This window comes from Phascolarctos cinereus, unplaced genomic scaffold (assembly GCF_003287225.1).
Source record: "Phascolarctos cinereus isolate Bilbo 61053 unplaced genomic scaffold, phaCin_HiC Scaffold_8;HRSCAF=390, whole genome shotgun sequence".
NCBI lineage: Eukaryota > Metazoa > Chordata > Mammalia > Diprotodontia > Phascolarctidae > Phascolarctos > Phascolarctos cinereus.
In genome coordinates, this window is record NW_027556291.1 from 74,432,369 (window position 1) to 74,493,188 (window position 60,820).

Sequence of the window (60,820 nt, forward strand, 5' to 3'; positions counted from 1 at the left end):
CCAGGTCAATGACCCCAACTGGCTTGAGCCACTTCCATCCTTATCCTAAACTTGCATTTTTCTTGAAACTACAAGCTTACTTCTTATTGGCTAAGCCAACCTGCAGTGCAACTGTTTCTTTCTACTTTGAAAGAACTTGGTTATTCCATACTCCCAGCACTATCCTATCTCTGTGGAAACCTATCCCTTGCCTGACTCTCATAGTTAGAATATAGCACTATTCTATCTTTGTGGAAACTTAACCCTTACCTGACTCTCACACTGAGTAAATGAGAATCCTTGAAAAGAAAATAGGGGTATGATTTTTCAAATCTGCTTCATCTAAGGATATATTTATGTATGTTAATTTAGAGATTTATGGACTGTCACATTCACTATCTATGTGAGATTCCAGAATGTAATTGAATGGGATGTCCCAGTGAAGACTTCTCAGTGTAATTAAGGTAATGAGTTCAGAAGGTAGTGTGAGAAATGAACTCTCAGAAGTGAAGGCTCCTCAAAGGGTCAAATAATTCTTGATTACTACTTTCAAAATCCTCCCCCACTCAGACCCTGTTTTTAAGCACTTAACAGAAAGAATAAGCCCTGCCCCACCCCCAACCTGAGCCCTTTGTCCTTGGCTTTGAATTTTCGGCCTGGAATGTAAGCCTCACCTCCCAGTTTAGAGGATAGGAAGAAACTTTGGAGCTTAGAATGTAAGCCCACCCCCAGTTAAGGGGGTAAGGGATAATGGTGGGTGGAAACTTGTTTACGTGGTGGGTGGAGGCTTGTTTGTGTGGTGGGCGGAGATTTGCTTTCATAAGGCGGCCCCTGTTACTCAGTCTCTCTGTCTGTCTGTCTGTCTGTCTCCTTTTCCTCTCTCTCTCTCTCTCTCTCTCTCTCTCTCTCTCTCTCTCTCTCTCTCTCTCTCTCTCTCTCTCTCTCTCTCTCTCTCTCTCTCTCCCTCCCTCTCCCTCTCCACGTGTATCGAAGGAGCAGACAGCCATCTGGCGAGATTGTAATAAAGGTAACCTTTGCTTTCCACCTTGAGAAGTCTCTGAGTTTAATTTGGGTTGGGGTCGCTGTCCCACACACTTGTCATCTAGGATATGTGATCCTTGAGAGCTAAACTCACCTGATGCTCTGATTATTGGAACTCGCTATTCAAGACTTTATGGAACTGCCATTTACTATTGTTGTCATGAAGCCAGTAGTAGAATGGCACATGCTGCAGTCTGAGAACTGATAAAGGTGGATGTCTGCCTGGGAAGAATTTTGAGGACAAACTTGGACACAACTTAGGTATCTTCCTGACTCTATTTCCCAATTGTGCTATTTCCTTTCTGAAAAGGAAGATTCCCCACCTGATTAATTCCGAGCCCTGCTTTTAACATCAAGTGACTACGTGATTGGCTGTCAGATATGACTCATGCCTGGAATCAAACAGAGCTAAGGAAGTTCTTTCCTTCAGATATGATATATAACATTGTCCCTCTTTTTCTTTTATAGCAAATTTCTATAATCAAAGAAGTTCTGTAAGTACAATACTAAATCTATTAAATACTAGATGGATACTAGAACATCTCTGAGTTACTGTAATAGGATGTAAGTATGAATAGCCTACAGTTTTAACTTACATTCATGGCCAAATAATAATAATAATAATATAGGGATAATGTTCTCCTAAGGAGGAAATGATTAGACAAAATAGTAAGACAAAGATATAATGTGATAGATATCTAATTAAAAAGGATAACAATTTTGAGAAAAGCAACAGGATTAGACTGATTCCTCTAAGAATTATATACAGATATACATGATTGGCTTCCAAAATTTATCTATCATGGGAATTCAAGTTTTAAGCATGTTTTGGTAATAAGATCTCAAATTTGGATTTTTACACAAAAATTGTATAGAATAGTGGTAAAGTAAGTGAAATCATTTCTTCTTTATTAAAATATCTGTCTGATAATTTTATTTTATTTATTTGGGTTTTTAGGCGATTGGGGTTAAGTGACTTGCCCAGGGTCACACAGCTAGTAAGTGTCAAGTGTTTGGTCTGAGGCTGGATTTGAACTCAGGTCCTCCTGACTTCAGGGCTGGTGCTTTATCCACTGCGCCACCTAGCTGCCCCGTCTGATAATTTTAAAAGGCAGAAGAGCTCATTTTATGGTTGGACCCTCACATTTTAAAAGATTCTTATACCAGGTATAGGATGTAGGTAAGAACAGAAGCAGCAGATGATATGTAAACTGAAGTTTCAAAGATGGAGAACCAAATTTTAGTGATTGTACTAGTTTATAATAAGTGAGAATTATCTGGGAACTTCTAGATCTGAACCAGAGAAGCAGAACTCCCTTTTAGAACTGTCCTATGAATAAAATTGTCCAAGAAAGGATATCTAGAGACTAGATGATTACATGAGATATCTGGAATTCAAAAGATGCTATTTAAATAGACATTGGCAATAGGTTACTGGGATACAAGGAACTTAATGTTAGTTAACATTGGTAATAATTATTGCATTGATTTGTATGGTCCATGTTTAAGTTTCTTGCTTATCTTGGTGACATGTAAATCTCTCTTCTCAAAAGTAGTCTATTGTGAACCCTCTAAGTAGTTTAATCTGTACCTGACTTAATGTAGTTGTGTAATTTTGTGAATTATGAGAAAAACTTTGTTGTATTGTTTGAACCTAGCCCTGTGTGGCTGGGAAACTGAACCATCTCTATGTGCCTTCAACTAAGGACCTATATTATGCTGTTTTCTCTCAGTAATCAACTCATATGTCTTCTAAGAGCCCCTATCAGGTCTATCTGACTACTCCCATAGCTGCCAACTTCTGGATGTGGACTCCGGGATCATTTGAAGACACACACCCACTCCAAGTGGACATCTCTTCTCACCCCCTGAGGAAGAGGAAGGTTGGTGTCTTTGGCCTACCTTTGACCAAAAGGAGGAAATGATCATCATTTAAGAATATTTGAGCCCCAGTAAGGGTCAAAGCCTGAATTAATCAACAAGAAGCTCTGAGTGAACTCAAAATGCCCGTTCCTGTGTCAGCAACTACAGGACTAGATGAAGCTGACCAGTGTGCTTCTGTTTATGACCACTAGGGTGCCTTAACCCAGACACTACCTTGAATAATGGGACTTTTCTTATCTTGGTATTTTATGGACATATACTATGCTATGTCATGTTAATGGTAAAAGAAACACAGATATCCTGGATCTATAATTTCAATTGACACTTTGACATTCCCCTATCTTATTGTATGTACAACCTATTCAATTAAGAAAATTCCTTTCTTATGCTATGGTTAAACGTATATGGAGATCATAAATCTGAGTAACACAGGCATCCTGAGACAGAGTTTAAATGTCCTCCTAAAATTGCTTGATTCAGTCAAAGTTAAAACTTTCACTCTATGTACATGTCATTAACTTAAGAGAATAGACAATATGAATTTACTTATCACCTAGCTTGTTGCCTCTTTAACCAACTTTCAGGTTGACAGGTAATATTCTGGGGGCAGACAACTTCTAATTACATAAAGTTGGATTTAAACACTATGATAATTTTTCTGAACAATATAATAAATAATTTCCCCCACACTTTCATGGACAGTGGTGTGTTTGGTCATTCCCCAATCAATGGGCATCCACTTGGTTTCCAGTACTTTGCTGCCACAAAAAGTGCTGTTTTCAATATGTTGGTGGATATGCAGCCTTTCTTTTTGTCAATGACATTCCTGGGGTATGTACCTTTCAGGGAATCTGGGTAAAAGGAGATGGATGAGTTAGTCATTTTATTTGCGAATAATAGGCACTTAACATATGTCTGTTGACTGATTGGTTGATTGATTGTTTCACTCTAGGTCCTGGCCAGGGTTTGTTCTCCATTAGGGTCAAGGTTCATCTTGGGACCAGGGTTAGATTTTAGTTTGTGGCCACAGGTTTGGGCCTCACTTTTGGGCTGGGGTTAGGGTGTAGCTGTTGCTGAGGTTAGCTATATTCAGGTCTCAGTCCATGGCTAAGGTTGAGGTTCTGAGTGTGGCCAGGATTAGGTCTCAGGCTGAGGCTAGGCTTAGGTTTTAAATTGTAGGCAGGGTTAGGGCTCACTCTGAACCTGATTCAGGTCTCAGTCAAAGGCTGGGGTTAGAGTTCTGAGTGTGGGTCTGTGTTCAGGCCCAAATATAAGGTTTTATTTATTCAGGTCTCATTTTGGGGCCAGGTTTATGGCTCCATCTAGAACAGGGATGAGAATTCACTCTGGTGCCTGGATCTGGACTCAGTCTGAGGTTCAAGTTTGGTTGTAGTTAGGCTTCACTTTGGACCCTCAATCATATCTCCATCAGACCTTGGGTCAGAGTGAGGTTTCAGGCTGCAGCTCAGATTAGGCTTAAGTTCAGGACCAGGTTTGGGCCTCAGTCAGAGCTCCAGGATCAGGGTTCATATTCAGGCAAGAGTCACTGCTAAGTCTGGGCCTCAGGTTCAGACTCAGACTGAAGCTAGTGTTGCCTTTAGTTTTTGCTCAGGTTAAAAGTCAATGTGGAGGTGTTAGAGCTCTCACTTTAGAGCCCAATTTAGAAGAAAATTAGGGCCTCGGTTCAGGGCTTAGTCTGGAGCCAGAGTTGGGACTCTGGTGCTTGCATTAAGGCTCAGTCTTGGTCCAGCTTTGTGATTCTGTCTGGCGTGAGAAAGGAAGGGGTCCCAGTGAAATCTGTATACTGTATGGTTTGAAAATTTACATATATGCTGAAGAGTTCAGTGTAGGACCTGGTCAGGACTCTACAGGATATGTGTGTGTTTCAAACTTCAGAATCCTTAGATTTCATTGGCACAGCTTCCTTTCCCACAGTGGGGATGTTCAAGGAAGAGTTCTTTGTGTGTCACTACTTGTTTCAATGTTCCTGGCCTTGCAAACCTTTGTTTCCTTTCTGTAGATAGCTGTATCAAGTACCATTCTAGAACACTTAGGTATCATCTTCAAGGACCAAGTGTGTTTCCCGTGGCACAGGGAGACAGAAGCCTGTGTCAGGGGACATGGTGTCTACAGATATATTCTGCCAAGTTTGAGTCATTTTCCTGGGCCTAGTTTCTTTTTAACCTGGGTTAAAATTTGGTTCATGAATTGTGGATTCCTGCAGTATATATTTATACTGGATCTGATAAGGTATAAAATAGGTCTCTTTCTAACCAGATGGCCTGCCCCTTTTGAGGGAAAGAAATAATGAAGTTTTCTATAATCTTTTTTAGCCATTCCCCAATAGGAAGATAGCTTCTTAGTTTCCAACTTTTGGCTTCTGCAAAAAGAGTTGTTGTAAATATTTTTGTACATATAAGTGCTTTTTATCTTCCTTTGATCTCCTTGTGATATAGGCTTAGCAGTGGTATCCATGGGTCAAAAGGGTATGCACAATTCAGGAACTTTGGGGACATAGTTCCAATTTGATTTTTAGAATGGCTGGTCTGGGTTATACACTGGGTCCAACAGTGCACTAGTGTGCCTATTTTCAGACAGCCCCTCCAACAACTGTCATTTTCCTTTTCTATCATTTTTCCAATCTCATGAGTAAGAGAAGGAACCTCAGAGTTGCTTTAATTTGCATATCCCTACTTAATAGTATTTTGGAGAATTTTTATATGGTTGCTTTCTTTGAAAACTGCCTGTGCATATCCTTTCCTTTACATATTTTGGATATTAGACCTTTATCGGAGAAATTTATGGCAAAGATTTTTCCCAGTTGCCCATTTCCCATCTAATTTTAACTGCATTAGATTTGTTTGTGTGAAAACTTTTAAGTGTTATATAATTAAAATTGTTTTATTTTGCGTGATCTTCTCTATCACTGGATTAGTCATGAACGCTTCCCTTCTCCAGAGACGTGAAAGGTAATTTCTTCCTTGTTCCTCTAATTTGTTTGTGATGTGATCTTTTATATCTAGATCAGGTATCCATTTGGAGCTTTCCCAGATCTATTTATATGGCCCTAACCTCTCTTCTGACCTCCATTCTCACTTCACTAAGTGCCTATCATATATCTTGAACTGTATGTCCCATGGGCATCTCAAACTCAGCAATCTCCAAAATAAAATTCATCTTTCTCCTCAAATACTCTACTGTTGAAGGCATCATCATCCTCCCAGTCACTCTGAGTTACCACCTAGATGTCATCCATCTTTATTCTTTCAATCAATTAATTAATCAACCAGCATTTATTAAGCACCTATTATATGCCAGGCACTGTGCTGAGCCCTGGAGAGACAAAGAAAGGCAAAGAGTAGTTCCTGCTCTCAAGGAGCTCACAGTCTAATAGACTCTTACCCCACATAATCTATTGTCAAATCTTGTAGTTTCTAATGTCACAACATCTCTCATATAAGTCTCTCCCCACTCCAGTCCATGATTCACCCAGCTGCCAAAGTGATCTTCCTAAATCGAAAGTCTGACCATGTCACTCTCTACTCAATAAATTCCAGTGGATCCTCATTACTTCCAGGAACAAATGTGATTGTGAATTCTCTGGACCCTAGGGCCTGACAGCAAGATATGTTACATTTCACCCCTCCCCTAGAGTTCTTCTTTCTTTCTTAATTTCTTTCTCTCTCTCTCTCTTCCTTCCTTCCTTCTTTCCTTCCTTCCTACTTTCTTTCTTTCTTTGATTTGGCTAATGCAGAAGTTTGTTTTACATGATTATACACATTTGTAATGGTCTTTCTTTTTCTTGCCTTTTCATCTGTACAGACTCCAATGCATTTTTTCTACTGTAAACTTTCATTTGTGAAAAATTCATCGACTTTAAGATATATATCTTTCTTTCTTGTATGCCTTTCCAAGGGGCAACAGAACAATAATTCCTCATGTATGCTTCCTTCATAAACATATCTTACCTAACACAACAACTGTGCCGTGTTAGAAATATCAGTTGTATCATCTAACTGAATTGCAAACTTTGGGCCGCCCTTAAGCCTGGAAATAAGCTGCTGGAATTGGTCGTTACTAATTTCAGAAATTCTTTTGGAAACAGTATCATTCGATAAAGGAATTTTATGAATTTTATCCTCATACTTTTTCCCATGAACTACTTTTGGCATTTTAAATAGTAGCATATCATGTAAGGCTTTTTAGTTTTTGCAATTAAATAAGAAGTTTGATAAGATGCAAGTAAATACTTTTTGTTGACAGTAACACATTTCTCAAAACATTGTTTTTCTTTATTTGAAGATTTTAGGTCATTCAAAATATTCCTTTGTTTTACTGCAGTGCATTGCATGCTTGATATTAAGATTTTTTTTTAGTTTGGCTGGTTTCATGCTCTCTACAGCCAAAACTTCATTACAAATTAAGCAAAGAGGTTTTTTCACACCATCATCATTACTAGAAGTAAATCCATATTGTAAAAATGATTCAACATATTTTCTTTTTCTTGTCAATTTAGGTGTGCTACAACCTGGCAGTGAAGACTCTGCCACATTGTCATCAATATTTTACCTCTTTTGTCTAAATGTAGCCACTTATCCATAACTGAAAAATATTTTTTTCCTAAAATATAAATAAATATTGCTAATAATTTCTCAAATAAATACTAGCTTTAGTTTATGAAATTACATTTGTTTGTATTTAATCTTTTTATTTTGTTATTATTTTTTTTTAGGCAATCGGGGTTAAGTGACTCACCCAGGTTACACCCAGGCAGGATTTGAACTCAGGTCCTCCTGACTTCAGGGCCAGTGCTGTATCCACTGCGCCACCTAGCTGCCCCGTTCTTAATTTTTAAAAAATGATGTTCACACATATACATGCAGCAGTGATGGTGGAGAAATATTATTAAAGGGCTTTTGTCTTTACTTGCTGAAATTAAACACTTATGTTTCTGTAAAAGAAGGAGATAACAGCAATTTTAAAAATCAAACATTCTTACATAATATAATCTAATGATATACTAATTTGATATACACACTGAGAAATGACAGTAGGAAAATATTAAAAGTCTTTATTTTCCGTAATTAAACTACTGTGTTTCTGTAAAAGCAGAAAACTTTGTATGTATAGTAAAAACACTACAATTCATGACATGCAATAGTCTCAAATCTGAGCTGAGGTGTTTCTGGCAGTATTCGTTAGTGTTGTGTGGCACGATGGCATGCACAGTGCAAAGTGCATATGTGTGTTCAGGACCAAGGCCGCAGTGAAGTTGGGTAATGCAACATGGGCAAGCACTGCCAGAAACACCTCAGATTCATTACTCGTTTGATTTTGAACTAATTTTTGGTCATTGTGTGTTCAGAAACCTTTTGCTGTTGCCAAATTTTTTGCAACAGCCACATTCTGTTACACAGCCCCACAGGGGGTTGTGACCCACAGTTTAAGAAGTGCTGATCTATCCTGCAAATCTGACCTTAACCATACAGGACAAAAGATGGACATTCAATAATAAAGAAAAGTTTTGAAATATAGCAAGAAAACCACAAGTAAAGAGATTATTTGCCTCTCAAACACCTCAAACAACAGAAATACAATAGGAGTGAATAAATGCAGATAGCAATATTAGCAGAGGGACAGCAGAGAGATCAGTGACTTCCTTCTAAATGTATGCAAGAAGACAGGAGTGAAAGTGGAAATCTGATGGAGGTGACAGTGAAGAGGCAGACAGCTTACAGGTGCTTCTCTTGTGGAATACATTACAACATGAGAGAATACATGAAAGGGGAAAAGGGAACAGAGGGATAGAGTAGAGTAAGTAATGCACTGGGGTCAAATCAAAGGCTAGAAATGAAGGGAAAGGGAACTCTGGTCTCAGAAAGAGAAGAGCCTCCAGGCAAGTGGTTGAGGAGGAAGGCAGAAAATAGAAGAAGAAAGGAAGGAAGCCTTATTTTGGAAGTGGAGAGGGTTCTGCTGATGAATGTTTCTGTGGGCGACTAGAGATGGTTGGTGAAGGGAGATGAGGACCTCATGGTAGATGAGGCCTGGTTTGAAAAGTCTACTTGTTCTACATTGGGAGGGGGATGAGGGAGTTGGAACCCCTAGGGGCAAATGCCATCTGGAGGTGCAGGAGAGCATGAACCTATGGAAGAGATTGTTAGACAAATATAGAAAAAAAGGTCAGCAAGAGAGGATATAGATCAGTGATGGGGGAGGGGCCTTACCATGGGTCAGTATCATCTGTAACTTCTGCAATAATTGGTATTGTTCTGAGAGTGAGGCATAAGGGAAAAGGGGAACCAATGGGGTAACCCTATAAAACAGTGGAAGAAAGTGCCTAGAGGGGAGATACCAGAATGGATACCTTGGAAGCTTTGATTGCATGAAGAATCCAGAGAAAATGAAGAGACGAGATAATTATAGAAATCATGAATCAGACAATGAGGGCCTAGAATAAGCAGAAAGAGGTGAATAATCAGGAGAGAGAAGTACTTTTTGGAAAGGGTGTGCAAAAATTAAAAAAAAAAACAAATGAACTAATTGAAGAGGAGGTGAGAAGGCATACTCCACTTGACTAAGAGGAAAAAAGATGGGGGAGAGAATTATTTAACCAGAAAAAATAAGGTGAGAAAAAGGAACTAATAAACAAAACTCTAAAGGGATAAAAATTATATGATAAAAAAATTGAGGAGAAACAGATCATATACTCCTTACAACTATGGGTAAGAGATGTATTCTTTTTTTATTTTTTAATTTTTTTTTCCATATGCTTTTGAGTTGAAAATTTTTGTCCCCCTTCCTCCCCACCACCCTCCCCAAGACAGCACACAATCTGACATAGGCTTTACATTTATATACCCATTAAACATATTTTCACATTAGTGAAGTTGTAAGTAAAAATTAAAACCAATAGGAGGAACCATCAGAAAGATGAAACAAAACTCAACAGAAGGTAAAAATGAGTGATAGTGATTCGACTTCCATAGTTCTTTCTGTGGATGTGGACAGCATTTTCCATCCCGAGGCCTCTGGAGATGTCTTAGATCCTCGTAATGCTGAGAAGGGTTCAGTTTAACAATCTTAGTCATTGCATAACGTGGCTGCTATTGTGTACAAAGTCCTCTTGGTTCTGCTCACTTCACTCAGCATCAGACCATATAAGTCTTTCCAGGTTTTTCTGAAGTCTGCCTGTTAATCATTTCTTATAGCACAATAGTATTCCATTACATTCATATACCACAACTTGCTCAGCCATTCCCCAATTGATGGGCATCCTCTCAATTTCCAATTCTTTGCCACCACAAAAAGAACTGCTATGAATATTTTCGTACATGTGGGCCCTTTTCCCATTTGTTTGATCTAAGAGATGTATTCTTAACCAAACAAAAGATAGAGGCAATTACAAAAGATAAAACAGATAATTTTTATTACTTGAAACTGAAAAGTTTCTGTAAGACAATATTAATACATCTAGGATAAGAAGGGAAGTGATTGAATGGGGAAAAAATCTTTGTATCAAATTTCTTTGATAAGAGCTTGGTATCCAAGATATATAAACAATGAATATATATATACACACATACGTATATGTACATATATCTGAGTGTGTGTGCATGTATTATACACATACATATATATAACTAATAGCCACTCACCAATAGGTAGTCAAAAGATATGAATAGTTCTCAAAAGAACTGCAAAGTATTCAAAATTACATGAAAAATTTATCCAAATCACTAATAATAAAAGAAATGCAAATCAAAACAACTCTGAGGTTTCATCTTATACCCTACAAATTGGCAAAAATGACAAAAAGTGGTAGCAGTCAATGTTGGAGAGGTTGTGAGAAGATAGGCACACATTGTTGGTGGAGCTGTGAAGTGGTACAACCATTATGGAAAGCAATTTGAAATTATGCAAATAAAGTGACTAAAATGTCCATACGCTTTCAACTAGAGACTTTATTACTAGTCTTATGCTCCAAGGAAGCCATAGATAAGAAAATGTCCTTCATACATTATAAAATATAGTAGCACTTTTTGTTGTAGCTAAGAATTGGAAACAAAGTAGATGCCCATAGATTGGCAATGGCTAAACAAATTGTGATATATGAATGTAATGGAATATTACTGCACTTATAAGAAATGATGTGTGTGATGAATACAGAGAAGCATGAAAAGATCCACATGAACTGATGCAGAGGGAAGTCAGCAGAGCCACGAAAACAATATACACAGTGTCTACAACAACGTAAATGGAAAGAACAATGACAAACCTAAAGGATCAAAAGTGAATGTAGCAAATTATAAAGATCAAGTGGGACTCAAATTAAAAGATATGAGAGGACTCAGTGAAACCACCTCCTTGGTCCACAGGTATTACATATTGCATGTTTTCAATCTTTTCAATTTCAATTTCACATTTTCAATTGTAGTGACTTTTTTTCCTTTTCTAAAAAAATACTATTTGTCATATGGGATGGCTCTTGGATAGGGGGAGGGATACATAGGATAAATATGATTACGTAAGAAATAGAAATCACCAAAAATATTTATTTTTTTAAAAAATGAATAAAACACAGGAACAAGGACATTACACGGCCAAGCATAAAATTGTAAACAAAGTACCTTACTCTGGCTCCAACAAATCAAAATACTATATCAGAGGTGCCAAATGTGCACATGAGAACCAGATTAAAATGTAATTGGGAAATATTTGACAAAATAAATAAAAATACAACAGAATTAGGAAGGATGCAGTAAAATGGGGGAAAAATCTTTGCAGCAATTTTTTTGATAAAGGTCTTATTCCAAGAGATTTATACAAAGATATAAGAACAAAAGTCATTCTCAAATAGTTAATAGTTACAATTATTCCTCTCTCTTTTTTTTTAAAGTTTCACGCAATTGGGGTGAAGTGACTTGCCCAAGGTCACACAGCTAGTAAGTGTCTGAGTCTGGATTTGAATTTAGGAAGATGAGTCTTTCTGACTCCAGGCCCTGAATTCTATGCACTGCAGTGCCACCTAGCTGCCCTACTTATACCTTACTACCCCCATGTACTCTGTGATTTAGCAACAATAGCCTGCTTGCTGTTCCTCTCACAAGAGCTCCACCTCTGGATTCCCATGGCCGTATTGCTCTCCCTCTTCATCTCTGCCTACCAGTTTCTTTGGCTTTCTTCAAGTGTTAGCTAAAATCCCACTTTCTGTAAGAAGCCTTTTCCAATCCCCCTCAATCTTAGGGTCTTCCCTTGTTTGTCCATAGTTTGTTTACATGTTGTCTTCACCATTAGACTGGGAGCTCCTCAACAACGGGGACTGTTTTTGCCTTTCTTTGTATGTCTAGTGCTTAGCACAGTGCCTGGCACATAATGGTGCTTAATAAATATTTGTTGACTTGACTTTAATGACTAAATTGACTTAAATGGTCAAAAGCTTTGACTTTTTGTTTTAGAGTTGTGAATCTAATTCCAACATGTCTTTGGTTTCTGATAAAGACATTGCCATCAGTTGACCTGAGGGCACTGAGGGCTGTGAAAAGATGAGATGTCCTCTGTAGGTACCTCTGAAGTTCATGAAGTCCTCTCTGGCAAAGGGGGTGAACACTGAGGCTGATGTCTGGTGTTCTGCTCTTCTTCTCCAATTGATTCCTTCTCAGGGGTTTATCTTGAATTCCCTCTCCCTTCTGCTTGTTCAAAACTCTTGGGTTAAGAACTAATTTCTAGGTTTATACAAGTTCCACAGGGTGTTCTTAAGTTCTTTAGCCTTCTAACATGTTGCCATTGACCCACTCACAACTCCTCTTTGAAATTGGACATCCACATAGTTGGGAATCCATCTACTTACATTGTGAGGTGGCTTCAGACCCATTGACATAGCTGCATTCTCAAGAGCAGTTGGTTACTTAAGCTTGTGTTCTCAGGCTGCACAAAGAGAGGTAGAGTTTCTAGGAATAGGGAAGTGATGGTGCCACTGGCCATGGCTCTCCTTGGGATACAATTGGGAACCTCATCAGGACATTAGTTATGGATCCAGAGAAAATGATGAAGACTCCTGAGCCCTTAAGGGCCTGGAAGAGACAATAAAGAAACAATTCAGGAAGCAGACTGGCTCATTTGTCCTTGTAGCTAGAACATTATTTGATGTCCAGGTTGGAGAGGCCAGAATAGCAAAGGCGTTGCTGGGGAAAACTTTCAACATGAGGGCCATGCTTGATCCAATTGACAAGTGACCAGGAAGCCAGTGGGTATAGCTAACACCTTGAATGACAGAGTCCAGACACAGAAATGCCTCAACAAGGCAGAACAGTGGCAAAGGAAACAAAATTAAATGAAGATCAATGTAAGGGCATATGCTTAGGTACAAAAAAATGAACTCTATACTACTCTGAGATACCTCTGGCTGACTTTTCCACCATGCCCCATTGTTCATTATTGGGAAAACCTCATCATCCTACAAGATCCTATCAGCCTTGGGGTTCTACCTCATCAGCACCCTCTGTCCCTCTGATTGGAAGGTGGGGCCATGGACTCCCAATCTCCATTTAGGCAGGGAGCCCAAGTCAGAACATCTCTTCATTTCTTTCCTGGAAGCACTACTCTGGGGACTTGTCTGACTTTTCCATCATGCCCCTGTGTCAGGTGCCTTACCCCTCTCCTCTCCCTGCTTTCCAGCTTTTTGTGTGTTGTATTTTCCCATTAGATTATAAGCTCCTTGAGGACAGGGACTATCTTTCTTTTATCACATTTGTATCCCAAGTGCTTAGCACAGTATCTGGCATGTAATAGGAACTTAATAAACATTTGTTGACTACTGACAACTATTCTTGTGAAAACTATCTCTCATTAAATTGGCAAAAATTAAAAAAGAAAAAGAAAAAAATTTTTTTAAAGAAATAGGCAATGTTTAAAAGGTTGTGAGAAGACAGGCATAAGGTACAATGTTGGTAGAGATATGAATTGTTACAAACATTCTGGAAGGCAGTTTGGAATTTTGTGAAAAAAATTATCCCTCTCCTGGGCCTGTACTGAAGGGAGGTAAATGACATAAATAAAGCCCCCACATATACCAAACATTTATAACAGAATGTTTTGTGGTACTAAAGAAGTGAAAACTAACTGGGACCTATTAATTAGGGAATGGTTAGATAAATTCCAATAATGGGATCTTATTGTGCTATAAGAAATGACAACTATGAGAAATTTGGAGATACACGGCAGTGTTCTGGGAAGATGGCAGAGTAGGTCAGAAAATTCCAAGCTCTCTGGATTTTCCCCACAAACGAGATAAAACAGCACCTCAGGGCAAACATAGAGCTGTAAAAATAAATAAGAGTAGGGACAGAACAGTGGTCCTCCTGGGACAATCTGAGAAGATCTGAAGAAAAATACCAGGACAAGGTTTGGTCATTGTGAAGAATAAACACCTCCAGGCTATGTCCCCTTAAACAACATGCAAGCCCTGGGGTTAGCTAGGTTGGGAGGGTGCCTCGGTCCCAGCCACAGGAACTTTTACCCCATGACAGTGAGGAGAATTGGGCTTCTGAGCCAGGGAAGACTGACAAGGAACTTGAGACCCAGCTGTGCTGTGGAGATGTGGCTGGGGAGGGGGTGAAGGAACCAGTACATACTGGGTGAGGGAAGAAACAGCAAGGTGAAGATGCAGCTGGCTGGACACTTACAGGAGGCTGGAAGCATTGGCTTTGGTTCCAGGCCAGAGGGGAGAATCGAAGGCAGATCTGAGGCCAGAGGCACCATTCCCCCATACCCCAGGTCTAGAGGTGATTACAAAAACTAAGCTGCTACAAAAATAAATAAATAAATAAAAATGAACAAGCAAGGGAGAAAGAATCCAACTATAGAGAATTACTGTGGGAATACAGAAGACTGGAGTTTGTCTTCAGAGGAGGATACTGAAGCAAAGAAACCCTCTTCTACCCCAAAGAGTAACGTCAAATGGTCACATACCCAAAAAGAATTCACAGAACTTAAAAAAGACTTTAAAAATCAAATGAAAGAGATTAAGGAAAAACTAAAAAAAAAAAATCCAAGAAAGACAAAAAGATTATGAAAAGAAAGTCAACCAATTAGAAAAAGAGATCCAGAATTTTAAGGAAGAAAATGACTCCTCAAAAGTCAGAATTGGACAAGGGGAAGCCAGTGAAGTTATAAGAGATCAAGAAATAATAAAACAAAATATAAAGAATGAAAAAATAGGAGAGAATGTGAAACATCTCATAAGAAAAACAACTGATCTGGAGAACAGATAAAGAAGAGAAGTTATAAGAATAATTGGACTATCTGAACGCTATGATAAAAAAAAGAATCCTGATGCACTAATACAAGAAATAAAGAAAATTGTTCTGAAGCATTAGAACAAGAGGGGAAAGTAGAAATACAAAAAAATCCACCCATCACTAGCTGAAAGAGATTCTGTGAGGAAAACCCACAGGTATATCATAGTCAAATTCTGAAACCCCCAGCTCAAGGATAAAATATTACGAGTAACAAGGCAAAAAAATTTTAACATGGTGGTGCCATAGTTAGAATCCCACAAGACCTAGCAGTGGCAACACTAGAAGACTGCAGGTCTTGGAACACTATATATTGAAGAGCAAAAGAATTGGGGTTCTGGCTGACAATATCATACCCAGCAAAGCTAAGCATAATCCTGAATGAAAAAAAAGGATATTTAATGAATTGTCAGACTTTCAGGATTTTGTTAAAAAAACAAACAAACTCCAAATTATCCCTCTCCTGGGTCTGTACTGAAGGGAGGTAAATGACATAAATAAAGCCCCCACATATACCAAACATTTATAACAGAATGTTTTGTGGTAGTAAAGAAATGAAAACTAACTAGGACCTATTGATTAGGAAATGGTTAGATAAATTACAATAATGGAATCTTATTGTGCTATAAGAAATGACAACTATGAGAAATTTGGAGATACATGGCAGTGTTGTCTATTGAAAGAGACTAATTTCAAGGGACTCAATAAAGACAGACTGTTTATTTTCTATGTATATAAAATGTAAAACATATGTTTAAGATTGTTACTAGCAGTTGAGTAGTTCATAAGAAAGATTAGGGTAGACCTGAATATGATATGATTTTTAAAAGTAAAACCATTTAGGAACAGCTAAAAAGACTATTCAGAAAGAAATAAAATGCTAATGTGATAGGGATGGGAGAGAGGATAAGGGAGGGATCTTTAGAGGGGAGGGTAAGGGAATAGGTTAAAGAGGGGTATGGAAGAGTGTTTAGATAAATAGGAATGGGAGGATAAGGGAGGGATCATTGGAGAGGGGGTAGGTTAAGTAATAGGAGGGCAAGGTGGAGGTAAAGTATCAGAGTCAGGAGGATAGGAAATAAGAGATACACAGAAACATAAAATAAAGATCAGGTAGAATTTATTAGGGGAAAAAGGAGCAGAGATATTAATCATGATGTTGGACAAAGTTAAGGCTAACATAGATTTCATCAAAAGAGAAAAATAAGGAAACTACACTATGTGTCAGCCCTCTTTATCAAAGTTGTTTTAGACTATTTAAAACAACTAGACAGTATAAGATGGGAATATTGCTGTGGTGTAGGAAATGCTGGACTTGGGAAAATATGGAAAGACTTGGACTTATGAAGGAAGAGGTTATCTACCCTCAGAGAAACAGAGGATAAATAAGTATGGTATAGTCTTACATAGAAATATCTAAGTATATGTATGTGTAAGTGTTTGTATGTATGGGTATATGTGTGTGTGTGTATATATATATATATATATATATATATACATATATATGTATATCTTTAAGTGTATGTCTGTATATGTATGTATGTGTATGTATATGCATATATGTGTATATCTGTATCTATATATATGTACGCTTAATTGTAGCCTTCTTGGGGGGGAGGGAAGGAGAGAAGAACAAAGTAAAAAGTACACAGAAGAGAACAAAATAAAACAAGGAAGCAAAGAAAAGATAGACAGCTCTCAACAAAATGCATAGTATTTATTATATAGGCTTTCTTGAAATGGAAATCTATTGCTGCATATTTTGAATTGTCTCTCGTGTTCTGCCATACATGTAACAATGCTTTTTTTTCTCTTCTTATTTTGTATTATTTTGTTTTACTATTTAAGTTTGTTTCTTTGTTTCTTTGCTTATTTTGTATTTAAATTTAAAATTTAAAAATTACAAATAAAAAAGAGAACTATATTTGGAGTCAGAGGACTTGGTTTCAGATTCTGACTCTGACACTGAACAAGTCATTAATCAGTCTGGGCCTTGGTTTCCCCAACTATAAAATTAGAGGATTGGACTAGAGGTCCTTTCTATCCTTAGATCTATGATTCTATATGCATGAACAGATGAAGAGTGAAATGAATAGATCTAGGCGCAGCTAGGTGGCACAGTGGATAGAGCCCCAGCCTTGGAGTCAGGAGGATCTGAGTTTAAATCTAGCCTCAGACACTTGACACTTACTAACTGTGTGAACCTGGGCGAGTCACTTAACCCTAATTGCCTCACCAAAAAAAAGAAAAGAAAAGAAAAGAAAGAAATAGATCTAAGAGAATAATTTAGAGAGCGACTAAAGCAATGAAAAGATATAAGAAAGCCACCAACTGAATCATTGTAGGAGCAATGCCATGTATGGTTTATATCAGATTGCCTGCCATCTTGGGGAGGGGCAAGGGGAAGGAGGGGGAGAAAACTTAAAACTCAAAATCTTATAAAAGTGAATGCTGAAAACCAAAAATAAATAAATAAATAAATGAACAAACAGATAGATAGATATAGATAGATAGATAGATAGATAGATAGATAGATAGATAGATAGATAGATAAACAAATAAGAAGCAATGCTGGCCAAGAAGGGAATGCCTGAACACACACATTCCATCCACACACACATTCCATCCACACACACCAGCAAGAACCTGAAATTGGTACCAAACTGAATAATAATCGAGAAATCCATTGAGAAATAACAGCAAGTGACTTTTTCCACTCCAGAACTGCATAAAAAGTCAGCTAGAAGTCAGCCCATGGACAACAGGCAAGGAGCCCACCAGCAAATCCAGAGTCAACACAGTCAAGCAAACCCAGACTTCCCAAGCTCTACCAGAGAAAGGCAGACACATGTGTTTTAAGGGAGTAAGAGTGAAAACTCTCCTGAGAAAGCTGCTGTGGTGGCCAGAGAGCTTACAGATGGATAGAATCTCACACAGCGGAACTTGAAAGTCTCCTGAGTGGATTCACTTTGTTTCATGTGCTTTGCTACCTAAAAGAGATGCTATAGAGATTTGGATGTATATGGAGATTTCTTATCAACAACTTCCCTGGAGTCATCTACCAGTAGTGAATCTCTGGGCCAAAGGGTATAGTCACTTTGTTTGCATAATTCCAAATTACTTTCCGAAATGCTTGTACTGATTCATAGCCCCACCATCAATGTCAATAAAAACATTTTTAAAAATAAAAAAGGATTTACTTTTTTTTATGAAAAGGAAAAAGCTGTCTCTTTATGTTGAGTCTCTTCACTCACTTCTCAAATCCTTATGTGTGGGACAGCGACTCTAAATCAATTAAACTCAGAGACTTCTCAAGGTGGAAGCAAAGGTTACTTTTTATTACAATCTCACGAGAAGGGGCGTCTGCTCCTCTGGTAGGCTCCCAGTAGGAAAGAGGTGGGGCACAGAAAGCAAAATGTGATTATATACCCTAATGCAAACAAACCTCCACCCACCGCTTTCCCTTGTTCCCATTGGCTGGGAGGCGGGCTTACATTCTAGGCGCGAAAAATCTTTCCCAAAGACAAAGAACAAGGAAACAATCCAAACAATACAAGTCCTTATTTTGGAAACCTAATAATGAAGTTACACAAGTTTGCCCAGAGACAGGAGAAGGCTGGACGTTTTGCAAGGACAAGCAGTTCAGGTTGGAGGCAGGACTATTCTTTCTGCTAAGCATTTAAAAAAACAGGGTCTGAGACAGGGAGGGTTTCAATCAAGAAATATTAACAAGAACCATTGATCCCCTGAGGAGGCTTCACTTCTGAGAGATCATCTCTCACACTTACAATCTTGTTCTCACTCAACTGAATTCAAAGCTCAACTGTGGCTAGTACTCAACTGAAACTGCTGCAAGATTAACAGTATTTTAATCTCTAAGTCTTCAGTAGTGACCATTGCTGTTTCTGTTTCTGACTCCATTCTTCCCAAGGACTCCCTGTGAGGTGTGACAGTCTGTGACTCCTCTAGTATTTGCCACTTGGGGCTGCTATTTTTTTTTTAAACAAGTTATTGCCCGTTTATTAAAGAATACTTTTGTACAGTTTACTTTTCACTGGTCTGTTCTGGCATGCTTCTAATGATATCAGAATCACCTGGATCAATGATAGCCAGTGTACATACTCTGTAGTACTTCCCACATGATGTACCCAATTCAATGTTTTGCCACTGTAGTGATGTATGCCAGTTTTGGCCAACATAGTGTAATATTCAATCTCTGATTTCTTCAAGGCTGGGCAGTTGTTGGCTAGGATGACCAATTTGGCTTTGCCTTGTCTGATCATTTTCAGGGTCTGTTTGTAGCCTAGCATGTATTTGCCACTTTTTATGACCAGCTGGAGCCTCGAGTTGATGGACTCCAGCAACTTTTTTGTCTTCTTTGCAGCCACCATCTTCCTGCCTGCGGTGCAGGAGGACCCTCAGCCAGAGACTTGCTGCCAAGATGGCCAGGAAGTAAGAAAGGCGGGGCTGCTATTTGGATGTGATACCTGCATGAGTTCTCATGCAATGACAGCTGTTCGTCTCTCAGGTCTACTGGATTTCATGTGGTCCATAATTGTGCACACATTCCATGTACTGATGGTGAGTGGAATCATCTATGCAAAAGTTTTCCTACATTTTTTTGTGTTTTGACCTCAGGGTAGGATGTTTACTGCCTGCTGCAGTAAGCAGGCCAGGGTTGGGTGAAGCAGACACCTAAAAATTTGGGGCACCTTTTTTTTTTTTTTTAGGCAATTGGGGTTAAGTGACTTGCCCAGGGTCACACAGCTAGTAAGTGTCAACTGTTCTGGTCTGAAGCTGAATTTGAACTCAGGTCCTCCTGACTTCAGGGCCAGTGCTCTATCCACTGCACCACCTAGCTGCCCCCTTAAAAAAAATTTTTTTTTAATTAAAAAATTAAAAAAAAATTTTTAAGGCACTTTTTTCTAGACCCTTCCTCACATCAGGAGGTGAGTAGTTCAGTCAGACTCAGACACCCAGGGGGCTGTTGAATCCCACTGCTGCTTCAGTCCAGTGAGAAAACAACCCTGGGCTACCTGCGGGCAGTATTGTGACTCCCAGAGTACCCGCACTTGTTGCTCCGTCACTTGCCTGTTGCCACAGGACTCTGAGGTAGGTAAAAATGGTAAAATGGTATGGGTGATGTCTTTTGATTTCTGAATAAATTGTATTTAAGTGACGCAGAGTTGCTTGAAGTCATCATCCTCACTCTCTCTACCAGTCATCAAAGTCCAGTGGCAAGACAAAAGTCAAGATGCCTGGTGATGACTCAGGATGCAGTGGATGACTTTGGCATCTTCAATATCTAACCAAGCTCTAAGCATTCCATAGCGCCAGCACCTGCTAGCTTCATGGCCTGGAACAAATTGTTCACATTTGCGTATTCTGCCAGGGTAAGTCTTCATGTGTTTGAAGTAGACTCCTTCAACTCACTGAAGGTTTTGAAGCCCCTTGGTTAGCCTCAATCTGGTTTAGCCCATCTGGCAGAAACAGTTTCCTGGGGTGTGGCGGCTGTGCAGGCTGCAGCTTCTGAGCCACAGGTGAGACATCAAAGGTAGATGAGCAGTCCTCACACCAGAGGTGTTAGTCCTTCCTGAATACCTGTACACCCCAGCTGCTTCATAAATGCTTATGCTCTGGTGTTGATATGTTTGTTAACAACAAATCATTGACAACAATGTAAATAGAAACACCAAACCAAAAAGGAGAAGGTATGAGAAAATCCTTCCCTTTTTTGTAGAAGTGGTGACTAGGTAGGGCCATTGCATTTGACCATAGTGGCTTGCTCTGGTGATCTGTCATTTAGCTTTGTTCAAAGGCGCTTCTCTCTCTCTCTCTCTCTCTCTCTCTCTCTCTCTCTCTCTCTCTCTTTCTCTCTCTCTCTCTTTTATTCTTTGTACAAAGAATAGCTCCTGGGGAGGGGACAGCAATACATTTGGAATAAAGTGATGTTGAAACCCTAGGTATCCACAGTAAATATCAATGCTTGTTGAATTGGGGAAAAATAGTGTTGTTACGGTAGAAGAGAGATTCTTAACCTGAGGTCTGTTGTTGTTCAGTAATCTCAGTCCTGTCTGCCTCTCCGTGATCCCATTTGGGATTTTCTTGGCAAAGGGGCTGGAGTGGTTTGCCATTTCCTTCTCCAGCTCATTTTACAGATGAGGAAACTGAGGCAAACAGGGTTAAGTGACTTACCTAGGGTCACATAGCTAGTATCTAAAGCAAGATTTGAACTTGGGTCCACCTGACTCCAGGCCCAGCACTCTATCCACTTTGCTACCTGGCTGCCCCTGAGGTCTGATAACTTGGTTTAAAAATCTTTTTTTTTTTTGAAACTGTATTTCCTTTGTCCAGAAAAATGTACAGAGCCAAGAGACAGAATGTCTTTTTCATGAAACATCCAGGAGACCAGTATCACTGGACTGAAGAGTATGGGTCAGGGAATAAGGTATGAGAAGACTAGAAAGGGGGCAGCTAGGTCGAGCAGTGGATAGAGTTCTGGCCTTGGAGTCAGGAGGACCTGAGTTCAAATCTGGCCTCAGACATTTACTGGCTGTGTGACCCTGGGCAAATCACTTAACCCCATTGCCTAGCCAAAAAAAAAAGGAGAAGACTAGAAAGGTAGGAGAAGGCTAGGTTATGAAGGGCTTCGAATAGCAGAGGATTTTATATTTGATCCTGGAGGCAATAGGGAACTACTGGAGTTTATTGGGGGAGAGGGGGTGATATGGTCAGACCTGAGCTTTAGGAAGATCACTTTGTTGGCTGAAGGAAGGATGGAGAGACCTGAGATAGGCAGACCCACCAGCAGGCTACTGCAATAGTTCTGAGGTGAGGTGATGAGGGTCAGAGGAGAGAAACGGGGTGTATTGGAGAAATGTTGCAGAGGTGAAATGGACCGGCCTCGGAAACAGCTTGGATCTTGGGGGGGGCGGGGGGTGAGAGAGAAGGAGGAGTCCAGAATGACTCCGAGGTTGTGAGCTTGGGGCACTGGGAGGATGGTGGTGCCCTCCACCTAATAGGGAAAGAAGGAGGGTTTAGAGAGAAAGAGAATGAGTTCAGTTTTGGACATGTTGAGTTTCAGATGTCTACTGGACATCTATGCCTAGGATGGGTTCCCTTGGTTTTCTGGAGAGGCTGCTGATTTCTAGTCAGATGGCATCACTGATATGATGTAGTGGAGGCATTTGCATTTGGAGGCAGAGGACGACCTGGGTTCGCTTCCCAGCTCTGCTCCTTTTTACCTGAGTGACACCTTCTGAGAAGTCTCCCTCTTCTGGGCCTCAGTTTCCTTTTCTGTAAAATCAGTGGCTTGAGTCCCTTCTTTTAGCTCCCTATTTATGGTGGCACGGGTGCAGGAGGCACCCAACCAGCTTTGGGCAGGTGCTTCCTGTCCCAAACAGCTGGGTTGGGGAGCGGGGGCGCGAGGCAGTCAACAAGCACATGGATTAAGCGCGTACTGTGTGTCTGACAGGCACTGAGAGCTGGGATACAAAGGCAAACAACAAACTCTGTCCTCCAAGAATTTACTCTGTAGTATACAAAGCAATGTTGATTTCAGGTGATACCTCTCTGCCTCTGAAGCTGGGGGAAGGGTGATTAGCCCAAACTCAGGCTGCTAGGAAGACAGAAAGGGAAAGGCATTTATATAGAGCTACCCTGTACTCGGCACTGCGCTAAGGGCTTTTTACAAATATCTCATTTGATTCAAGTGAAGCTTGGCCCCAGGGCCAGACTGCCCTTTGTGGAGGCGTGGGAGCGCAGGTAGACTCTCTCCTACAGTCACAGTCGCTTAAGGGTCCTGGGATTCCCTTCCCACCCCTAGGCCTCCTCAAGTTTCTGTCCAGACATTTCTGGAAGATGGCTGTCCAGCCCCAGCCTGGCTCAGACGCCCCAGAATGGGTGGGGACTGGCTGAGGCTTCGTTCCTTCCTCTCCCCGCCCAGCTAGCAGGGTGGGGTGGGGTGCAGGCAGGAGACCAGCCCGGAAAGGGAGACGGAACCCGACTGGGCTGGGATGGGGGGACCCGGGGATCCGCAGGCGGGCAGACGCGTCTAGCAGCGGCTTCTCAGGTAGAGCGGGCTGGTCCAATGGGCAGGGCAGGGAGTGGGGAGGGGCTCCCCCAGGACTGGCCTGAACCCGCGCTCCCCCTCCAGGCTTGGGATCTTGGGCCAGACATATACTTCTTGGGCTAGCCCCTAATGTCCTGGGCAGCCGGTGGGGGTGGGGTTGGGGGCTTTATGTTGGGCCCCCCGAGACGCAGGGCTCCTCTTTTCTTCACTTGTCCAGTCCAGGGACCTCCGCCCCCTGAGAGACAGCCAGAGGCGGGCCCTAGACACTGAGATCTTGGGGGACACTGGAGTTTGGGGTGCAGCGAGGCCAGGATTTTCTTATGGGCGCTTTGAAGGAGGGGAAAGCCAGGGTGAGGGTGGGGGGCTGAGGCAGGCACATTTCTTGCCAAGGGTGCTGTGGCCAATGCTTAAGACTCCTTCGGCTTGGTCTCTTTTCCCCTTATGGATTGGAGGGCAGCACCCACTTCCCAACGGAACGTGCCTCCCCCCTTACTTCCCCCAACCTACAAGAGACTGCTTCAAAAGTGGGGGGAGAGAGGGAGGGAGAGAGAGAGAGGAAGAAGTCGAACTTTCCCCTGGACCAGGAGCCCTGGTTTTCCCACTGATTCGTTGTGTTATCTTGAGCACATCTTTAACCTTTCTGTGCCTTCTCTGTTTAATGAACAAGTCTGGGCCGACTGGCTGCTCTCCAAGGGTCTTGCCAGGTCCAAAGCTGTGAACAAACATGTCTCTATATTTGTGTACACGTTTTGGGAAAAGAAAAATGGTCACCAATGTGCCTGTGGGGGCACAAATATGAGCACCCAGAGGAGAACATGAGGGCCTCCAGTAGCACAAATATGGTAAGGGAGGAGTATGAGCAAGCAGCACTAAGGCACTGTGAGTGTCAGGGGCAGGTGGCAGGGCCTCTGACCCCTTTGGAATGGTGGCTAAGGCCCAATTCACTCAGTGGGCGGCTCTTCCTATCTTCTTGTACCTTTGTGGGTCTGCGTTTCATTTTTTAAAAATTATTATTATTAATTTATCTTTAGTTTTCAATAATCACTTCCATAAGCTTTTGAGTTTTAAATTTTTCTTCCCCTCTCTCCCAACTTCCCTCCCCAAGATGGTGTGCAATCTGATATAGGCTCTACATATACATTCCTATTAAACATATTTTCACATTAGTCATATTGTAAGGAAGAATTAGAACCAATAGGAGGAACCACAAGAAAGAGGAAACAAAACACAACAGAAGAAAAAAAATAGCAAATAGTATGCTTCGATAGCATTTTTCATCACGAGACTTTTGGAGATGTCTTAGATCCTTGCATTGCTGAGAAGGGCTAAGTCTATCAAAGTTACTCATTGCACAACGTTAACTGTGTACAATGTTCTCTTGGTTCTGCGCACTTTAATCAGCATCAGTCCATACAAGTCTTTCCATGTTTTTTGAAGTCCTCTTACTCATCGTTTCTTATAGCCATTCCCCAGTTGATGGGCATCCCCTCAATTTCCAATTCTTTGCCACCACAAAAAGAGCTGCTATGAATATTTTTGTACATGTGGGCCCTTTTCCCACTTGTATGATCTCTTTAGGATATAGCCCTAGAAGTGCAAAGGGTATGTACATTTTTATAGCCCTTTGGGCATAGTTCCAAATTGCTCTCCAAAATGGTTGGATCATTTCACAACTCCACCAGCAATGCATTAGTGTTCCAATTTTCCCACATCTTCTCCAACATCTATCATTTTCTTGTTTTGTCATGTTGGCCAATCTGATAGGTGTGATGTGGTACCTCAGAGTTGTTTTGATTTGCATTTCTCTAATCAATAGTGATTTAGAGCATTTTTTCGTATGACTATAGATGGCTTTAATTTCTTCATCTGAAAACTGCCTGTTCGTATCCTTTGACCGTTTATCAATTGGGGCTGGGTCTGTGTTTCCTTATCTGCAAAATGACTACAGACCCAAAGTAGTTTAGTGGATACAAGGCCAGCCTTGAAGTCAGAAGCCCTGGATTCAAGTTCTGTTGGCAGTGTGATCCTGGGCCAGTCATTCAAACTCTTCAGTGCCCCAGGCGAATGTCTTGTTCTCTAATATTAGAAGCTACAAACATATTCATGGGGAGGGAGGTTCCACATCAGGAGTTCCTGACACTAAAGAAATCGTAGGTACAGACCTTCCCATCCTACTCCATTCCCTCCAACCCCCTAGAAATGGAGAGAATTTGTCTTCTGGATTCCCCAGGCCCCAGGTGAGATGACTGGATGTGAAGATGCTTCCCCAGCATCAGGCAGCTGGAGTAGTATTATTCTTACTAAAAAGAGATTAATAGGGACGGAGATCTGGAGAGAGACAGAGTGAGAGACAGGGACAAAGACAGAGAGAGGGAGAGATATACAATACATAGATGGGGATGGAGAGACAGATAATAATAATAATAATAGGACTGATAGTTTTTAAACTAGTGTTTAGTATAGAAGGAGTTCCCTCTTTACAGGTCCAGTCCGTAACCTTTAACTAAGTGCTTTTACAAACAACTTGTTAGAGCCTCACAACAATACTGTGAGATAGCTATTATGGGTAATTTTACAGATGAGGAAACTGAGACATGGAGTAGTTAAGAGCTGAGGATCACCCAGCTTATTGGCACCCAAATCGTCTTGCCTCCAAATCTGACACTTTATCTATTGTGCCACAGGAAGAAGGCTGAAAGTTCAAGATGCGATAGGAGTTTTCAGGTGTGGAGAGGACTGGCTGCCCATCTCCCAGGCCAGTCCTTGAAACTTGTCCAACCTTCCAATGACAGCCACATGGCTGCCTTCCTGTGTGGTGCCTGATGATTCAGTGAGAAGCCCACCCGTGACTCTTCCAGGTCCTTCCCCTTCTTCTCTCTTGAACAATATTAGCCCCAGTGCCATCTCCTCTGGGTTGGAGCCCTTTGGGAAGCACCTGGAGCCTGTTCCACGCTCATGCCCTGTCTCTTCCCTCCTTGGTAGGCAGCCATGCCCAGCCCGGTCCCCACGCTGCTCTTTATCCTGCTCCTGGCAGGGTTAACTAGTGCCTTCCGGATCTGTGCCTTCAATGCCCAGAGGTTGACAGTTGCCAAGGTGGCGAAGGTCCACATCATGGAAACTATGGTTAAGGTGAGCACCACAAAAGAGACTGAGACCCAGAGAAGTGACTCTGTGAGATCACCTCATTTCTAATCCCACTTCAGCCCCTAATAGGTAATTTCTTTAGGTCTCAGTTTCTTCCACTGTCAAGTGATAGGATATTTTCTAAGATCCCATTCATCTCTGACATACTATGTAGGTATGTCCAGAATTCTGGGCACTGGGTAGGGGCGGAGAGAAATGCCACTTTGACCCACAGCAGTCCCAGTTCTGAGTGGAACAAATTGGGGCTAAGCCATGCCTTTGGGGCAATGGGCTGAGGCAGAGGATGGTGTGGCCTCCTCAATATCAATGGGCAGTGAACATTGCTGTACCCAACAGATCTTGGCTCGGTGTGACATCACGGTGTTGCAGGAAGTGGTGGACACCTCAGGCGATGCCATTCCTTTGCTGCTCAGGGACCTCAACAGGTACGGAGGTACAGCAGCCATTGCAGGGAGGTTGGAAAGCTTGGGGAGAACTGACCTTTGGGAACAGAGAGTTTTGATCCTGCCCTTCTCCATCAGGTTTGATGACTCTGGCCCCTATAGCTTCCTGAGTAGTCCTCTGCTGGGACGCAGTACCTACATGGAGAAATATGTCTATGTGTACCGGTGAGTGCAACATCTCTGTCCCCACTCTCCCTGGGTCAGGCCACCCCAGGCTCACACTCCCATGAGGACTTGTTGGGCCAAACAAATTGAGTTGTGGGAGAGGAGGAATCTTGGGTCTTCTGACACAAGGCTTACTGTGAGACAGACTTGGGGACTCCACCTTGTGAGGGTGGGAGGAGACAAAAACCCCAGGACACTGCAAGGCCACTGCTGGGAAAGGCAGCAGGGCTGGGGGGAACTCACCTGAGGCTCAACCACTGGAAGGAGGTTGGCTGTTTCAACTAATTATTCTTACTAACCTGGTGCTAAGTTCAATTGTTCAGGCCTACAAGCTCAAGTGTTTATAAGTAACCTCCAAATCGTGTCAACTTGGAGCAAAGCTCCAGTTGCCCTGCTCTAGTTCCACCTGTGCTCTCTACTTATCTCCCATCCCCTTTCTCCCCCCAGGCCTCTGTGCAATCCCTGGCCTCTCTTGCCCCAGGAAGTAGCTCTAAACCTTTTTAACGGGGAAGGTGGGATTCATATAGCACACACACTTGAAAATAAGCCATTTCCTCCCTCCTTAGCCCTGAGCTAATTTTGTGTTGACTGTGCTGTTTCTAAAGCACAGATGGGGTGAGACTAAGAAAAAGACTGGTTTTTCAACCAACAGACCAGTGAGAAGCAATCCTCTTGAGAGGCTGATTCCCACTAATTCCTGAGAGGTTACCCCAGTTCAAATCCTGGTGACCTCTTTCTCTCCTCTAGTGGCTTCCAGGCTTCCACCTTTCCCCTGAAACCCAGAAAGTCCACATTACACACTATTTACAAAGTTCACCTAAGTCAAGGTTGCTCCTTAGTGAGTGTAGCTGCCTGCTATGCCCATGTCGACGGTGTGGGTGGTCTACCTATTCCTCTCTGAGGTCCTAGAGAAGTTAGGCATCTCTGACCTGCTTCTTGCCTTCTCCTGTCTAGGTTCCACATCCCTTCCTTCAAGCTGTCACTAATATTCCACCTCTCTCATTCTTTGACCTCTTCATTGGTTTCTTGTCTGTAAAGGCCATGTGGTTGCATAGCTCTTTCTCTTCCTCCCTCCCTCCTTCCCTCCAGGTTTGGGTGCAGGCCAGTGCCTCTGTGCCTGTGTCCCTCTCTGATTCTTCCATGCCTGTTCCTGCTCCCTCTTATTTTGAAAGTTAAGCCGAAGGGCGGAAAAACCCGTAGGTGTCAACTCCATGATCCTCCCTGCAACTCTGAAGCTGTGAGCTTGAGTTCAGTGCTAAGGAACACAGACCGGCAGTAGGCCAATGAAAGCCCAGGACCAGAAGGCCTGACCTGGTCTCCATGGCCCTGGGGAAGAGCCGCCATTTTCATTCTTCTGAGATTGTGCTATGCCTTGATTTTCAGCCACATAGCATCCCTTGATGAAAAGGGCATTGCAAAGATGGATTGTTATTTCAGGGAGAAGCTTGGGCTCATTCAAAATGCCTCACAATTTCCCAAATCCTTTTTTTAAATTCTGGACCAGCTCATTGTCCATCCACAGTGTCCAAGATACACACACACACACACACACACACACACGTGTAGATGTACACATATGTGTATGCACATGTGTATATTCACATAGCTGGACCAGTTCTGCGGGCTGTGCACCCAATTGCATAACCCTTGGTTGTACAATGCATACTCTTGATAGTGAGTTACCCTTTCCTGAACTCTAGAGTGAATGTGAATTTTGAGTCTCTGCCCTGGTTCCTAGTCTTGATTTTGACACATGCATGGAAGACACCTTGTAGGAGAGAGTGTTTAGGTTAGCATATTGCTAACAGTTGTATAGTGGGATTGCATCAATGGTGTGACCATCAAGGTTCTTTGTCCTCCCCCATGTCCTCCAATGCCTCTGCCCTTCAGTTTTTTCTCAGGCCATCACCCCTGCACTGGGTGAACCAGTCAACTCTCCACTATCCTCCACTCTAGAATCCTTTGGCCCCTTGTCCTTGCTGATTGTGTCTTACCAAACCCTAACCTTGGATTATTCCTACCATCGGTGTACTTTGCTCCTACTCATATGCTGTTGAATGGAGTTGGGGAAAATCACAAAACCATGCTAAATTGGACCATTACGTGTGTATGTTATCTAATCGTAACGGAGTCTTCTTGAACAGCAGCCCCTCAATGGCTTCACAGTTTCGTCACCTCCAGCATGAATCTCTTTGGCATGTACTTGGTCTGTTCTAGTAGTTCATCTCACCCCCATTTCCAGTGCTGTCTCACTCCTTATACTGTGCATTGGGAACTATGATGTTACAGTACAAAGGAAATGGATGACTTCTCTGTCATTGACGGAAAAGAGTTGTCTAGAGAAAAAAATAGGGCAGCTAGGTGGGTTGGTGGATAGAGCACTGAGCCTGGAGTCAGAAAGACTCATCTTCCTGAGTTCCAATCTGGCCTCACACACTTACCAGCTGTGTGACCTTGGGCAAGTCACTTAATCCTGTTTGTCTCAGTTTCCTCATCTGTAAAATGAGCTGGAGAAGAAAATGGCAAACCACTCCAGTATCTCTGCCAGGAAAATCCCAAATGGGGTCATGAAGAGTCAGACACAACTGAAAAATGACTGAACAGAGAAAGAAATGCTAGCCGAGATTCTCTGATTTTTCACTTGTTTTGTGGTCTGCCTTCCAACATCATCCTTAAATATTCGAAGGCTAATCTGGCTTAGTTGGGTCTCTTGTCAAGTTTTCTGTAAACGTGTTTTTCCCTTCACTGCTTTCCAATGCTTTATGAGTTGAGACTTCTTGTCTCAGCTTCTTCTATAAGATTTTATAAAGTACTTCACAGTCTAAACTGCTGTTTCCCTTAGCTGCGATATTTCTCTCTTTGGCAAAGAGATCAAACTGGCCAAGGTCATTTCCAGGCTGTTGGATCTCCTTGTTAAGGTATTTTGATTAGATTAGTCATAATTCTCCAGAAAATGTTGCTAGACTATGTGGAGATGTGTTCCTGTCTTCATTGCCCATTTTTCAGCACTAACTGATTGTCAGCTTGGAGCCGTTTGAATTGAGTCTTCTCATACTTACTTTATTTTCACTTGGTGTTGATTTTTGTGCCCAGGTGATGGATTTGGAAGTGGCTCCCATGTCATTTGGGAGCTAGTTGTTTCCTGTCTGTTAAAAGAGTCAGTTTCAGTTTTGGGGGATGTTATTCACTGGTTGCCATTGTTGAGGCCCTCTTCTGTTAATGCTGTATGTGTATGAAGCTTTGGTAGAGTTTACAAACCTCTGCCTGCTTTCATTCTTGATCCTGAGCAGCACATTGCCAATTTTTCACCATGCTTCCACATACCGACCTTTCAGCTGGCAAGAGGAGAATGTGGAGAGTCCAGATTCTTAATTCTCTTTCTGCCTCCCCTTGTTTGCTGCTGTTTTTCTTCTCTCAGTAGGCCAGCACCTTCAGGTCTATTGTCCTGCTGCAGCAGGCTTTGAAGGCCATATCCAAAGAGGAGCCTTCCAGGGCTCAGAGCACATGCAAAAGGGAAAGTCTGTCTTCTGGGTATTTATCAATTATACTTTCTATCATTTGTCCCATCTTCTGTCTCCTACAGATCACACAAGACCCAGGTCTTGAATGCCTATGTTTATGATGATAAGATGGATGTCTTTGCCCGAGAACCATTTGTGGCCCAATTCAGCCTGCCCAGCAAGGGTATGAGTAGAGCCTGGGCAGCACTACAGGACCATCTGGAAGAGGGGATGGGGGAGGCTGGAGGCTACCCAAATACCAGTGATTGGAACATGTGAAAGTTGGTGTAGATTGCTCAGTTTGAACCCAGGGTGTGGAATACTGGCAATAGGGTCAGAGAAGGGAGGGGGCACAGGAAAAGGAAGGGGGAGGGACAGAGGAAATGGAGTCCAGGATGAGGGAACCTAGAGATGAGAGGGACAAAAGGAGGGTGTGGGGACAGATGGTCCTCACTTTCCCCTCCTCATCTCTCTAGTGCTCCCCAAGCTGGCCCTGGTGCCATTGCACACAACCCCCAAGGATGTGGCAACTGAGCTGGATGCCTTGTACATCGTCTTTCTTAATGTCTCCCAGCAGTGGCAGAATGAGGTGGTGGCAGCTTGGGGGTCTGGGAGGGGTTTGGAGGAGGGGGTTAGTGGGCAAATTTGGAATAGGTATTAGGTTGGGTCTCCTGGGCCTGACCCCAGCTCTTGCTCTGTCCCCAGAATGTGATACTACTTGGGGACTTCAATGCAGACTGCTCATCACTGTCCAAGAAGCGTCAAGGGGAGCTGGTGCTAAGAACCAATCCAGGCTTCCTTTGGGTGATCCCTGATGGGGAGGACACAACTGTGAGGGATAGCACATACTGCACCTATGACCGGTCAGTCCTCCTGCCTGGGCCTTAAGGCTGGGCTCCCTGGATCAGATTACAGGGGTTGGGTTTAGCACTGGGGCAACTGTAACCCCCGACTGATAACTCTTCCTCTCCCTGCCCCGCCCCCAACCCCCTGTTACTCTCTCAGAATTGTGGTTCATGGAGAGCACTGCCAAGGGCTGGTGAAATGGGCTGCTGCCTTCAAATTTCCCCAAAGCTTCCAACTGACTGAGGCTGAGGTAGGAGTAAGGGCCAAGCTTGGAAAATGGGTTTGGAGAAAACAAGAGGGTCCTGGGAATTGGGGATGGGAAGGACCAAGTTTTGAGGCAGAATGAGGCATGACCTCCAAATCTCCTCCTTGTCCACAGGCTCTGAACATCAGTGACCACTATCCTGTAGAGGTAGAGCTGAATGGGTCCCCAGGTTGGCCCTTGGCCTACATCCCTGTTAACGTTGCTATGCTGCTTCTGCTCACTGGACTGGAATCCCCATTGTGAAAACTTTGGCCTTTGGGATCCTGGCTTCCTCATCTTGGGGACCTCTCCAGGGACTGACCTCTCTCCCCTTCTCCATAGCTGTAACAGCTGGAATCAAAAGTGCCTTTTTCTTGACTCCATCAGAGCCAGGACCCAGCTCACTCTTTCCCTTCTTCTCACCTCCTTCGTGAGCACCCTACCTTCTGTTCTCTTCCCCTACCCATTCCCCCAATATATTTATTCATTTCTGCTCCTGTGACTTGGAAGTCAGGGAGGGAGGTGGCTCTGGGACGAGGCCCCTTCCTTCTCCTGGCCTTTGGGGTCATTATCTCATCCACGAGACTGTACTGACTGCATGTAGGGGCTGTCCCACACCTTTACCAGAGTTGTCCTAAGAACTGTGCTGGCTGCCAGACCTGGTGGGCCAGGTGTTGACTCAGGAAACCATGGGATCCAACCACAACTCACACTCCTAGATCCCCTCCTCAGATCTGTTCCTTTTGGAGTAGAGGCTATGGTCTGAGAGTTGCCCACCCCTCTTGGCCTCAGCTTCCCCACTGGGGATTTGGTGGGGCCCATCAATATCCCATGGGCAACTGAAAGCTTTGGGGGGCTCTCGGAGATGCTGCCTGACTGAAGTCCTCTGGACTAAATAAACAGGGTCACTGAACTCAATTCTTTTGTCCCTATTTCTTCAGCCTCCCTGTTCACTAGGAGCCAGAGGTTGGTGCCTAACTCTCACCAGGCTCCTACCACACAGCTGGAAAGAGGTGGAGGAAGTCATAGGTCCCTACAAATGGGGGATTGTTGAAGCCTACCTCAGCCCTTGTTACCCAATCATTTTACTCTTCCTTCTCTCTGTATCACCTTCTGGGGAAATGACATCTCTTCCTTCCTCAAGCCTCCCATAGCACTTTCTCCCCATGTCCTTGTAGTAGAGGATGTCGCCCTATACTTCATTGTGGCCATTTGCCATGACTGCTCTTCTTCCCTTTGCTACATCTCAAAACCCTTTGATACCATCCTCCATCCTCCATCCTCCATCTTCTCCTTTACCTTTGTCTTATATGAAGATGAGGCCCTGGCCAAGGCAAACCCCTCTATTTGCACCCTTGACCCCATCTTCTCCTGTATTCTCCAGTAGATTCACAACCATCATTTCCCCCTCCTTCTAGTCTTTAATCTCTCCCCATCTATGGGCTCTTGCCTTTGTTGGCTACAAACAAGCCCAGGTGTCCCCTCTCCTTCTCCCTTGACCCTCCCATCCCCATACCTCTAGAGCCTGTTCACATCCAAACATCTAGAAAAAGCTGACCACACTCACTGCATCCACTTCTGCTCTTCTCACTCATATGTTTTTGAAGTTTGCAAACCATTTTATTGTCTCCCATTGGAGCCTTACAACAACCCTGTGAGGTCAGTGCTCTAGCACAGGCTATCATCTATCCCCATTCAACCTACCAAGCAATGATGATGCAGAGAAATGATGTCTCTTAGGCAGGAAGTGTCATAAGTAGAATAGGAACCTCTGATTCCAAGTCTAGGACTCTGTCCATTCTGCCAACATTCCTAGATCTTGGAGTTGGGAAGTTCTAGTTCCAGGTTCACCATTGCCCAGGCTCATGCCTCTACTTGTCTGCTCTCACTTTTTAAGGCACTGTCTTTCTTTTTATGGTCAAATGGCTAGAAAAAGCTGTCTCAATTCATTGCCTCCACTTCTCCTTTCACTCACTGCAATATAGCTTTCAACCTCATCATTTAACTGAAATTGCTCTCTCCAAAGTTCTCAATGATTTCTCTCTCTCTCTCTCTCTCTCTCTCTCTCTCTCTCTCTCTCTCTCTCTCTCTCTCTCTCTCTTTTTTAGTGAGGCAATTGGGGTTAAGTGACTTGCCCAGAGTCACACAACCAGGAAGTGTCAAGTGTCTGAGGTCAGATTTGAACTCAGGTCCTCCTGACTCCAAGGCCAGTGCTCTATCCACTGCGCCACCTAGCTGCCCCCCAATGATCTCTTAATTGCTAAACCCAAGGGACTTTTCTCAGTCCTCATCCTGGTCAACCTCTCTGTAGCATTTGACATTGTTGACTAGCCAGCATCTGTCACTTGACTATCTGTGTGACCTTGTACAGATCACTTAACCTCCCTGGACCTCAGTTTCCCCATTTGTAAGAAGAGGAGGTTGGACTGAGTTATCTATAAGGTCCCTTGCAGCTCTTAGTCTGTAATCCTATGATTCTCCTCTTGGATACTTTCTTGCCTCTGAGTTTTTATGACACTGCTCTCCTTGTACTCCTCCTAACCTATCTAGCCACTCCTTCGCTGTCTCCCTTGCTGGGTCATGATCCATATCTTGCCTCCTAACTATAGGTGTACCCTAAGTTCTGTCCTTCTTTCTTGTTTCCCTATACCCTCTCTCTTAGTGACCATCAGCTCTCCTGGGTTCGATGATCATCTCTATGCAAATGGCTTTCAGATATGTAAATCCAACCCTGGTCTCTTCATCATAGAGCCCTCCTCCAACTATCACCTAAAACTCAATCAATCAATAAACCAACCAGCATTTAGTAAGTGCCTACTCTATACTGGAGACCTCTTCTCCCTGTATACTATTTCACTTGATGATCTCATCAGCTCCCATGGATTCAATGATTATCTGTGTATAGATAATCTCAAATCTGCTTGTCCAGCCCTAACTTCTCTTTAGATCTCCAGTCTTGAATTTCTGACTGCCTTTTAGACATCAAAAACGGGATGTCCCATCAACATCTTAAACTCAGTATCCAATCTAATGCCAAATCCTGGCGATTTCACCTTTGCAGTATCTCTCAAATACGCCCCCTTCTCTCCTCAGACACTGCCCCTACCCTAGTGCGGGCCTTCATCACCTCATGCCTGGACTATTGCTATCAGTGCTGGGTGTGGGGGGTCTGCCTGCCTCAAGTCTCTCCTCACTCCAGCTCATCCTCCCCTCATCCATCAAAGTGATCTTCCTAAAGCTCATTCAATAAACTCCAGTGTCTCTTTATCACCTTTGAGATCAAACAGAAAACCCTTTGTTGTCATGCAAAGCCTTTCATCCCCTAGCCCCCTCCTACCTTCTCATTCTTTTTACACTTTACTCCCCAACATGTACTCCAGTACCTGTCCAGTGACACTGACTTCCTGGCTGTTTCTCAAACAAGACCCTTCATCTTTCAGCTCTGGGAATTCTCTCTGGCTAGCTGTCCCCTATGCCTGGAACTCTCCCCTCCTCAACTCTGCCTCCTGGCTTCCTTGGAGTCACAGCTAAGCTCCCACTTTCTGCAAGAAGCTTTTCCCAATCCTCCTTAATCTCAGTGCCTTCCTTCTGTTGATTATCTCCAATTTAGCCCGTCTGCATGTTGTTGATACATAGTTATTTTTATATTGTCTCTCCCCATTAGATGGTGAGCTCTTTGAGGGAAGGGACTAGTTTTTACCTTTCTTTTTTATCCTCAGCTCTTGGCAAAATGTCTGGCACATGCTGTTCAGTCATTTTTCAGTCGTGTCTGACTCTTCGTGACCCCGTTTGGAGTTTTCTTGGCAGAGATACTACAGTGGTTTGCCTTTTCCTTCTCCAGCTCATTTTACAGAGGAGGAAACTGAGGCAAACAGGGTGAAGTGACTCAACCAGGGTCACACAGCTAGTAAGTGTCTGAGGCCAGATTTGAACTCAGGAAGATGAGTCTCTCTGACTCCAGGCTTGGTGCTCTGTGCGCTATGGTGACCCCTAGCTGTCCTATCTGGCACATAGCAGGTGGTTAATAAATGCTTTATGACAGGCATTGTATTATGTGCTGGGGATACAAAATAAGGAAAAAACAGTGCCTTGCCCTCAAAAAGCTCCCATTCTAGGAGGGTATATAAAACATGTAAATGACTAGGGCCACCCAAAATAGATGCTGAGTAGATGGGAGGTGATGAACTAGCAGCTAAGGGTTCAGGGAGGGGACTGGAAAGACCTCCTGCAGAAGGTCATATGTGAGCTGAGTCTGGAAGGAAGCCAGGAAGCCGTAGTCTCTTCTACCATCCCAGATCCCAGGAGCCAGGGGAACAGATCTAAACTGCCTACTCCAGCCTGGGTAGACAGGATTAAGTGTCACATGTGGGACCTTTGAGGTCTATACCAAAGGGAAAAGAGGGGAAGCTTGGGAGAGAAAGCTGTTTTCTTTTATGTCATCAGCTTCTAGGATTTGCAATAGCTGCCAGGCCCTGGCCTCCTCTTGCTTCTGCTCTGCTGATCTCAACTGTCTGGGTCTCCAGGCATGGTAGATTTGGGGAACACTTGTCATGTCCTCCAGTCTTCCTCCAGGACCAACTCCCAGCAAACAGTCTGTGGCAGCCTGACTGCTCCTACCTTGAGGTCAGCAGTTTGGAGGGAGAGCAAATGAGTGCTGTTTGGGACATGTTGAGTGTGAGATGCCTATGGTACATCTAGCATGAAAGACCTGGTATACTGCTCATGTGCTTGTCAAGAAACTCTCAGGGCCACTGAGAAGTATCTAGCCCAGGAGATGGTGTGCTCCTGGGTGGGGGAGAGGGTGGGGAGCTGTGCTGCACTCTCTCATTTAGAAGAATTCTGGTGCAGCAGTCAGGGACCCCAGCTCCCAACTGTTTTTAGAGGTGTGGTCAGCTTTGGATTGGTCTCAATTCAAGACCTCAGTATCAGACTGGCCAGCTCACTGAATAGCTTCCTTAAATTGCTGGGAACTGAGATTTTCTAGTTCCGCAGAGGACATGGCAATAACTTTCAAACATTGAGCTTTACTCATTAGTCATTCTTAGGGTAACAAGATCAGCCAGGTGACTGAACTTTTTGAGTGGGAGAGGCCCCTGCCAATCCATTGGTCCGAGCAGGGGGTGGGATTCCCTCATTGGCCAAATTGAACATTTGCATGCTAAATCCAACCGCATATGAGGGCACACCTCACAGTTGTCCATCCTGCTTCCAGCCAACTATATCCTGGGCCTTTTGGGGATAAACTGAATAGGATTTAAGTCATTGTGTCAATACCTACTGTGTGTCTTTGGTGTCCTTTGGCATTGTGTGTGTGTGTGTGTGTGTGTGTGTGTGTGTGTGTGTAGTAAATATACACCTGTCCCATACCTGACTCATATTGGGTAGCTTTCTGCCCCTCCCCCTCCCAGAACTAAACATAAGCAAAAAGCCAAACTTTAAAGAATTTGGCTCCATAGTGGGGGGGGGGGGTAAGCAGGGCCACAATATGTGAAGGGGGGGCCCAGCCTCCCTTTTATTAGCCACTAACCTTCTCCAGGATGGAACCCAGTTGGGATGATGCGCATTGGTGCAGAGCAGAGGGAGAATGAGATGGCACTATGCCCTAGGCACCAGGGCCCAGTAGTGGTTTTCAATGTTATGTATGTAATAAGCATTTAGTAAATTACAGACAAGCTAGATGGCACTGCAGTGGATGAAGCACCAGGCCTGGGGTCAGGAAGACTCATCTTTCTGAATTCAAATTTGGCCTCAGACACTTACTAGCTGTGTGACCCTGGGCAAGTCACTTTACCCTGTTAGTCTCAGTTCCCCATCTATAAAATGAGCTGGAGAAGGAAATGGCAAACCACTCCAGTATCTGTGCCAAGAAAACCCCAAATGGGGTCATGAAGAGTTGAACATGACTGAAACAACTGAACAACAAAAATTACAGACCTATAATTTTTCCTGCCCAACATGGTTCACACCTTGCTTATCATACCCATGAAACAGTATACCTGATCCAAAATATGAAAGAGATGAGATGTGTGGTTTTTGTAGCCCTGTTTGATCTTTGTGGGGACCCAAGGACCCTGGAAATTCCCACAGAGGGAAACAGTTGGTGAGACACTGGGAAGTAGTCATCCCCGAATATTTTGCAGATAGGCAGGAAACCCTGGATAGGAATAGGGGTGTCAGACCAGCCAGCAGCTTTCTGGGATTGCCTGCCTCTTCTTTCTTTCAGCTAAGCTTGAATTCGATACTTCATGATTACAAACGCCAGTGGAGCCAGACTTGCTGATTGCGATGATTTGCAGAGGCGAGGGAGGCAGCTGGCGCTGTTGCTAGGGCCATCTGGCTCATTCTGGAATGACACATACCTCCCATAATACACATAATGACACATACTTCCATAATAGGGAACTTCAGAAGACAGGAGGCTTGAAGGGAAAGATAATGGGCTCTATTTTGAACATGTCAAGTTTGAGATCCAGGCAATCAGTCAATATGGATTTATTAAGCACCTACTATATGCCAGGCATTGTACAAAGGGCTGAGGATACAAAGAGAGGCAAAAGACAATCCCTATCTTCAAGGAGCTCACAGACTAGTAGGAGACATAACATGCAAACATCTATAAACAACCAAGATTAATACAGGACAACTGGAGACAAGCAATGGAGGGAAGGTGCTAACATTAAAGGGGATCAGGAAAGGCTTCCTGTAAAAGGTAGGATTTTAGCTGAGGCTTGAAGGAAGCCAGAAAAGCCAGGAGATGAGATTACTGAGCAGGAAAGAGACATTGCCAGGTGGAGATGAGGAGGAAGAGCATTCCAGGCATGGGGCATGGTGGCTAGGGAAAATGCCCAGAGTTGGGAGAAGGGAGGTCTTGTGGGAGAAGGAGCCAGCAAGCATGTGTCCCTAGATCACACAGTATGTGGTGCGGGTGGGGCTGGGGGGGGGCTAGGGTGGGGTGGGTAGGATAGGAAGATGTAAAATGTAAGAAGACTAGGGTCAAGAAGGATGCAGATTGAAATAAGGCCAAAAGATTTGGAAATTGAGAGATCATTTGTAACTTTGGAGAGAGTAGTTTCAATGGAATGATGGGGTCAGAAGTCAGATTATAGAGAATTAAGAAGAGAGTGGAAGGAAAGGAAATGGAGGGGTAGATTACAGATGGTCTTCTCAAGGAATTTAGTCATAAAAGGCAGAAGGGCTATGAGATGATAGCTGCCCGAGATGGATGGATCAAGTGAGGGGGTTTTAAGGATGAGCGAGGCACAAGGATGTTTGTAGGCAGTAGGGGAAAATCCAGTAGGCAGGGAGAGATTGAAGAGAAATTATATAGAGAGGATAACAGAAGAGGTAATCTCTTGGAGGAAATGGGATGGAATGGAATTGATTGGGCAGGTAGAGGGTTTTGCCTTGGTAAGGAGCAGCTCCACCTATCCATGTGAGACAGGGGTGAAGGAGAGATAGTGAGAGAAGGCGTGTGAATGATAAGGGATGGTGAAAAGGGGAGAAGAGGGAGTTAATGGTGAATGGCCTCAATTTTTCAGTGAAATGTGAGGGAAAGAAGGGAATAAGCATTTACATAGCACCTACTACATTCCAGGCACTGTGCTAAGTACTTTAAAAATGTTATTTCATTTGAGGTGACGTTCTCAGATGAGAAGGTGGGAGGAGGTGGAGCTATGGAGGTTTGAGGAGGGATGAAAAGGTTTGGAAGAACAGCTGTGGAAATGGGAAAGTGAGTTAATTAGGAAGGCATGCCTAGCAGCAGTGAGGGCCCAATTGAAGTTATGTTGCAGCAGACACCATCAGCACAGTTTTGTAATTCCCTCCAACTCTGTTCAACAGCACATTAGTAGGTGGTAAGGCAAGAAATGGTGAGAGTAATCCAAGGTTGGCACTTAGCAAGGAATGATTAGAGGTAGGGTGAGGAGGCAAGGGACTTAAGAGGACAGTGTGGAGTTGAACTGCTTCATCAAGGGGTCAGGATGGAGAAAAGAGGAGAGTGTAGAAGGACTAGCACCTCTGGTGTGAGGGCTTGCTGAGCCCTTTTCAGGGCTGCCCATCTACCTTTGGTGTCCACCTGATTCACCTATGGCTCCAAGAAGCTGTAGCATGTGGACCAGCCACATCCCAGTAACTGATAGGCTCCAAACCTGTCAGTGAGGTGGGGGGATATCTACCCCAAGTACATGAAGACTTTCTCCAGCTGAATGGGTGGATGAGAACAATTTATTCCAATGGGCCATGAAGCCAGTAGAAGCAGGAACTGTGGAGCACTTAGAGCTTGGTCAGATATCGAGGATGCCAAGGTCATCCACTGCATCCTGAGCCATTGCCAGTTGTCTTGACTTTTGTCCTGCCACTGGACTTCAAGGACTCAAGATGAGAGAATGAGACAGATGGTTTTGTGAGACTCTGCCTTGGTTAAATCCAATTCACATTCGAGTCAAGACATCACTCCATGATGTCATTGGTCCTTTTTGGAAACAAAAGATGAACAACAACACCTTTATAGCTAATCTGACTGTTAAGTGGTTATGAAATGAAACTGGGATTCAGGATACCCTCTAAAATTGGGGGACACAATTGTGAGTGCTTGAGCAGAGAGTCTAGACACCCCCAAGCTCCCTTAGGGTACCAGAGAACCCTAGGGACGGGTAAAATATAACATTCCATGTAGTGAAGACCAGGGTAGTCAGTTACAGCTTGGTATCTTCAAACATAGCCCTGGAGGAGCTGAACTGCTCAGCCCCAGGAAGCGGCCATGGCTGTCCTCTAGTGGCCAGTGAGGGTGCTGCAGTCTTTAAAAAGGCTGTATGTAGCACATGTGCAGCACAGAGGCTCTGAGTTAGCTTGTGCAGTGCAAGCAGCGCCACCTGGTGGAGAGCTCAGGTTTTGTATGCCCTCCCTGGTTAATACCAGTAACAGTGATGTCTTGACTCGAATGTGAGGACTCACGTTCAAACTCCACCCCCAGACTTCTACTCCCCTTCGGGATTCTGCCTCCCTGGGCCCCAGCACCAGTGAGGATCAAAATGGACACCTGCTCGTGGCCCAAGGTGTTGTGGGGGTTGAACGAGTGGCTAGGGATACAGAGAGGAAAAAACTAAGCAAAAGCCCGACTCTCAAGGGGCTTATGCTCTGCTCATACTTGAGTAGTGACAGCCACACAAGGAAGGCAACCAAAGGAGTCTGGGGTGTGGAGAGAGCTAGAGGGATCAGTGGAGGGGGTACCTGAGCTTGCTTTCAGGAAGACCTGGAGGCCTCTAAAAATGAGGAGGCAGGAACTCTGGCCATGGGAAAAGGGGCTGTGTACAATGCACAGGGCGGCATTACACCTGTCCAGAAGACTAGCCTGAAGGCAGTGGGAGCCTAAAGCTTAACCCTGCCTGCCCTCAGGCTGAGCTCCAAATCCAGCCACAGAGCCAGTCTGTAATCCTTCCCCAGATTGTAGGGAAGCTCAGGCTAACCCTAACCCTAAGCTCAGGCTAAACTCTGAACATGGTCCCAGAAGAAGCCCTCAACCTAGACCTGATGCCAACCCTGGATTCACACCTAACTTTGGCTATAAAGGAAAACCGAAGATGAAGCCCAGACTGAGCCCAGAGTAAGCCCTGGGCCTACCCTCGTCATACTGAGTTACCAACCTGAAGCTAGGCTGAGCCAGAAAATAGAGGGTGGAAAGCTAGCAATAAGAGCCTAGGACCAAACAGTACCTGACCTGCTCCAACTCCTCACTAGTTGCCTCACCCAGCCCAGAAGAAAGGTCCTGCTGCCCTCCTGGCACCCTTTCCATCCTGCTGAAACTCCCCACCTGTCTCACCTCATGCCCACATGGTTTCACCCCCAACCTCTCCCTCCTTTCCAGCTGCTGCCTGAGGGACAGCTCCACCCTGAAGCTGACTCAGTGAGTGCTGAATCCCTGCCTAGAATCTCCATATCATGAGAAGGCCCAGCCTCACTCCTCACTCTCCACTAGTAGCCTGCTATACATCCATGCCTGCTGGCTGGCCCTCCAGGGACAAGAAGACTGTGAGCCCCTACATTAGACTGTGGGTTTCTTGAGAGCAGGGACTGTCTTTTGCCTTTCCTTGTATGCCCAGTTGTTAGCACAGTTCCTGGAACATAGTAGACACTTATTAAATGTTTCTTGTTGGACAGATGGGTGGACTGATTAATCATAATCTGCCTGAACTCATTCCTCAATGATTAGCACACTACCACCCCCTCATGCCCTTCCCCTCCCAGGGATCTTGAATCCTTGGCTGTCTTTGCACAAAGCACAGATGTTCCCATGCAGTGCCACTCTCTTGTTCTCATCTCTGTCAATCCATCCCCCATCATGACCCACTCCAGATCTATCTACCCCTCTGGAAAGCCTGCTCCATAGGCAACAAACTGCATTTCATCTTCAACCTTTTCCTTTATCACTCTCTCCATCTTCTGGCTGTCACTGACACCTGGCTCCCTCCTGGGAGCCAGCTGCCCTGGCCACTTTTTCGAGCACTGGTTGCCCTATCACTCATACCCCTTCCCCCATTCCCTGGTTGTAGTGGGGGCATTGGAATATACCTCTGTGGTGAATGAATTTAAAAAAGACATTCTGACCTCGCTCAGTATGCCTGCAATTTGACCCTGACTCTTTTTTCATGTTAATCTTATTCCTAGCTAGAGATGTTGAAGGATTGTTTATGGTATTTGCTCCCAGGATAGGCTGGCCACCCCTCCAGGAACTGGATATTCATAAACAGGAATACTCTCAAGGATAGTTTTGAGAGCAGCTCCTTTCCCACAGATCATGTATTTTTTTTTTTGGCAAATTGCCTTCTTTGTAAGAAGGAACTACTAAAAGCAGGTAGCTCCCAACTTTATCTTTGGAGTCTCCCCCAAGGTGCAGACGTTTAGCCTGGGATTTTCCCGTTGGGATTCTGGAGGCTGAAAACTGGGACTCCCCAACCCAGGTGATCCAGATGTAGATAGTTCCCTTGACGGTGATGACTGATTGTGACAAGATTTGATACCGATTGAGACTTAAGTGTGTTGTTACCTATTAGGATTTACTAACTCTAACTCTATTCTATTTACTAATCTTAATCCAATTTTACTATCTTAATAATAAATACTTTTACTACATACTTATGTATAAATCAAACTTTAGGCTGTGTCATTTCTAAACCAATCTGAACCGAAATTAATTTAAGCTACAGTAAACAAGGCTGCTTAGCAATACAACCTTGCTCCCCATTGCCACTTCAGATTCCCACTATCACTCAGTAACTTCTCTTCCTTTGAGGTCCATACAATCTATATTTAGTACCCAATTAAGATTCTGGTTCATGTTATAGCACCTCTATGGTCGTTGGGGAGGAGCCTTGGCACCTCCGGTATTTCTGATTTTCTATAACCTAGAGCTGGGTTGTACACTGAGATTTCCAATGCCCCAGTTTCTTGTAATAGTGACAAATACCAGGTTTGTGGTCCCTTACCACATTAGGAGTAGGATGTGGGGTATGGATGGGAGCTGTTCGAAACTCCCTTTTTGCTTTACAATCCTCCTCAGCCTGTGTTGCTAGCGTCTGGGCAGGCTGGGAGGCTCGCTCAGCTACAAACCATGGGAAACCCTTAAGGGAAGGGGGGGGGAGGCAAGGAATAGAGTAGAGGAGGAGCAAAGGTTAGAGGACAGAGAGAGAGAGAGGGAGGGAGGGAGGGAGGGAGGGAGGGAGGCTAGGGTGGGGTTGGGCAAGACGGGAGGTGGGATAGAAGGAACTAGCGGGTGCTGGGCAAAGAGGTGATAATGTTGAAGCAGCTTTGCAAAGGGAAGAGGCTTCTGCCTTTCCTTCTCCCTCTGCCATCTTGGCAACCCAATGATGAAAACATTCCCACTCCTGGCTAGATGTTTTGTTGGCCTTTAAACTTAATTCAGTTTTAAGATAAAGGAACTTTGGTCAAAAGAACCCCTATTGTGGCCAACATAATTTGGAGCTATCTTTAGTTAACTGACATCAGCGCTGGCAGTATTTGTGGTCACCTGATTGGCAATGGCTTGGCATATAAGAGGTGGTGGTCTTGTTAGCCGGATTTCTAGTTTTAGTTTCTGACTGACTCATAGCCAATTTCTCTAGATTGATCCTTACCTGAGGCGATCTAACTGATACAGAGCCATTGAACCATGACTTGATCTCCGACCTCTGAGCTAGTTTAAAGGGAATTTTTCTTTTGGACTTCAACCAAACTAGTGGGAGGCCCATGGAAGCTGGGAATAGGAGAACTTACCCTACCCTGTCACAGTTAGAACTCCAAGGAAAAAATGGATCCTGAGGCACCCAAGTCACTAGCATCACCTGGGATGGGCTGGTGTTTTCTCCTACTCCTTCAGTTCCATCCAAGTCACTGGCACCATGACTGTTGACCTGAAAGTTGGCTGAAGAAGCAACAAGCTAGGTGATAAGTAAATTCAAATTGTTTATTCTCTTAAGTTAGCTATATGTACATGGAGTCAAAAGTTTTAACTTTGACTGAATCAAACAATTTTAGGAGGACATTTAAACCGTGACTCAGGATGTCTGTTACTCAGATTTATGATCTCCATATATGCTTAACCATAGCATGAGAAAGGAATTTTCTTAATTGAATAGGTTGTAAATACAATAAGATAGGAGAATGTCGAAGTATCAATTGAAATTATAGATCCAGGATATCTGTGTTTCTTTTGCCATTAACATGACACAGCATAGTGTATGTCCATAAAATACCAAGATAAGAAAAGTCTCATTATTCAAGGTAGTGTCTGGATTAAGGTGCCTTAGTGGTCATAAACAGAAGAATGCTGGTCAGCTTCATCTGGTCCTGCAGTTGCTGACACAGGAAGGGGCATTTTGAGTTCACTCAGAGCTTCTTGTTGATTAATTCAGGCTCTGACCCTTATTGGGGCTCACATGATCTTAAATGATCATGCCCGACCCCAGTAACTCTCTAGGAATGCTGGAAAGGACTGCCTGGGATCTCCCAGGTCCTGGATCCACTCAAAAGATTCCCATTTTGGCTCTCCTCATTCAGGTCTTGCTTTGGGTCCATCCAAGCTTGTGTTCTGGGTTTCCTTCATGTTATTTGTGTGTGACTCATGTGCAATATCTTTGTCAAATGATTCATATGTGACTTATGTGTGGATAATTTTGTTAAAATCCTATATAACAAATAAATCTTCCAGAACCTGGGGGAGGGAGCCATCCTTCTTTCTGGCTCTCTCTCTCTCTACCAAATGACCTCATAAATTTCTTTCTAAAACTATTTCAGATTTTGGAGTTTGTTCTCATGGACAACAAAATAATGGCATGTTAGCATGCTATAAGAAATTGTGAGCATGATGCATGCAGAGAAGTACTGAAAGACTTCTATGAACGGATGCAAACTGAAGTAGGCAGAACCAAGGAAATCATGGGCACAACTGTTCAACAACATAAATGTTGAAGAATCACAAAGCAGCAAAACTGGGTGTTGAGAAATTTGAAAGAACAAGCTCAGCCCTGAAGAAGAAATAAAAGGCAATGTCTTTCCCCTCTCTTTTGCAGAGGGAGGGATCCATGGAACATTGCATTTAAGATTAGTGATTGCCTTGCTAAATTTTTTTTCTCTCCTTATCTTTTCAAGAAAAGTCTTTGTCATAAGGGATGGCTTTCTTTGTCATAAGGGATGGCTCTTTGAATGGGAGGGGTGGGATACAGGTGGAAGTGTAGGCAACATAAAAATAAAAAATAGCAATACATCAAAAGAAAAAAAGAGGAACAAGGAGCCATTACAGTTTATTGAGCAGCAAACTGACATGGTCAAACTTGTCCTTTAAGAATAGGAAAGAAGAAAACTAAATTACCAGTATCAAAAATCAAAAGGGTAAATTCACCACCAATGAAGAGCAAATTAAAACAATAATTAGGAACTATTTTGCCCAATTGTATGCCAATAAATTTGACATTCTTAGTGAAATGGATGAATATTTACAAAAATATAAACTGCCCAGATTAACAGAAGAGGGAATAGAATACTTAAATAACCCCATCTCAGAAAAAGAAATTGAACAAGCTGTCAATGAACTCCCTAGGAAAAAATCTCCAGGGCCAGATGGATTTACAAACGAATTCCATCAAACATTTAAAGAACAATTAATTCCAATAATATGTAGACTATTTGGGAAAATAGGCAAAGCAGGAGTCTTATCAAATTCTTTTTATGATACAAATATGGTGCTGATACCTAAACCAGGAAGAGTCAAAACAGAGAAAGGAAAGTATAGACTAATTTCTGTAATGAATATGGATGCAAAAATTTTAAATAAAATATTACCAAAAAGATTACAGCAACTTATCACAAGAATAATACACTATGACCAGGTAGGATTTATACCAGGAATGCAGGGCTGGTTCAATATTAGGAAAACTATCAGCATAATTGATCATATCCACAACAAAACCAACAGAAACCACATGATCATCTCAATAGATGCAGAAAAAGCTTTTGACAAAATACAACACCCATTCCTATTCAAAACACAAGAGAGCACAGGAATAAGTGGAGTCTTCCTTAAAATGATAAGTAGCATTTATCTAAAACCTTCAGCAAGCATCATATGCAATGGGAATAAGCTAGAAGTATTTCCAATAAGATCAGGGTTGAAACAAGGATGTCCATTATCACCACTGTAATGGTTTGACCACGTCAGTTTGCTGCTCAATAAACTCTAATGGCTCCTTGTTCCTCTTTTTTTCTTTTAATGTATTGCTATTTTTTATTTTTATGTTGCCTACACTTCCACTTGTATCCCACCGCTCCCATTCAAAGAGCTGTCCCTTATGACAAAGAAAGCCATCCCTTACGACAAAGAATTTTCTTGAAAAGATAAGAAGAGAAAAAAATTTAGCAAAGCAATTACTATATTGGAAAAAATCTGATTGTGGTCATATGGTACTAGAAACATTAGCTTTAGCAATAAGAGAAGAAAAAGAAATTGAAGGTATTAGAATAGGCAAAGAAGAAACAAAGTTATTACTCTTTGCAGAGGATATGATGATATACTTAGAGAATCAAGTAAAAAAACTACTTGAAATAATAAACAACTTTAGCAAAGTTGCAGGTTACAAAATAAACCCACATAAATTATAGGCATTTCTATATATTACCAACAAAGCCCAACAGCAAGAGATAGAGAATTTCCATTTAAAGTTACTGTAGACATTATAAAATATTTAGGAGTCTATCTGCCAAAACAAACCCAGGAACTACATGAACACAATTACAAACCACTTTTCACACAAATAAAGTCAGATCTAAATAATCGGAAAAACATCAGTTGCTTATGGGTAGGCTGAGCTAATATAATAAAAATGACAATTCTACCTAAGTTAATTTACTTATTCAGTGCCATACCAATCAAACTATCAAAAAATTATTTTATAGAGCTAGAAAATAACAACAAGATTCATTTGGAAGGATAAAAGGTCCAGAATATCAAAAGAACTAATGAAAAGAAATGCTAGGGAAGGTGGCCTAGCCATTCCAGATCTTAAATTGTATTATAAAGCAGCAATCATCAAAACTACTTGGTACTGGCAAAGAAAAAGAGTGGTGGATCAGTGGAATAGGTTAGGTATGCAAGACACAGTAGTCAATGACTATAGTAATCTACTATTTCATAAACCTTTCTGCAATAAGAACTCACTATTTGACAAAAACTGCTTGGAAAACTGGAAAAGAGTACGACAGAAACTAGGCATAAACCAAAATCTTACACCATATACCAAAATAAAGTCAAAATGGATGCACAATTTAGATATAAAGGCTGACACCATAAGCAAACTGGGAGAGGAAAGAATAGTGTACCTGTCAGATTTATGGAGAACAGAAGAATTTATGACCAAACAAGAGATAGAGAACATTGTGAAATGAAAAATGGATAGTTCTGATTACATTAAATTGAAAAGTTTTTGCACAAAGCCAAAGCAACCAAGATTAGAAGGGAAGCAGAAAACTGGGAAAGAATTTTTACAACCAGTGTCTCTGTTAAGGTTCTCATTTCTAAAACATATAGAGAACTAAGTCAAATTTATAAGAATATAAGTCATTCCCCAATTGATAAATGGTGAAAGGATATGAACAGGTAGCTTTCAGATGAAGAAATTAAAGCCATCTATAGTCATATGAAAAAAAGCTGTAAATCACTATTGATTAGAGAAATGCAAATCAAAACAACTCTGAGGTACCACATCACACCTATCAGATTGACTAACATGGAAAATGATAAATGTTGGAGAAGATGTGGGAAAATTGGAACACTAATGCATTGCTGGTGGAATTGTAAAATGATCCAACCATTCTGGAGAGCCATTTGAACCTATGCGCAAAGGGCTATAAAACTGTGCATACCCTTTGATCCAGCAATGGCACTTCTAGAGATATATCCCAAAGAGATCATAAAAATAGGAAAAGGACCCACATGCACAAAAATATTTATAGCAGCTCTTTCTATGGTGGCAAAGAATTGGAAATTGAGGGGATGCCCATCAATTGGGGAATGGCTGAACAAGTTGTGGTATATGAATGTAATGGAATATTATTGTGCTATAAGAAATGATGAGCAAGAGGACTTCAGAAAAACCTGGAAAGGCTTATATGGACTGATACTGAGTGAAGTGAGCAGAAACAGGGAAACGTTGTACACGGTAACAGCCACGTTGTTCGATGACTAGCTTTGATAGACTTAGCTCTTCTCAGCAATACAAGGATCTAAGACATCTCCAAAAGTCTTATGATGGAAAATGTTACCCACATCCGGAGAAAAAACTATGGAGTCTGAATGCAGATCAACACATACTATTTGCTATTTTTTTCATTCTGTTTTGTTTCTTCTTTCTTGTGGTTCCTCCTGTTGGTTCTAATTCTTCTTTACAACGTGGCTAATGTGAAAATATGTTTAATAGGAATGTATATGTAGAGCCTATATCAGACTGCATGCTGTCTTGGAGAGGGAGGCAGGGTGGGAGGGGGAGAAAATTGAAAACTCAAAAGCTTATGGAAGTGATTGTTGAAAACTAAAAATGAAAAAATTAATTAAAAAAAATCATCAAAAATAAATTAAAAAAAGAATAGGATTGGCAAATTGCTTGCCATTTTAGGAAGACAGGAGGGAGGGAGAGAGGGAAAAAAATTTGAAACTCAAAATTTTGTAAAAATTAATGCTAAAAATTGTCTTTACATATAATTGGAAAAAATACAATACTATTTTTAAAAAAAGAATATAGGGGCAGCTAGGTGGCACAGGGGATAGAGCATGGCCCTGGAATCAGGAGTACTTGAGTTCAAATCCAGCCTCAGACACTTGATATTTACTAACTGTGTGACCCTGGGCAAATCACTTAACCCCACTGCCTAGCCAAAAAAAAAAACAACAAAAAACAAAAAACAACAAGAATATGATTAGAGGAGGCCAAAGAATTAAGGCAGGGAGGCCAGTGGAGAGGCTCCTGCAGTAGCCCAGGTGAGAGGTGATGAAGACCAGAAAAGGTGGGGGTGGGGTGGGGATGGCTATATAAGTAGGAAGAAGAGAATCTATGTAAGAGCTGTTGTACAGGTAGAATCATCCTAGGAAACTTGCCAATGGATTGCACATGGTGCTGAGGGAGTGAGGAAGGTGGGGAAGAGTCAAGAATGGCTCTGAGGTTTTAAACCTGGATGACCAGAAAGATGGAGGGATCAGCAACTGAAATGGCAAAGTTCAGAAGATGAGCTGGATTTATGGAAAAGACTGAGCCTGAACTCAAGTTGGCCCCAGACTGAGACCAGACACTGGTCATAAACTCCAATCAAACCCTAAGTTCAGACAGATCAGTCAAGTCCAACTGGTTTGTTTGGCAAAGATACTAGAGTGGTTTGCCATTTCCTTCTCCAAATCAAGCCTTAGCACTCATTTAGCCTGGACCTTGGGCCTAAGCTGACCTCTAACCTCAGGCTACTAAAACTGGCTATAGAATTAAACCAGATTCTGGCTTCCACACCGACACTTAACCGGAGTTACAAACTGAAACCAAATCTTATCCCCAGATTTATCCTGTATTCTAACATCTGCATGAGCCATGACTCTGAGGATAGTAGTTATATGTATAGATATAGATCTAGAGCTAGAGTCTGGGAATCTGCTTGAAAGGCCCCAGTCCTAAATACTGACTATACAGCTCTTTTGGCTGGCAGTTATTGACTTCCATCTTTGGCCTTAGAGTTTTGTTTCTCTGCCATCAGCTCTCCACTTTGCCACCCATTTTGTGCAGATACTCTGTGCTAGGCCAGCTAGGGAGGATCCCATCTGGAAACAGTGAGGCAGCCCATAGTCCATGATCACAGGCTCAGTTGTTCTCCCCAACCTTGTAGGAAATACCCAAATTGACAAAAAGTAGATGTGTCAGCACTTTTCCACCTAACCTCAGAGGATAGTTTTTCTGTCCTCCAGAGGACCTGAGGCTTCATTCAGCAAAGAGGTGACATCCTGACTGTCACCTGTCATTGTGAACCAGGACAATGGTGGGTAAGATGTGGTGAATGGGGGTGGGGGTGGGGAAGGGGGAAGCAAGAGGAGGAGGAGGAGGAGGAGGAAGAGGAGGAATTTCCTACTCTGATTTAGAAGATGAAAGTGAAAGGAAGTATGGGCAGCAGATTGGCCTGGCTTTCTCTGAGCCTGCTAAATAAAGGAGGCAAAGGAAAAACTACAGTGACTTTGGCAGAATCTAGTCTGTCAGAGTAAGGTTTGTTCATATGCAGAGAAGATGAATGGAGGAGGAAGCTTAAGTGGAAGGTGAAGAGGGAGATGGGGCCCTTAAGAAGAATAAACAGAGCATTCTAAAAAGGAAGAAAAGAAAAAAGGGAAGGATTGCTCCCCTTCCCTCGAACCTTTTGGTTTATACAGAGGCAATGAGTACATAGAGGACACTGGAGAAGGTGTAGTCAATCTGAGGGAAATAGGCCTGATGCTGATTTGAAAAAAGTGACAAATTGAAAAATTAACTTTCATTGCTCTTCAAGTAAATGAGGACTTTGAAAGCTGTATTTATGATTTAAAGTTAAATCTCATGTGCATATATCTGAGTATTGAATTTATGACATATGTGTGTGGTATTTCAATTAATCATTGGCATTTTGGAAATTTTGAAACCCCTTTTAAAAACAGTTCATTTGATTAAAAATGTATTGGTTTTTTTTTTTTAAGCACACAGCCAAGTACAGCAGAATTTGGGGAAAAAAAGCATCGAACTTCTGACTGTGAGTGTGTAAAATGGAGAGGGGTAAGGGGAGATTGGGAGGGAGAGAGAGAGACAGGGATGGGAAAGGAGGGAGGTATGGAAATGAGGATGAGTGAGGGATGGGGATGGGGAAGGAGGGAGGGAGGAATGAGGATGGGGAAGGGGGAAGGGAGGATGAGGTGGGGGGAGGGAGGGAGGGATAGGAAAAGGATGATGGGAAGATGAGGTGGGGGAGAGAGGGAGGATGTGGTGGGGGAGGGGTGGAGAGATGGGAATGGGGTAGAAGGGGAAGGAGGGACAGATGGGGATGAGGTGAGGATAGAGAGAGAAGCTAAGGAAAAGGAAGCCAGATAGGTGAGGTTAGGAAGGGAGAGGTGTGGAATGGGGATAGAGTTGACAACTCAGTGAGGGAAAAAAAATCCAGACAATTACAAAATCAGCAGTCCTTTGATTTCAGCTCTAGAAAGTACACTACCAAGGTGAGTGAACTTATCCACAGCATTCAAAACTTCTCCATTTGCTGGAACCATTGGTTCCATGAACGGGTGGTATGGTGCTGGCTGATGGAGTTACCAGTGTTTTCTTGGTGTTAATTGTTAGGCCAAAATTAGTATAAGCAGCAGAGAAACCATCCATACTTTGTTGCATCTCAGTTTCAGAGGCTGCATTGAATGCACGATCATCTGCAAACAAAAAATCATGCACCAACACTCCCCCCACTTTGGTCTTGGCTTGTAGCCTTTTCAAGTTGAAGAATTTACCATCAGCAAAGGCTGACCTTGATGCCACATCTGTCCTCATTGAAGGCATTTGACAACATGGCTGAAAACATCATGCTAAAAAGCACAGGAGCAAGCACACAGCCTTGTTTCACTCCATTGGTGACTGGGAAAGCAAGAGAGCATCTTCCATTATCCAGAACCGGGGCAAGCATGCTGTCATGAAACTGACGTACAATACTCCTGGCAACCAAATTTGGATATAATTTTCCCTAAGCCATCACAACTGACTGTATCAAAGGCCTTGGTCAGATCTACAAATGTTGTGTACAGACAGACCTCTGTTCTGCTTTTGGCATTCCTCCTGGAGCTGTTGGGCAGCAAACACCACATCAACCTTTCCTCAGCCCTTTCTGAAACCACACTTGCTCTTGGGTAGATGACCATCTTCCAGGTGAAGGATCAGCCTATTAAGGAAGACTCTGGCAAGAATTTTGCCAGCAATGACTAAGAGAGAGATGCCCAGTGATTGTAACAAGACAATCTATTTAATCTATTTCCTTTACCTTTATAGAGATGGACAATGGAGGTGTCCTTGAACTCCTGGGGGATAACCTCCCCTTGCCATATAACCCAGAAAATTTCAGTCAGTTTTTGTAGGAGCAATGGACCCCCCCAACCTTGCAAATTTCACCTGGAATAGAATCAGTATCAGGTGTTTTGCCACACAAAAGGAACCTAATGGCATTCAAAATCTCTTCTTTAGTTGGAACTTCAGCTGGGGAGGGATTGACTTCAACCTGAGGTCAATCGCTTCAGCATTGCTTGATTGATGATCTGTTGAGAACACTATGGAAACGTTCAGCCCTTGGCAGTATACTTTCCAGGGATGTACACATTGATAATGAGGTTGACACATGCAATTGCCAGAGCTAGCTCAGTGTTTGGGAGGCTCTGAAGTCAAGTGTGGGAGAGAAGAGGTATTAGACTGACTACCAAGCTGAAGGTCTCTACAGAGCTGTTGTGATGACCTCATTGTTATAATGCCTGTGAAACCTGGACAGTCTACCAGCACCATGCCAGGAAACTGAATCGGTTCCACTTCAATTGTCTTAGGAAAATTCTGAAGATCACCAGGCAGGATAAGGTACCAGACACTGAGGTCTTTTCTCAAACTAAACCACATTCAAACTCCACTGCAGAGAGCACAACTCTGATGGGCTCGCCACATTGTTCAAATGCCAAACATACACTTGCCTAAAAGACTTTTATGGAGAACTTACACAGGGTAAGTGCTCACACGGTAGTCAGAAGAAGCAATACAAGGACCCTCTCAAGGTCTCTCTTAAGAACTTTGGAACTGATTGTGTGACATGGGAGACACTGGCACAGGATCACCCAGCGTGGCGTGACCTCATCAGAGAAGGGGCTGTGCTCTATGAACAAAGCAGAATTGAAATAGCTCAGGAGAAACACAAGATGTGCAGATTTAGAGAATGTGCCCCAAATGTTTACATGAACTACTTGTACCTAACCTGTGGTAGAACATTCTGAGTATGCATTGGGCTGATCAGCCACAGTCGGACACACTGTACCTTGACCCCAACATACTGATGTCATCTTGGTCCTTTTTGAGAAGGAAGAACAACAGCTAACCAAGCAGTGATTTCAGCTCAAATAAGTTTAGAAAATAGGGGCACATAAAGTAAAAGCTGGCTTCTTTCCTTACAGATGGGGGAGAGAGTGGCAAAAGAATTTTAGTTTAAGGGTAACTGAAGTATGAACATAGATTTTTGTGCATTTTTGTTCATCAGTTGACAAGTCAAGTTTTGACAAATATATTTGCAGACAAATGAACTGAAGAACAAAATCAATAGAGTGGACCCATCAACTCCTCATCATGGTACCCAGAAGGCTAAGGGTTAGGGCAGTTAAGACTAAGCACATAGACCCTCCACTCCTATTAGAGAAGTGGATGGGAGGGGGTGGGAATGAGGGAGGGAGGGGATCACACCCTCAGCAGTCTGGACACCCAGTACTGACTTCCTGTGAGAACTGAACTTGAGACGTTTGAATGTGAAGAGCTTTGCACACCTGGGAGCATTATAGATTCTCTAGTTAGATGCTGTTATTCTTGTTACTGTTTTAGCTGTGATTGCATTTCCCTTGCTTGAAAAACTATCTCTGTCACTGTCGCTATGTTACAAGCCCTAGGAGCCATGTGTTTAAGCCTAGGGGAGCCTCCAGGCGAGGGCGCCCTTGTAACACTTTGCAGCCCCAAGACAAGGAAAGGGTGGTCAGCAGGTCAGTCAGAGACCAGATTCTGCTCTAGAGAAGAAGGATTCTACAACATGCTTGTGAGGAGGACCCCAAGATAAGAGCACAAAACAGAGGGCACCTCCTGGCAACAGCTTAACATAGACATAACAATGGGAGCAATCACAAAGACTGGAACAGTGGGGAAGGCAATGAAAATACAAAAGCCAGATGGCTCTGCAGTGTTGGGGAAAATCTTGAGCATCCTTCTCCCCAGAAGCAGCTGCCTGGACTATGGACTGAAAGGGAACCACAATGAACCCTATGACTTCCTTCCCAGAAGACCTAAGACCTGAGTGTGTGTTATTGTTAGGAGGGCTGTAGAGGACAGCAGAGATTATTAGCCTGGGAATGGTTGGAAACACTTGGGCCCCAGGGGACTGGGTAGGTGTGTGGATGCCCTTGGTTGCTATAGGAGTTAAGATTTGCTTTAAGCTCTTCTCACTCCTCTCTATTGCCTGAAACACCCTAGAATGTGTTGGTCCCATGAGAGTGGGTTTGTTTGGGAATGGGATCTGATCTCCAAAAGAGACGTAGGGCTGGTAGCATGGGGAGAAGAGAGGAGAGGAGAGGAGAGGAGAGGAGAGGAGAGGAAGATGGAAGACTTAGCAAAAGCCTGATCTTGTCCACTGACTGCCACATGCTATATGCTGCAACTGCAAACCAATTGGACCCTCACTGATATGAATGATACCTTAACCATGATAGTTAACCCAGGGCAGAGCATGTACAGGCAGAGGCACATGGACCTTGCAGTGACTACCACCAACCCGTATTGCAGAGGACAGGACTCATGGGACTTTGGCTACATCTCCCTAGATGCCTGTAATCCCTCCTCTTTGCCCTTGAATTGATGTGCACACAGATCAGTCTCCTGATTGGTAGACTTAGTCAATTAGAAGACCAAAATTGGTGCTAGAAAAAAATGGTTGATGTGGTAGGCATGCTGAGGAATCAGCCACCCCCCACCAAGGGGAGGTTGCCAGCAGCTCACGTACTGGTGTACTCATGAAAAGAACACTGAAGCCACAACAATGGCTCTGAGTGGCACATGTAATAACTGAATCAATCCCATAGGGGTGACTCTCTACGAGCAGTGGGATGGCCTGGAGAAGCAGCCCCATGAAGGTGAGGGCAAGACTCCTCTGAGACCCCACTGTTTTCCTCCCTTGAAAGGGCCAACCACCATCACACAAGCCTGTCTCTTCCCCTCCTTGGACTGTATAAAGATACCTTCGATGAGATGATAAGGAATGAACCAAAACTTTACGTGGGATCAAAGGACGATGAAAAGAAAGCAGCCCCACAAAGTTATGCAAGGCCAGTCCATAAATCTAAGCATAAAACCTGTCTCTTTGGGTTCTAGACCAAAACCTGGCAGCATGTCATCAAGGTTCCATAAGAGTAACCCTCCCTTCTCTTCCAAAAGATACTTAATTGCTCTGTAATGATCTTTTGAGCAGCTATCTGAATTGTGGATGCAGCCAAATGGCTCAAATGTTGGCCAGGCCAGGCTAAAAGCAGTAGATAGACTAGAAGAGAAGAATATTTTGAAAATATCCTTACTCTGGGAATAAAAGAATGGAAAGTAGGTGAGAGAGTGTGTCACAATCATCCAAAATTTCCCCGAATCTAACCATTACCACAGGTTCTTTGATTCCCATTCTGTGTCCCCTTTATCTACAGAACTCGTTTCCCATAGCCTCTTGGGTGGCTGACCTTTGCCTGAGGGATACCACTCTCATTCCCCTGAATGTGAAGATTACTCTTGTGTTCTCCTGTTGGGACACCACAGGTATTAGCAGATGAAGGGAAAATTGTGGCATCAGAAAAAAAATTAAAAAAAAAATTGTGGCATCAGGCCACTGTGCTTCTTGCCCCAGACCAATGGGGATCAACAGGCTTTTCATGACATGGAGGACTCTCTCAATAGCAATGGCCATGATTGCAACCCTAGCCCCAAAGTCCAAGCAAAAGCCTACCAATATGTACCTAAGACCTGAGTGTGTGTTACTGCTAGGAGGGTAGTAGAGGACAGCAGGGATTATTGGCCTGGGAATGGCTTCCAAAGGTCCAGATTCTGTACTGACTCTGTACTTTGGATGCGGAAAACACGTACAGCACGCTTTAAGATTGGCCTTGAGTGCTGTGTCTGCTTCTCAGCCTTAGCCATCTCCCCTTTCTACTGATACTCTGTGCAGAGCCACACCACCAATCCAGGCTCATAGGTGCAGCTTGCCTGCTCTTCCTCCTCCTCCCTTGCCTGGAAGAACCAGCCTCAGTTGAGACCAACCCAGACAAAACCCCACTGGGCCCCAGAGGGGAGCCTTTGGTTTCACTCAGCAAAGGGTGAATGACCCAGGGGGGTCAGCCTGGGGCCCAGAAGTGGGAAGCTGAGTCCCAGGATGAACTATGGGGCTGTCAGGGTTGTCTGTCAGAACCAGAGGCCACTCTGAATGTGTTTACTTGCTGATGACTGGGGAGGGGGGGGGTCGACTTTTAAAGCTCTACTATGTAGCCTTGCAATAAATCTCAGTTGACTTTGGTACTATAAATAAATCTCTTAGGTCCTCGTCTCCTCAGTGTGCTGTACTTGTTCTCTGAACTGTATTGTGTGTGTAAAGAAGCATAGATCAGTTTGTCTATCAGGCTAATACCCACACCCCTGGCCCCCTTCCCCACTTTGGAGCCAGTCTTGACCAGTACCCACAATGCATGCTGAACTATGCACCAATGTCCTGACCCTATCCCCACACTGAACCCTACACCTCAGTCTCACATTGAGGCTTGATGCAGGTCCCAGGCTCATGCTTAACTGACCACAAATCAAAAACCAAACCTATCCCCAGCCTGAAACCAGATTGCGCCTTCTCCCCACTCCAACCAGACTGAACCATAACACTGGTCCTATGACTGAGCCCCCAACCCAGGCCACAGACTAAACCCTAACCAAGACTACAGAATGAGCCACAAATGCAGACTATGGCCTAACCCAAACCACAGAATGAGTCCCAATGTGGACTACAGACTGAGCCCCAAACCCAAGCCTTCATTGTACCCTAAACCTAGCCCCAGGATGAGCCCCAATTTAGGCTCAGACTGAGGTCAAAACACAAATGAAAAACCGATGCCAGCCCTGCTTAGCCCTAACCAAATTTAGCCATGAACCCAGTCCTAACCCAGACACACACACACACACACATACACACACACACCCCTGAATCTCTCCCAGACTGAGCCTAGCTCATGATGAGGCATTTGCTGGGCCTTAAACGATAATCTGACCCTGTACTGAGTCCTAAGACCAACCCAGCACTGTATACTAATTTTTGCCGTAGTCTGACAACTGATTCAGGACCCAACTTAAAGCCTAACTGATCACAAAAGAAAACCCAAAGCTAACCCCAGCCTGAAACCAGAGTGCTCATTCTCCTCACACTCAATCACCAGACTGAACCCGTGGCTATAAATTTGTGACTGAGCCCCAATCCCAGGCCTTTATTGTATCCTAAATTGGCATTTGCCTGAGCCCCAAACCAGACCACAGACTGAACCCCAAATTCAGGCTGCAGACTGGAGCTTACCTGAGACCACAGATTGAATGCCAAACCCTGGGCTTCATTGTATCTGAAACTTTGCCCTTGCCTGAGCCAAAACCCAGACCACTGCCTGAGTCCAGACCTAGGCCACAGACTGAGCTCCAATCCAGGCTGTAAATTGAGTCCCAAACCTAGGCTGCAAACTGAGTCCCAAAATCATTCCTTCATTGCACCCTAAAGCTGGTCCCTACCTACTCCCCAACTCAGACCAAAGACTCAGCCCCAAAGAAACACCATAGACTGAGGCCTACTCCTAGGCCTTCATAGCATCCTAAAACTGGCCCTTGCCTGCTCTGTTCCCCAAACACCAGACTGAGGCCCAACTCAGACCAGAGATAGACACCTACTCCATATGGGGTCACAACCCACAATTTAAGAAGCGTTGAAGGGGTCTTGAGAGGGAATAGTTTAAGAAGCCCTGACAGAGACCACATAAGGCCTGTGGTAGGTGAAAGATGAAATGACTGAGGAAACAAAAGTTCAAACTTCCAAGAATATCAATTTATAAAGCAATGCATGCCAATTGCCTAACAAATCGGTTCTGGGCCTGCTCAGTTTTGCACAGGACCCTGAATACAGGGAGAGACAGACTTTTATGCATTAAAAACAATTAACCAAATAAGACCAACTAATTAAAATTAACCAAGAGAACAAACTAGGGAATCTGATTTCTAATTGGAAGAAAGATTAAGGATTTTCAAGTTTGGGAGGTAGATAGTGACCATGTGCAATTCCCTGAAATCAGAAAAGGAGATGTCTCACTCCCCAGCAAGTGTCTGCATTCAATTAAATGAACATGAACACAATAACTGGATGATCAGTATGGGACCAGTTTTCAGATAAGACATATGGGTTGTTTGAGATGTACAATTGTGAGAAAACTCCTTGCATCAATCTTTGGATCTGACTTGGGTTTCTGGTCAGCATAACCCAGGTCCTTGGTTAAGGGTCGCTAAGCAGCAGCTAAGGGTGGTCCAGCTTCATAGCTATACAGGGCTAGATTCAAACAATAGAATGAGGTTTTCTCCCAATTCCCACAACTGAATAAAGTTTTCTCACAAGACAGAAATTGGACTAGACCCATAATTGAATAGAAAAGAAACTGAGCTAGCTTCAGAATTGAGTTACAAGACATTGACAATCAGACCAAATACTTGAAACTTACTAGCTGTGTGACCCTGGGCAAGTCACTTAACCCCAATTGCCTTTAAAAAAAAAAGAAAGAAAAAGACATTGACAAGAGTCAGTGGGGTTCGCTCAGTTCCCACTATCACTTGCTTGTTTTAATCCCTTCAATTCCCCATTTTGATTCATGGGGGAGGGGGCAGCACCTTCCTCCTATGGATCACTTATCTATAAGCCAAATCTATAAGGTTTTCATAAATTCATAATCATAATTACATTAATGTCAGGCTACAAATCAAACTACTTAGAGGGCTCACAATGGACTAATTTTGAGAAGAGAGATTTATATGTCACCAAGGTAACCAAGAACTGCTTAGTTTGTGCTCTGGGGTGAGGTGGTGGCTAGCTTTGGGGTACACTGAAGACCTGGGTTTGTGACTTTGTGTTCTGTGTTAGGCCTCAGTCCATATTCTGGTTTAGGGACTCAGTCAGGGGTCTGGGTTTTGAGTCAGGGGCTTCTAGTTAAGAGTGCAGTGAAGGCCAGGGTTTGGGATCTGTACGGCAGATGAAGAGAGGAGATGGCTGGGAAGGGCCCCTGGAAACTGCTGTGGAGCACTGGAGAGGTTACGTCTAAAGAGGGCATGTTTGATGTAGTCCATCCCTTAGAAGTTGCCTTTAGGGTTAATGGAGGGAACATGGCTGGAGAGGCCCCCTGGCCTTTGGGGTTTGAGAAGAGGACATGGCTGGGGAGGCCTCCTGGATGCTGTTGAGGGGCAGAGGACATTTTTGGGGAGACCCCCTGGGTGCTGCCCTTGCACATGGCTAAGTCGGCTCCCTGGCTGCTTCTGGGAGCAAATGAGTACAAATGGATGGTGAGGCTTCCCGGATATTGCTGTGGGGCTGAGGATGAGAGGACATGGCCCAGCAGGCCCCCTCAATGCTGCCTTCACATTTAGAAGAGTGGACATGACTAGCAGAGCTCCCTGGCAAGGGAGCTTGTCATGACAAGGGAAATTTGGGCCAGTATAACAGAATCTTTTCTTTAAAATAGATAAACTTTCCTGGCTCAATATAAAATGGTTCTCCCCAGTCCCTCTCTCCTCTCTGCTCTGCCCCTAAGTACTTCTCTTCCCTTGCTCAGCACTTTCTCAATGGGAGGCCCAGGCCAGGGGATCAGGATGGCACAAAGCTGAATCTTCCAATTGTAGCCAACTCAGCACACTGACTCAGGCATCCCTGGGGATGGGCACTGTTACCCAGTGGTGCTTTGCATCTGCCTCCCTTTGCTGGAGCTCTCTGAGTCTTCATATGACCCACTAAAACTATCCTATCACTGCCTGGCATGCTTAAAACATCCAGACTGCTGATTCTTAGTTGGCATCAGTTCTTGGTAATCCTTAGGTGTGGCTCAAAGGGTGTAGGGGAAAGCTCTTGGCACATCTGGACACTGATGCCCTTCAAGACTTCTCTCCCTGTCTTCCCCAGGGTCATCCCTGGCTCAAGGTATCTTCTGTGGACACCATGTAGCTGGGTATCTCTCTTCTTGCTTCTACTGCTGAGTGGGCAACTCCACCTGGCATCATGTGCTACCCTGAGGATCTGTGCCTTCAATATCCAGAGCTTTGGGGAGGCTAAGGCCAACCGGCCCAAGGTCATGAGTGTACTGGTCAAGGTGAGAAACAGGAGTCTTATCTTGCTCCCACCCTGACCCCCACCCTGTTTTCCTCAGATCAAGGGTTCCCAGAAAGAAGTCACACCTAGGCTGGGGCCACTAGGTCTCTGCCCTAGGGAGCCAAAATTTAAAGTGGGTTAACAGAACTCCAGCAGTACAGAGACAATTGCATGGAACATCTAGTAAGCAAGAAGAATTAGTCAAAATAGGAAGCTACCAGATGGTGTGTGCAGGTTATTATACCTCAGGTAAGTTCCTGCCCCTCCCCCCACCCCAGCAGAATGGACTTGCTGTGTCCCAGGGTCTCAATCTCTCTTCCCCAACCCTCCAACTGAATTTGTCTTTAAAAGTTGGTCTTAGGGAACCATTTTGGGCTGTTTGCAGCAGACACACAAAGAAATGTTCCTTTGTCCTTCGGAGGGCCTCAGGTTGTCCACAGAGCTGACCCCAGGGCCTAGTGATTGCTCTTATTAAAAGTGATAAGCCAGACACCTCACTTCTAGACCCT

The 60,820-nt window shown here is 43.4% G+C and overlaps 1 protein-coding gene and 1 pseudogene across 3 annotated transcripts; one reads left to right on the forward strand and one right to left on the reverse strand.

Moving 5' to 3' along the window:
* Positions 1-18,575: 18,575 nt before the first annotated feature.
* Positions 18,576-19,588, reverse strand: LOC110200319 (large ribosomal subunit protein eL30 pseudogene; annotated as a pseudogene).
* A 3,569-nt stretch (positions 19,589-23,157) lies between these two features.
* Positions 23,158-32,528, forward strand: DNASE1L1 (deoxyribonuclease 1 like 1). Of its 3 annotated transcripts, none has more exons than XM_020975679.2 (10): positions 23,159-23,268; positions 25,953-26,126; positions 26,251-26,397; positions 26,749-26,837; positions 26,934-27,020; positions 30,604-30,704; positions 30,997-31,112; positions 31,226-31,383; positions 31,526-31,616; positions 31,746-32,528. In XM_020975679.2, exons 3-10 carry the CDS (start codon positions 26,257-26,259, stop codon positions 31,872-31,874), a joined length of 912 nt encoding a protein of 303 aa, XP_020831338.1. In that variant the 5' UTR covers positions 23,159-23,268; positions 25,953-26,126; positions 26,251-26,256; the 3' UTR covers positions 31,875-32,528. The 3 variants fall into 3 exon arrangements, with proteins under 3 accessions (XP_078004191.1, XP_020831338.1, XP_020831340.1); XM_020975681.2 differs by having other exon boundaries at positions 23,160-23,268; positions 30,997-31,109; XM_078148065.1 differs by lacking the exon at positions 25,953-26,126 and having other exon boundaries at positions 23,158-23,268.
* The last annotated feature ends 28,292 nt before the right edge of the window (positions 32,529-60,820 follow it).

Bases quoted from the DNA above. Each gene is read 5' to 3' on its own strand.
- DNASE1L1 (XM_078148065.1), top strand. From the start codon at position 26,257: ATGCCCAGCCCGGTCCCCACGCTGCTCTTTATCCTGCTCCTGGCAGGG. The intron at 26,838-26,933 runs GTACGGAGGTAC...CTTCTCCATCAG, and splicing joins CTGCTCAGGGACCTCAACAG to GTTTGATGACTCTGGCCCCT. The intron at 27,021-30,603 runs GTGAGTGCAACA...TGTCTCCTACAG, and splicing joins AAATATGTCTATGTGTACCG to ATCACACAAGACCCAGGTCT.